This window comes from Theropithecus gelada, chromosome 8 (genome assembly GCF_003255815.1).
Source record: "Theropithecus gelada isolate Dixy chromosome 8, Tgel_1.0, whole genome shotgun sequence".
NCBI lineage: Eukaryota > Metazoa > Chordata > Mammalia > Primates > Cercopithecidae > Theropithecus > Theropithecus gelada.
The window spans coordinates 50,789,496-50,861,584 of NC_037676.1; the positions used below are offsets into that span (position 1 = coordinate 50,789,496).

The 72,089-nt window shown below is 41.8% G+C and overlaps 1 protein-coding gene across 4 annotated transcripts; it reads right to left on the reverse strand.

The window, feature by feature from the left end:
- Positions 1-8,618: 8,618 nt before the first annotated feature.
- On the reverse strand, positions 8,619-46,494 carry EFCAB1 (EF-hand calcium binding domain 1). 4 transcript variants are annotated; one of them, XM_025394375.1, is made up of 8 exons: positions 46,277-46,451; positions 42,592-42,747; positions 41,526-41,630; positions 40,704-40,855; positions 40,010-40,114; positions 36,042-36,111; positions 18,263-18,268; positions 8,619-8,652 (listed from the first exon to the last, which is right to left on the reverse strand). In XM_025394375.1, exons 1-6 carry the CDS (start codon positions 46,332-46,334, stop codon positions 36,052-36,054), a joined length of 636 nt encoding a protein of 211 aa, XP_025250160.1. In that variant the 5' UTR covers positions 46,335-46,451; the 3' UTR covers positions 8,619-8,652; positions 18,263-18,268; positions 36,042-36,051. The 4 variants fall into 4 exon arrangements, with proteins under 4 accessions (XP_025250160.1, XP_025250158.1, XP_025250162.1 ...); XM_025394373.1 differs by lacking the exons at positions 8,619-8,652; positions 18,263-18,268 and having other exon boundaries at positions 34,714-36,111; positions 46,277-46,494; XM_025394377.1 differs by lacking the exons at positions 8,619-8,652; positions 18,263-18,268; positions 42,592-42,747 and adding an exon at positions 34,714-35,944 and having other exon boundaries at positions 36,026-36,111; positions 46,277-46,482.
- Positions 46,495-72,089: the final 25,595 nt, after the last annotated feature.

The window sequence follows — 72,089 nt, forward strand, 5'->3', positions numbered from 1 at the left end:
CATCAACTAACGAGCAAAATAACCAGTCAATATCATAATGGCAGGATCAAGTTCACACATAACAATCTTAACCTTAAATGTAAATGGACGAAATGCTCCAATTAAAAGACACAGACTGGCAAACTGGATAAAGAGTCAAGACCCATCAGTCTGCTGTATTCAGGAGACCCATCTCACACGCAGAGACATACATAGGCTCAAAATAAAGGGATGGAGGAAGATTTACCAAGCAAATGGAGAACAAAAAAAAGCAGGGGTTGCAATCCTAGTCTCTGATAAAACAGACTTTAAACCATCAAAGATCAAAAGAGACAAAGAAGGCCATTACATAATGGTAAAGGGATCAATTCAACAGGAAGAGCTAACTATCCTAAATATATATGCACCCAATACAGGAGCACCCAGATTCATAAAGCAAGTCCTTAGAGACTTACAAAGAGACTTCGACTCCCATACAATAATAATGGGAGACTTCAACACTCCACTGTCAACATTAGACAGATCAACAAGACAGAAAGTTAACAAGGATATCCAGGAATTGAACTCATCTCTGCAGCAAGCAGACCTAATAGACATCTATAGAACTCTCCACCCCAAATCAACAGAATATACATTCTTCTCAGCACCACATCGTACTTACTCCAAAATTGACCATATAATTGGAAGTAAAGCACTCCTCAGCAAATGTACAAGAACAGAAATTATAACAAACTGTCTCTCAGACCACAGTGCAATCAAACTAGAACTCAGGACTAAGAAACTCAATCAAAACCGCTCAACTACATGGAAACTGAACAACCTGCTCCTGAATGACTACTGGGCACATAACGAAATGAAGGCAGAAATAAAGATGTTCTTTGAAACCAATGAGAACAAAGATACAACATACCAGAATCTCTGGGACACATTTAAAGCAGTGTGTAGAGGGAAATTGATAGCACTAAATGCCCACAAGAGAAAGCAGGAAAGATCAAAAATTGACACTCTAACATCGCAATTAAAAGAACTAGAGAAGCAAGAGCAAACACATTCCAAAGCTAGCAGAAGGCAAGAAATAACTAAGATCAGAGCAGAACTGAAGGAGATAGAGACACAAAAAACCCTCCAAAAAATCAATGAATCCAGGAGTTGGTTTTTTGAAAAGATCAACAAAATTGACAGACCACTAGCAAGACTAATAAAGAAGAAAAGAGAGAGGAATCAAATCGACGCAATTAAAAATGATAAAGGGGATATCACCACCGACCCCACAGAAATACAAACTACCATCAGAGAATACTATAAACACCTCTACGCAAATAACCTGGAAAACCTAGAAGAAATGGATAATTTCCTGGACACTTCCACTCTTCCAAGACTAAACCAGGAAGAAGTTGAATCCCTGAATAGACCAATAGTAGGCTCTGAAATTGAGGCAATAATTAATAGCCTACCAACCAAAAAAAGTCCAGGACCAGATGGATTCACAGCTGAATTCTACCAGAGGTATAAGGAGGAGTTGGTACCATTCCTTCTGAAACTATTCCAATCAATAGAAAAAGAGGGAATCCTCCCTAACTCATTTTATGAGGCCAACATCATCCTGATACCAAAGCCTGGCAGAGATACAACAAAAAAGGAGAATTTTAGACCAATATCCCTGATGAACATCGATGCAAAAATCCTCAATAAAATACTGGCAAACCGGATTCAACAACACATCAAAAAGCTTATCCACCATGATCAAGTGGGCTTCATCCCTGGGATGCAAGGCTGGTTCAACATTCGCAAATCAATAAACATAATCCAGCATATAAACAGAACCAAAGACAAGAACCACATGATTATCTCAATAGATGCAGAAAAGGCTTTTGACAAAATTCAACAGCCCTTCATGCTAAAAACGCTCAATAAATTCGGTATTGATGGAACGTACCTCAAAATAATAAGAGCTATTTATGACAAACCCACAGCCAATATCATACTGAATGGGCAAAAACTGGAAAAATTCCCTTTGAAAACTGGCACAAGACAGGGATGCCCTCTCTCTCCACTCCTATTCAACATAGTGTTGGAAGTTCTGGCTAGGGCAATTAGGCAAGAGAAAGAAATCAGGGGTATTCAGTTAGGAAAAGAAGAAGTCAAATTGTCCCTGTTTGCAGATGACATGATTGTATATTTAGAAAACCCCATTGTCTCAGCCCAAAATCTCCTTAAGCTGATAAGCAACTTCAGCAAAGTCTCAGGATACAAAATTAATGTGCAAAAATCACAAGCATTCTTATACACCAATAACAGACAAACACAGAGCCAAATCATGAATGAACTTCCATTCACAGTTGCTTCAAAGAGAATAAAATACCTAGGAATCCAACTTACAAGGGATGTAAAGGACCTCTTCAAGGAGAACTACAAACCACTGCTCAGTGAAATAAAAGAAGACACAAACAAATGGAAGAGCATACCATGCTCATGGATAGGAAGAATCAATATTGTGAAAATGGCCATACTGCCCAAGGTAATTTATAGATTCAATGCCATCCCCATCAAGCTACCAATGAGTTTCTTCACAGAATTGGAAAAAACTGCTTTAAAGTTCATATGGAACCAAAAAAGAGCCCGCATCTCCAAGACAATCCTAAGTCAAAAGAACAAAGCTGGAGGCATCACGCTACCTGACTTCAAACTATACTACAAGGCTACAGTAACCAAAACAGCATGGTACTGGTACCAAAACAGAGATATAGACCAATGGAACAGAACAGAGTCCTCAGAAATAATACCACACATCTACAGCCATCTGATCTTTGACAAACCTGAGAGAAACAAGAAATGGGGAAAGGATTCCCTATTTAATAAATGGTGCTGGGAAAATTGGCTAGCCATAAGTAGAAAGCTGAAACTGGATCCTTTCCTTACTCCTTATACGAAAATTAATTCAAGATGGATTAGAGACTTAAATGTTAGACCTAATACCATAAAAATCCTAGAGGAAAACCTAGGTAGTACCATTCAAGACATAGGCATGGGCAAAGACTTCATGTCTAAAACACCAAAAGCAACGGCAGCAAAAGCTAAAATTGACAAATGGGATCTAATTAAACTAAAGAGCTTCTGCACAGCAAAAGAAACTACCATCAGAGTGAACAGGCAACCTACAGAATGGGAGAAAATTTTTGCAATCTACTCATCTGACAAAGGGCTAATATCCAGAACCTACAAAGAACTCCAACAAATTTACAAGAAAAAAACAAACAACCCCATCAAAAAGTGGGTAAAGGATATGAACAGACATTTCTCAAAAGAAGACATTCATACAGCCAACAGACATATGAAAAAATGCTCATCATCACTGGCCATCAGAGAAATGCAAATCAAAACCACAATGAGATACCATCTCACACCAGTTAGAATGGCGATCATTAAAAAGTCAGGAAACAACAGGTGCTGGAGAGGATGTGGAGAAATAGGAACACTTTTACACTGTTGGTGGGATTGTAAACTAGTTCAACCATTATGGAAAACAGTATGGCGATTCCTCAAGGATCTAGAACTAGATGTACCATATGACCCAGCCATCCCATTACTGGGTATATACCCAAAGGATTATAAATTATGCTGCTATAAAGACACATGCACACGTATGTTTATTGCAGCACTATTCACAATAGCAAAGACTTGGAATCAACCCAAATGTCCATCAGTGACAGATTGGATTAAGAAAATGTGGCACATATACACCATGGAATACTATGCAGCCATAAAAAAGGATGAGTTTGCGTCCTTTGTAGGGACATGGATGCAGCTGGAAACCATCATTCTTAGCAAACTATCACAAGAACAGAAAACCAAACACCGCATGTTCTCACTCATAGGTGGGAACTGAACAATGAGATCACTTGGACTCAGGAAGGGGAACATCACACACCGGGGCCTATCATGGGGAGGGGGGAGGGGGGAGGGATTGCATTGGGAGTTATACCTGATGTAAATGACGAGTTGATGGGTGCAGCAGACCAACATGGCACAAGTATACATATGTAACAAACCTGCACGTTATGCACATGTACCCTACAACTTAAAGTATAATAATAATAAATAAATTAAAAAAAAAAAAAAGAAAAAAAAAAAAGTTGTAACTTTTAAAAATTTTTTTGGTGAAATATTCACAATGGCTCCCAACAAGATATGTTGTGTGTATTTTTTTCAAGGAATTACCTTAGAAACTCATATTGCTTCTGGTGACTCTTATTGTATCAATGTAAATATACATATTGCAATAATGAGAAAATTCATTGAACTAATTACTAATAGTTCATATTGGGGATTATATATTGACAAAACTGCAATAATGAGACAACTCATTGACCTAATTACTAATGGTAATATTGGGGATTATATATTGACAATAATGCAATAATGAGACAAATCTTTGACCCAATTACCAATAGTACATATCAGGGATTATATATTGATTCTATATTCAGTGAACATAGAATTACATTAAACATAGACTGCAAATTCCATGAGGGTAAGGACTGACTCCTTTAAGTTCTTGTAAAATATCACGTATATATATATTTGGTAATGCATTTAAAATTATTATAGTCTATCATGATAATGTGTAATCCGGATTTAAGCCACTTAACACAGGTAAAATTAATCATGAGGCCAATATAAAAAATATCTCACCTGGGCAACATAAAGAGACATTATCTCTACAAAAAAATTAAAAAATTAGCTGGGTGTGATGGCACGCACCTGTCCTCTCAACTACTGGTGAGGCTGAGACAGAAGGATGGCTTGAGCCCAGGGGGCTGAGGCTGCAGTGAGCTGTGATCAAGCTATGATGCACTCCAGCCTGGACTACAGAGTGAGATCCTGTTTCAAAAAAGAAAAATGTAGAATTTTGACTGAGTGTTGGCACATAGTGATTACTGAGTAATTACTCAATGAATGAATGTAGATAGGAAAAGAATACACAATATATTAAATCTTTGAGTCTCTGGTCTACTTTAAGATTTGCTAGGAGGTTGTCTAATTATTCAAGTGAAATTAACACAAAGTAGTTCTTTCAGTACCCACTTCTTTCTGTTCTGCTTCCTTATAAGATGTTTGCTACTTTATTAGGAATTAGGATGGTCGTGAGTGTCGGGAGTACAAATGCCCCAGGTGCTTGGCGTGCAGGAAGTGTAGGATGATGAATAGATAGTGTTCAAAGTGGATGAACTCCAATAATGATCTGCTGGAGGAGATAGAAAGGGGAGCCCTGTCTCTGGAGCAGAGACTTTGCCTCAGACCTAGTCAGTCCCCTTGCAGATGCAATCTGGGGCCAGGACTGCGTGTGTGTGGGGTGAGCCCTGTGCGCTGGGGTGGGGCAGCCCCTCCTCCAGCCTGTGCCACCTTGTCACTGCTCTGCAGCCGGCCTGCGCAGGCTCATCTGTGCAGGTGTGGCCTGCAGTCAAATTTAAGCAAAACAGGTGCCCACTTTTCTTTTTTTAAAAAAGAGAAATAGCTTTGACCCTAACTTTTTCTTTTGGTGGGCTACTTGTATTTACAAAATTGGATTTCCCCAGCGGGGTGGGATGCACTGGTCTGTGGTGGCATGGGTGCCGCTGGTGTTCAGTGTGGGTTCTCGTCGGGCTGTTAGCCTGTTAGGAAGGTTTGGGACTCCAGCAGTTGTGCAGATGGCAGAATCCCCTCTGACCTAGGCTGCAGAAGCAACGGCAGAGCAGAGCAGGTGCTGTCACTTGGCTTTATGATCCCCTGCCAAAAAGACACAGGTAGCCCTGTGTACAGAAAACACAGCTAATGAATTCAGGAGGAGACTGGGCCCAGTCCTCCTTGGCACTCTTAAACCTGCAGCATCAATCACTGTGAAAAGCTGGCTTGCTCAGTTCCCATGCTGTAAGCAGAGTTCCCAGATCTCCTCCACTCCAGTGAGTCCTGTAGTTCGCTTTTATTGTTCTGTCTATACAGGAAATACATAACCCATTTATGGTAACAGGAGGTGAAGCTTGGAATCTTTCACAGGAACAGGTTCCCATTCTAGAACAAGTGACTGCTGGAAAATGATCCTGATAGTTTACCCCTTCATGCCCTCCCCTCAGCTAGAAACAAAACACTCCATGGAAACAAACAAAATCATCACACATGCATACCCACACTAGCACCAGGGACACATGCCGGGCCATGACAATTCTGCAGTGCCCATTTCACAGGGTGGTTGATATATTTCAACAAATGTCATTAAATCGCTATGGCTTTTGAGGGGATCTGATAAAAAGGAAGTTAGATTATTTAAACTCTGGCCAAACATAATAATTAACTAAGCCTTTCTATGAAAAACAGCATAAAAACGGGGTAAGTGTCTAAGGGAACCAAAACAGTATCAGAAAAAATGCTTTTAAGACATGTTGGACTAATAATATTAAACATGATACAAAGAATAGCTGAACACTTGATACTGCTCTAAGTACCTAACATACTGACGGAAAAGTACTTATTTGCTCCTCCAGAGTCAACATCATCATCCCAAGTGGGAGACCAGAGTCTGTAATCTCAGAGAGACTGAGATGCTGCCCTTCAGTGTGATGTGAGAGATGCGTGTTGGGGACATAGCAGTGATAGCCTCAGTTTCCCTATATTTGTAGAAGAGCAATAAAGGCCCATGCACCTCACCAGTGTAGAAGAGGAACTGGAAGGGAGGGAGGGAGGGCCTTCCAGCCATGGGGAGCTGCCTGAGCAAGGTTTCTCGCTCTGCCAGGCTAAGGAGGGCAGGCCAGGCAGCTGTCGCTCACATGCTCTGGCCTGCATATTTGGGAGGGGAAGAGCACCTCCTTGCCAATGCGCTGCAGAGTGCTCAGCCACGAGAATTGCCACAAAGCCTACAGAGCATGTGTCTTTGGAAGCATCAGGCTGGAGCTTTGACACACAAAAGAATGTTGGAAAGCCAAGTGGCCCTTGCCGAGGTTTTAGAGCTGGGTTTTATCAAAGGCTTACCTGCCACACTACTCATAAGGAGCTCCAGGTGTCTGGGGCTCACCTGAAGCCACCTGTGATTTCTGTAGGGCCGTGTTGGGAGTTATGGGTAAATGTCTACTCCAGCTCTTGGGTAGGCTTACTTTGAACAAATGTTCTTGCATTGTAAACATTAGTCATAGGAAAGTGAGACTTCAGTGTTCTCTGTAGGTTTGTCTTCTCCTGAGGAAGTGGATGCCACGTGTCATTTTGCAGATGAATCAAGTGCAGGAGGTAAAATAACTCCCTGAGGTTCCCTGATCTTAGGGTCCTTCCATTCATCATTCTTTTTCTTTCCCTTGGAAAACTGATTTGCATAGAAATGAGAAGTTTACTCTCTTGCTTTTGGATCTGTTGCATGATCCCAAAGAAAATAAATGCCTTACTTGATATTTCAACATTAAACTTTACAATCTGGAGAATTTTTCTTCCAGCACCTTGTCCTGGGTAGTTGAGTATAACGGCCCCTATGTTTTGACCAGGAACTGAAATGAACCCCATCCAGGGCTTGCTTGGATGTGGAAACCTTTCAGACTCATGGGAGGAGCAGAAATCCTCGTGCTGCACTCCCCCACGGAGCAGAAGCCACAATCTGTGGGGAGTCATGGAGAGGAGGAAGTTGAACTTGAGTGTGCTCTGAAAATAAGACTTTGTGTGGTAGAGTGTGGGCCAGCAGCCTGAGTAAGGCATGTCCCAGGTAGAGAGCTCAGGATGACTAGGTGTCTTCCCTCAATGCCACAAGGAAGTGAGTTTGCTCCCAGACTCTCCTAGGACCTCAGTCTTAAGAGCGATCAGAGCTGCCTGTTAACCAGTCTGAATACAAAAAGTGAAAAAGTATTGCCTTCAACTGGAAAAGAAGGGCTCCTTTGAAGGAGCTGCTGCAGAGAGGTCATTGGAGGAAATCTCAGCATCCCTCACGTCCCCCTCTCCCTGTAGTTGGAAACCATGAGAGGCCTTTCATGTTAGGTCAGAGGCTTCCCCACAGCCCCTTTCCCTTGTCTTGGAATGTCTGTGTGAGGGCGTGGCTGGCAGAGTGAGAGGAGTGGGTGCTGGACCTGGCATGCGGACTCTGGGTTGTGACTCAGGCCCAGGTAAGGTGGGTGCAGAGGGGAGTGGTGGGGATGCGGGGTCCTGACAGAGGTTGGGAGGCACAGGGTGTGGGTGCTGCTTGTCTCCCCAGCTTCTCCACTGCACTGTGTGTCTGGGTCTGTGATTACCGGAGGCAACTCGCAACAGGTCCAGACTCGCCTGTGTGCATAGCACTGAGGGTAATGACAACACCTCCGCGTGTGCAGGTGCCTGTTGGAGACGCAGAACTCCACAGCAGCAGGTGAGCCAATGCTGCAACCTGCTAAACATCGTTGCTGCAGAGCACCAGGGCCCAGAGTGCACACGGCTCTCAGGCTCCGTGAAAAGCTTGCAGTGAGCTTAGCCACTGAAAAGTCACTATGAAGATGGAAAGCAAAATGAAAACCAAGTCCTTGGTACCCTATGTTTATCTGTCTCTAAGAGAACATCCTCGGGTTTATTTATGATGTGAGTACTTCATAAGAAAAGTAGTATAAAATAGAAAATAATGTGTTGATGTCCTATATAAGTGAATCTACTCAATACAATGTATAAAGCATATGCTTCTACAGAAATGTCTTTGTACTTAGAAATGACACTTTAGTTAACTTCTTAGCCAATCCTTGGACATTTGAGTATAAAACAAAATGAAAGTGGTTCCAGCCAGCACCCAGAGGCCCGGGGAGGTTTGCACTGCGTGCTCTGCGAGGGCCAGGTGTCCTTCATCACAGTGGCAGCGTGTATGGCACAGCACAGCCTGCAACTGCAGAACCAGATCTCACCATGGCTGTTCCCCATTTACAGTTCATGCCAAAATCTAGGTCACTTGAGTTCTCAAGTGACTTCTTAATCAGAGAGTACATGGATACGGCTTATTTTAATATTTTTCTTTAATCCTATTTAGTTTTGTGTACTTATGGCATTATTCTGAGAAGGAAGTTTGTAGGTTTCATAAGAGCCAACATGGTTCATGCACAAAGACAGGCCAAGAACCCCCAAACATGCTATCGGAAGGGCAGCCAGGGTCCCCAGGGTTGACACTAATCCCTTCCCCTCTTCAGGCCACTGCCTCCCCCAACCCCGGGACACCTCAGGCCTGGCACTTAGGCCCACAGCAGAGGGCATGTTCCTCCACTTCATCCTGCCCCAAGACTGGCCTCTCCCTGGGAATACTGACAATGGAAAATGTTTTCTTCTGCCAAGGGAATCCCGTGGCCCTCACAGGAGTGTGGGTTTGGCCTTGGGTCTGAACAGATGGCCGCATGACTGCTTGCGGTCATGCCGCTCAGAGGCTGAGCGCTAGTCTGCAGGAATAGTGGGGGTGGGGTCTACACACCAAGCCCTGGTGGGCTGCGTTGGATGGGGCATTGTCGTCCTCAGTCTGTCTTCAAGGAGGCTGTAAAAGAACTGTGGCTCAATCTCATCCATGGCTACAGAGCTGCATGCAGAAGCCAAAGGTGCCTGGTTTTGCCTTAGTGTTTTTCATGTAGAAAGAGATAAGTACATTCATTTAGAAGAAACTCACCAGGAAAAGCAAGCACGGTTTGACTTTGTAGGAGCGTGAGCTGGATGGGAGGAGAGGCAGTGGTTGGGTGGAGGAGGGGGTGACTGTTTTGCTCAGAGCCTCCTTCAGTTCAATTAGTCTGTCTTCCATCTTCACCTGCACCTGTAGACACCGCTTCCTGGACCTGTTCTGTGCAGAAGCTGAGTGAGGTACTGTAGCGAGCGCTGGGTCCAAAAGCCTGTGTGCTGACTCTAGACCCACTCCTCAGCCCCAGGAAAACCAGGATTCTAGCACAACACATACCCTCATTCTTCTCAGTACTGCACCCACCAGCGAGCTGCAAGGCCCGGGAACTGTTGGCCCTGTTTTCCTGTCTCCAGGACTAGCCTTTGATTTATGAGGTGTCCCCTGTCTCCCCCGATTCTGACCTCCCAGGATGGCATTTGGTGATTTCTTGATATTCTCTTGCTTTGGCATTAAAATATGGATGGGAGTGTCATTTCCAGATCTTTTCCAGACCTGTGCAATTCTTTCCATTCTTCGTAACAGGCCATGACCCACCTTCCTCTGTTTCAGCCACAAAGCTAGCCATGCCTGTGTGTGCACTGCTGCTTCTCATTGTTAATATTTTAACTGTTATTTAAAAAAAAAATTTCTTTTAAACTGTGTGTGTGTGGTTTTAAAAACTGATGCACTTCCAGAGCTCTCAACTTCTTCAGTCTTTCTGAGGTCCATGTTCCTTTTCTTCAGCTGGGAAGCAAATGCTTGACTTAATCCCTTCCCAGGTTTTCTTCTACAACTCCACATGGAAAAAAAGCAACACACTGAGCCGGAAATGCCTCACCCAGGAGGATTTGCTGCCAGGCTGCATGGAGGGGCGTCCTTAGAACCCGGGCAGCCTTCACCTCTCCATTCCCGTCGCTCCCACGCAAGTCTTCCTTGGATGGCAGGTTGGGGCATTGTTCAAAGAAAGTCCCTGCTAACGAACAGAAGATGGCTTCCCTCATTATTATGGCAGATTTCCCCCTCACTTTTTTCTTTTGTAAAATGGAGAACTCTTCACACTACAATTTTTATGGGAGATATTCCTTCTACCTTGGGTGGATGTGTGAAAAGCAGCCAGAGGAAAATATAATTAAAGAACAGGGTGGCAAAAATCTTGGTCAAGCGAAATATTTCCTGAGAGCCCTGTCTCTTCTTTCCAGGTCTCCAGTTTCCGGGCAGGTTGCATGGGAGAAAGGGAGGTGTGTTTGTGCATGCAGAGGAAAGAGAACAAAGCCCAAGGGACCTGACTTCCAGGAAATCCCTGCTGTGGCTGGTGCAAAGGAAAAATAACCCCTGTTCTCCTCTCAACTTAGATTTTTTTTTTTTTTGGTTTTAGTTTACAGAAGTCTAAATATTAAGCAGTTTCGTGGTGATAATGATGCAGTCACTTTTTAGATAAATTCTTTGAACTTTTTAAAGCCCTTTGTGTTTTCCTAATAGTTACTCATAGAAGGGCTGGGATAGGAAAAATGCAGGCAGGCCAGCGCCTGCTCCTGAATGCCCGTTTGAGCAATCGTATACCCTACAAATTCGGCTCGTCACTTTTTTTTTCCCTGGTGGTGGCGGCAAGAAGTTGGACAGGTTTCTGGGTACATCTCGTCCTGTGGTGAAATGAATGATTTCCTTTCAGCCTTGTATGTTTGAAATGGGTTCCTGACACGGTGTCTGCCCTGATGGGAGCTGCTTGTCTGTATGAAGACAGCCAGCAGGACACAGAGGGTTCCGGGCAGCTGGGGTCACTCCGCTCCTAGCAGGCTTGCCTGCACCTCCCTCACCTGGGGGCCCTGGAGGGAGGGGCTCACGCGGCCCCCTTCCCTCCAGATGTCTCAGGTCAACTCTGGTCTCTGATGTCCTGGGCCATGTGCTGCGTGGTCCTGGCAGGAGCTGCTGTCGTGTCTGAAGTGTCCCTGTGGCTGGGGCTGGCAGGCAAAGGGCCAAGAGATGTTATCTTTATAATGTCTGCCGTCATCTCTGCTGTGTGGGAACTAATGACTGCGTTTGAATAATTAGGCCTTTGCACTGTAGCACAACAAAAGCCAGCATTGCTCCATTAAAGCAAACATAATTATTGTAGCTCACACATTCAGAGCGCCTTTCATCCCTCCAGAAACTGCAGAGTCGGGAGGATCTGAGTCTCTTGCTCAGGTCCCATGGAGCTGGTCCACTGGGTGCAGTGTGGGCATCAGGGCAGTCTGTCTTTTTGTCTCCTCTGTGCTTCCTGAGCACTCATGGCAGACCTCTGCTTTGGCCTTCTGCACACTTCCATTTGGTCCCATAGGCTGTTGTCTCTTGGGCCCAGCGCTGCATCTTGCTCACATTCATTTCCCTTAGGCAGATATCGGGGCTGAAGTCTCCTGACCTCTCTGTGCCTCAGTCTATTAATCTGATAATCACCACATCTGCCCCATCAACTTCCAGGATGGTTGTAAACATCCAATGAAGTCATAGATATAAAAGTGATTTGCAAAGTATAAAAATGCCACACAAATAATAAAAATCTTACCGTTACTCAGGTTAGGGCATGGATACTATTTAACCAGTCACCAGTCCTGGGACTCAGCATGTGGCCCTTCCACTGACAGCTTTTGGAAATTAGGCTTCATTTTCATGGTGGTCAGGATAACCCTAAAGACTGATGGTCATGTTCACTAGAAACTCTGGCCTTCAGCTTCCTGGGAGATGTTTCCTTTCTTTCAGTGATCAGTGTGTTCTTTTCATTAGCCAATTAATCAATATTTTTGAAACACCTATATCAAATAAGACACTGTGCTAGTCAATGTTGCAATATGAACATGTGTGAGGGCAGTGGTTAATACAAATCTCTCAAGTCTCCTATCTGAAAAAGTTGTGCCAAATTGGTGATAAAGACAAAGATGGCTCTGGATTTGGAGAAGGGAATTCCTTCATCCCTCTCTTATTTTCAAGTTCTGTTTTTTTTTTTTTTTTTTTTTGATGAATCTAAGGTTGGGGATGTGTCATGGAAGAAGTGGAAGTTGACGTACACCTTCAAAGAGGGATGCACTCTTAGTCGACAAAGGAAAGATAGACTTGTAACATCATTCATTGAGAGTTCAGATGGGAATCATATTTTGGAATTTGCCCTAAGACACCCAGCCACCCATTGCTTTCCTGGGTGGCACACCTCTCACAACGGATGGGTGAGAATCCTGCAGGCTGTCAGTTGTAAGAAAACCCAAGATTAATCTGACATAGTCTTTAAGGAGCAGTGATTGCATTGTGGGCGAAAGGGGAAATATGGGTAAATTCTTCATACCAACTTCTGAATGGAGATGTGTTGGGTTCTCCCATTTGAATTTCAAGCCTGTAGAGGACACACATGGGTTTGGTTTTCTTTACTTAGCAATCTTCCTGGAGTGCTCTAACTTTCCAAGGATCCAGCTCTCTAGCTTCTGCAAAGCCCTCCTCTTTACAGACCCGCCCCAGGCGGTTTGTAGAGTCTTCACACACGGCGGGGAGCTTAACTGTCATGTATTGACATGGAAATTGCAGGTAAGTGAGATCTATTTTGTCCCTTGAGGAGTTTATATTTTGTAGAGTATAAAGATACACTAACAGGAAATTGCACTTTACAGGGCCAAGTACAGCAGTAGGGTAACTGGGGAGTGTGCTAACCCTACTAAGGGAACACAGCACACCAAGAGCCACCAGAGAGAGTTTCTGGGAAAAGACAACACCAGGAACATGTCTGGTGCATGAGAGGGAGTCACTCAGATGGAGAAAAGGCACAAGGAATGCCCAGAAGGGAGGAGGGAAAGAGGCCAGTGCAGGCTGGAAAACTGGGATAAAACGTCAGTACTGAGGTAGGTAGTGGGGGCGATTATGACATGGAAGACAAAGTGCAGTTTGGGAGGAAGAAATTGAGGAGATGGTGTTCAAGGTTTAAAATAATGAAGATTCAGATTGTGGAGGGGAACTCATTCCAAAGGTGGCCAGGTCCATGGGGTGCATGCTTTCTGAGAGGCCATGGCACTGTAAGGCTCCCACAGATGGTTTGCTACAGGACATTTGTCATTTGCAAAGGAAGAGCTGAATTCTGGGGATGTATGGGGAAATTTCTGAGATTCTAGCATCACAAGTTTGAGCTGAGCACGCTCTTCATTTGTCATCAGTTTAATGCGGGCTTATTATATACTAGAAAAAGGCACTATGGAGAATGTGAGTCCCAGGCTTCATGACATCAAAGTCGATAGTAAGAGTGATGCTCTCCCAGGCTGTAAGAGATGCCTGGACAATGCATTCAGGGTGGTAAGACTTCTTGGCAGAGGCTGGAAGGGCTTCACAGGGGAGGGAGAGCAGAAATTTGCCAGGCAGAAGGGAGAAAAAGGGAAGGAAGTCCATTCCTGCAAGAGGCACGGAGGTGTGGGCGCATGGACAGGCCTAGGGTTGCAGCATCGTGGCAAAGGTGACTTAAAGGATCTCCAGAAATCCATTGTCTTTCAGAGAGTTGTAGTGTGTGCCAAGAACCTGAACAGCCTTTCAGAAGCACCAAGTTGCCCTAACACCCTCTCCTAACCTCCTGACCAGCTCAGAACCTATCCTGTCTAAGAATAACAGTGCCTGCTGAGGAAGGGAGAGAGTTTCTCAGTCAGTGTAACGTTTACCGTATAATTTCCTATCCTGTTGACCTGCACATCTGCCTCCTTTGAAAGTTATGGTTTTGTGGTTAGCCGAGTGCTAAAAACCTATAGGTTTCAAACCCCTCATCAACTTTACCAGGAGGCTGAAGATGAACAGAATCATCACCCTAGTGAAATCCTTCAGTTACCTGTGCCTACAGGGGCCCATCTTAGGAATCATAGAATATCTCATAGCTTAATTTTTAAGTTTCACATGATGCTTATTTCTTAATGCATTGTCACAGTTTGTTATAACCTTATCAATATAATAATCTATTTAAATCAAACCAAACTTATGATACACTTCAGTTAGATAGTCTGTTTACTTTAGTTCCATTTTTTGGAGGATATATTCAAAGTAATAAAATTCCACACGCAGAGTTCAAATAAAGGCATTGAATCAGCCCTTGCTGTTCTCCAGGCAAAGACATGCTTATTCCAGTAACTTTGCCAGGTGTGCGAGTGTCTGTGGTTAACTCCCTTTTGTTCTCCAAGGGTCTTGCTTTATCACCCAGCCTGGAGTGCAGTGTTACAACCTTGGCTTACTGCAGCCACGACCTCTTAGGCTCAGTGATCCTCCCACCTCAGCCTCCCTGGTAGCTGGGACTATAGGCGAGCACCACTGCGCCCGGCTAATTTTTGCATTTTTTTGTGACACAGGGTTTCACCATGTTGCCCAGGCCGGTCCTGAACTCATGGTCTCAAGCAATCCTCCAGCCTTGGTCTCCCAAAGTACTGGTATCACAGGTGTGAGCCAGCACACCCAGCCTACAGGGGCATTTTTAATACCAAATGAAACACGACCAAAAGGAATGGGCTGCTACCGCAGCTACGCATGGATGAGTAGAATGGAGACATCCATTTCTGTTCTTGGTTTCACACAGCACATCAAAAACTGTCAGAGGTGTAGGCCGTGGAGAGCTGCTGAGCCCTGCAATTTATATTTGTCGGGTGTACAATGGCGTCACATCCGCTTTCTTGAAAAACAACATTGCCTTGAGCACACACACTCCATTGACATCCAGGTCAAAATAAGTTTTCCACTAATGCTGTACCGTGGGGTTCGATCCTTCACTCATTCAGCAAATATTGACTGAGTGCCCACTACCATGTGGGAAGACAGCACTGAAGAGGACTGACTAGGGCCATGTTTTCATGGATTTACATTCTATAGAAGGGAAAAAGAGAGAAACATAAACAGAAAAAATGCAGCAGGGTATGGCATCAGGGGTGCGTGATTGAGGCCAGCCATGCGCAGTCCGCTCTGTGGGCAATGGGTCAGACCCGGTTCTCCCTGTGACCACACTGACGTGGCTTGTCATAGCAAACTGCGGTGATGGCACTGTTAGTGTCACATTTATCTTCTAAAGTGTTGCGAGCTTAACATGTCTTCCTTTTTTCCCACAAAATAATGGAGGGAAATACTAAATACCGGCCAAGGACTGAAGCCTGTTGCAGACAGTGAGGACTGGATCTGAAGGTGTGTAGGGCTCCCCATCTAACTTTCCCAGACATCAGGAGAGAGGGGTACCCTCCTGGGGGAAGAGGAGCTGCCCCAGGACTGGCAGAGGAGTCCCTACCCCGCCTCCTCTGGCACAGGGTCAACCAGCGCACACCAGCCCCTTGGGATCACCCCACCTCCTCCCACTGCCCCTCACTTGGAAACCACCCCATGTGTCATCAAAGCCACCAGAGCAGGAGACTCCACACACCACTCCCTCCCTCTCATCACCTCCCAATGCACACCACCATCTTGCAGCCAGACAATGAGCATAGGACAGCTATTCAGAAAAGCGCGTGGCTTGGGAGGCTCAGGACATGTCCTGACGGCACCTGCAGGTTTTCTTTTCCTGGGGCCGCGGGCACTGGCGGTGCTGCACCTGCCGCGGGCCAGCGCCCTGCCTGTCAGCCGCATACCTGGGCGCTGGTGCAGGCCCTGGCCTGCTCTACATCCTGCCCTGCTGCGATTCTGTCTCCCCACTGCACCACCTCTCAGTAGACTGTGGAGCAAGGCTGTTCCTCCCAGACCTGCCATTTGATTTTCTAGAATCCTGTGGCCATGAAAGGAGAGAAAAACACCGCCCTTTTTGCCTCTCCCTCCCGGCCGCAGGCCAGGGCGAGACCTTGCTTGCCTTCATTCAATCTGTTGTCAATTTCTTTCCTTATTATGGTGTTTCAAGACCATAATAAACCCATCTCACATATGTGGGCTCATGCTGTGTTTATACTAGTGGGTATCTCGGAAGAGAGGTGAGACCCATCGTTTGGTGAAACAGGCATTTGTTGACATGAGAAGGCCAGTGTTCATCAGAAACAACTTGTAAGCTTTTTGTAAAACCAAAGGCTGTGTGCTACTGGATCTTGAAAAATTTATATAATCTTTTAAAGCTGTAAGAGATGTCTGCAGAGATGAGCCTGTTCAGAGAGACAGGGAGAGGCAGACTCAGAAGTAAGTGGCAGCAAACAACTCCTGAGCAGGGGCCTGGCTGAGAGCAGAGGAGGGGTATCCCTGCGGGTGCGGGAGGCCCGTCCTCTGCCCCGGGAGCTGCGTCTGGCTTGCAAGGCTGGACTCCAGGGTCTGCAGTTTTCGCACCCCTGTGATTTGTTCCTCGGTGCTGGAACAATGAGGAAGTTTTGCTATTAGTGGTGGAGCAGGTGCCACTGACTTTGTGACCACAGCAGTGATTGAAATACTCCAAGTATTCTCCAGTGACAGGAGTGAAAAATCTCATTTTCTGCTTTATTGGACCTCTTCACACAGGCTGTGCATTTCATGTAGGGTACGAGAATGCTCTGTCCACTGCACAGGTGACAGGCGGTTAAGTGACCATCGTCTAGTCAGTGGATGTCTGGTGGCAAAGGGAGGGAGGCGGTGACAGTGCACTTTAGCGGGGAGGGCGCTCGAGTTTCATCCATGTAGACTAATGTCCTCTCACCTGACAAACCGCGAGGGCCCAGAATTCTGTGTGAGTGGCTGAGGCCCCATAACAGGGGCAGTGTGGAGCAAAACAGGCAGGAGGGAGGCAGAAATAAACAAGGGGATGTGTGTTAGGGGGAGGAATGTTTTCTTCAGGTACTAAGTGGCAGCATGAGGTACACAGCAAGCCATAAATTACAGAGGAAGGGGCCACGCCGTGTAGCACCCATGCTGGGGCGTTGGCGTGCAGATGTGAGAACACATGGGGGGTGGTCTGGCAGGTCCTGGGCCCTCCCCGTGCTGCCCCTGAACTTTCTAGTCAGAGACCCATGTGTGGCAGTGCACGTGTGGGTGAAAGGTGGTGAGGAGGCCTCTGTCCACTTGATGTGCACAGTGGGGATAAATCTCCTTTTAATATTAGATGTACTGACAGGCCTTCCGAAGCAGATCAGTCTTCTCTTCCCAGCCAGCAAACCCACTCAGCCCTCCAGGACTGCTGCAGAGGGATGCTGAGGAAGGTGGTCTGCCTTACTGCTGGCAGGGCCCATCCATGTTCTTCCTCATTGTGACTGGCCACTTTATTTCTAGCTGCCAAAAAGAGCATTTGCTTTACTTTCCTTGCTTTCTGCTCATGCTCATCCAGCTTGATGCTGTCCATCAAAGGGCAATTCTAGGTGCTACTAGATGGGCTTGTATAGTGAGTGCTACTGTGGTTCTATATTCGCACTCTTTCTTGATTGTTTATAAGGAACCAACTTAGTATGACTACATAGAGTTTGTGTGGCTTAGGGGACTACGGCATTACTTTTCTACCCTCTCAGCTGTCAGCATCAGCCAGCTGGTCTGCTCACCTGTGCCTGCCCACCTGGGTCTGCCCACCTGGGTCTGCTCACCTGGGTCTGCTCATCTGGGTCTGCTCACCTGCACCTGCCCACGTGCACCTGCTGCCATCAGAGCCGAGAGCAGGGCTGCTTTTGTAGGTCAGCCTTCAGGAGCCAGTGGGCAGGAGCAACCTGTGGCCTGAGGCTGTCGTCAAAGGCCTGAAGGCAAATCTGCTGCTCATGATCTCAGGACTGTCCAGCTCACCTTTACCATGAACTCCATTTTCCCATAACCCTCCATGATGTGACTGGAATAGTCATAGGGTGAGTAGAAAATCATGTGCATTAATCTAGAGGCTTCCTCAGCAGGACATGCAAGTAAATGCAAAACCAAGTGAAGCTGAGGATATGGGAGATCCAGAGAGGAAGTCTCACTGCGTGCGTGAGCTCATGCATGCATGTACGTGTGCATGGAGGAATACACAACACACATGCATGCACACACAACCCGAACTTAAGACTAGATAACAAAGTGCTCTAAAACTCACATAGTAATAGGTTTCAGTTGGGTTGTTAGTAACAGGTATAGGAAAAGATTTCTTCACAGTAAACTGTGAGTTTAGGGGCACTGTTTTCCTAAAGAGAACACCCCTGGATGCTCAGCCAACAAGGATACTGATTTGACCAAGAGTCAGCATTCTGTGGAAGTAGACACTGCATTCGTAGCTTGGCAGTTTTGCAGGGAAGGTATTTGTGTATTATACAATGAGGAATCTCTTAATCACCTACTTGTGGCAGCTGAACTGCACCTTGGCTCCTGCCAGGCCTGCCCACTTAGGACGCGGATCTCTGGAGGAATTCCAGTCCTGCCCTGGAATAACTGCAGGTGGGCTGGCAGCCAGCAGCACGCACTGAACGTTGCCTGAACACTGGGAGGTGTGACCCAGGTGGCATGCAGGATCAGCATGGCTGTTCTCGAGAGTGTGACACTGAACAGGAGAACACAGCAATGCATACAGACTTTTGCATTATGTCATAATCACGAGAGTTGGCAAGTACTGAACATCTCCTATGTGCTGGCCACTACTCTAGGTGCTTTCAGTCTATTCACCTAAATCTTCCCCACTCTGCATGGCAGGTGTTCTGAGGAAACCCCCACCCCCCAAAGACTGTGTAAAGTGAAGCACTGAGTGCTCCAGGCACCCAGGGTGCAGTCCCACCTCGCCGCCTCCTCTGCGTGTAGGGTGCACTCAGGGGCATGGTGGGTCCTGGAGGAGGGATCCCCGGCATGGCGCTGAGTTCTTGCTCAGTGGCCCAAGCAGAGGTGTACTTGCTCCATCCAGGGGGATCAGCTGTGAGAGCTGGGCTCAGAGCACACGGCAGGGTGCAGGGCTCAGAGCACACGGCAGGGTGCAGGGCTCAGAGCCCCTTTCCAGGGGGCTGCAGCAGTGGCCCTCTGAGGCTGGAGAAGGAAGGAAGGGCTTGGGTCCACCTCTAGCTGGGGATCAGTACTCCTGTCCCTGGGTCTAGGTGGGAATCACTGCTCCTGTCCCTGGGTCTAGCAGGGAATCACTGCTCCTGTCCCTGGGTCTAGCTGGGAGCACTGCTTCTCTCCTGGGGTCTAGCCAGGAGCACTACTCTTGTCCCTGGGTCTAGCTGGGGAGCAGCTTTTCCCTGGATCTAGCTGGGAGCACTACACCTGTCCCTGGATCTAGCTGGGGAGCAGTGCTCCTTTCCCTGGGTCTAGCCAGGGAGCATTGCTCCTTTCCCTGGGCCCAGCCGGAAGCACTGCCCTGCCTTCATGCCTGCCTCCTTGCTCCTTGGCTGCAGTCAGTACGACAACTGCCACAACACAGAGTTAACTTTCCACAAAGGCAAAATGCCCTTCTATTCCCCACTCCCCTAAGATGTATGCCAGCCCTTTCTGAGGAGGGTGGGAGATCCCCTTGATCAGGTATTCAGAGCTGGCAAAAGACAAGTGGCTGCATTGCATTCTCCTGCATCCAGCTGAACATGATAATTGCTTATTTTTAGAACTGCCTCTGGTGACAGGTCATGAGCAGGCTGAGAGGTAACTCCACAGAGAAGCTCCGGAGCACCCACAGTGTGTGCTAACCCATGTGCGCTCATGGGACGTGCAGGGACTCAGGCAGCATTTGGAAATTCTTGGGACCATGAGCACTGAACTGAAATGCTTAGACCCACTGTGCTGCAGATGGCTGAAGGTGGACAGAGGAGAGTCCCGGGCATGTAAGGACAGTAGGTCATACTCACAGGGGTGCTCCGCAGCCAACAGACTGCCCACGTCCATGCAGCCTGGGAGAGAGGGCAGGGAGGCGCGCTCTCCTGGGGGAACAGGAGCAGCCCCGGGACTGGCAGGGGAGCCCCCACCCTCGCTCCTCTGGCACAGGCTCAGCCAGCCCACAACAGCCCCCCAGGATCCCCAGTGCCTGCCCCACCTCCTCCCACTGCTCCTCTCTCTGAAGCCGCCCCTGTGTGTCATCAAAGCCACCGGAGCAGGAGACTCCACACACCACTCCCTCCCTCTCGTCCCCTCCCAATGCACACCATCATCTTGCAGCCAGACAATGAGCATAGGACAGCTATTCAGAAAAGCGCGTGGCTTGGGAGGCTCAGGACATGTCCTGACGGCACCTGCAGGTTTTCTTTTCCTGGGGCCGCGGGCACTGGCGGTGCTGCACCTGCCGCGGGCCAGCGCCCTGCCTGTCAGCCGCATACCTGGGCGCTGGTGCAGGCCCTGGCCTGCTCTACATCCTGCCCTGCTGCGATTCTGTCTCCCCACTGCACCACCTCTCAGTAGACTCTGTGGAGCAAGGCTGTTCCTCCCAGACCTGCCATTTGATTTTCTAGCATTCTGTGGCCATGAAAGAAGAGAAAAACACCAATCCCTTAACTCTCTGCTTACCTGTTTCCTTTTATAAAAAAATTCATGGCATGAAAACTTTTTTCTCCACTCAGTTAATCTTTTTGTTTTTCCACCTCCCCCTCGCCCCCCTCCGTGGTTTTGTTTTCCTCGTCCTTTTTTCCTTTCCCCTCCTCTTCCTCCTCCTTTCGTTTTCAAGACAGCAAACAGCAACTCTGTTCTTCTAGACTGAGTGCTCCGTGCAGGTAGGGGCAGGACCGCTTCTGCGCAGCGCTGTCCTTGTCTGGGATGGGGTCTGCCGGCGCTGACTGCAGGGGCTGCACACATGACGCACACATCCCACGGCATAACCGCCAGGGTCCCTGGAAATACGGAGGGTGCACCCACTTCCTGGTTAGCGACTAACTTGAATTCCTGGGGCTGCTATGCTCTTTTCTGTGTTTACATGGATCAAAATACAGTACCAAGTAATGAGAGATATGAAGAGGGAAGCAGCTTGCCTTGCACTTGGTCAGATTCACACTATCCCAATTAAGAACACAGAAAGTGGACCACGGCATGAATTTGGCTTGTTGGAGCTCTCGTAACTTGGATGTAAGTTCATGTTTATCTAATGGGATTTTAGACTTTTATGTCTTCATACAAATCATATCTCATTAATTTCCCTTTGATATTTTAGCACGTTAGAGCCAGCATAACAAACACATTAAATCTTGCATGTGGTTAATCAGAATCCTAGACGTGAGCAGTGTGATGCCAATTGCTTTAGAATTAGTGAACTCTTGATGGGATGAGAGAGAAACTCTACTGCATGTGGTAAACGGGATACACTACGGTTTGTATGTCTGTATGTTCTGAGTGTGTTGTGAGGGAGATGTGTATGTGTCTGTGTGTGTGTGTGTGGAGGGGGGAGGTAGTTGCACTAATGCTGACTCCAAGAGGGTGTAGCATTCAGGAGCATTCTCGTGATGTTTACACCAGCACTTTACCCGACTTTCATGAAATTCGGTTTTCTAAATTCAATTATTAAAGATATTTTAGAAATATCCTACAACTTCCTTATACTAGTAAGAGACTTAAGCAATGCCATGCGGGTTCCCCATTTCTAGACTTTTGATGCCCATACTTAATCATTACACATGAGCACCTATGAAGAACCTAAGCACGCTCCAAGATAGGGCACACATGTCACTGTCCTGACACACCTACCATAATCGATGCATTCAGATCATACTTACAGTTTGTTCAAAGGGGGAAACAGCTTCCCTCTTTGCAACATGATGTAACAGACATTATCTCATTCAATCCTGCCTTACAGAAACCCTGTGAGGTAGAGGCAGAGAGAGCAGGTGTTATTCCCATTTTACATAAATGTAATTTGTGGAGTAATTCATAACCTATAAATAGGGTGACAATACATCGTGCTTTGCCTGGGACAATCCCAGATTACATTGTGCTTATGTAACTATGAGCATCTCCTTTCATGACAGCATCCCATTTGGGATGATAAATGCCATGGTTCCTACCAATCTATAATCACTTTTCACTTGTATCAGACTTTCAAAGTTCATGTGACCTGTGCCATGCCAGGTGGTATCTTGTGACAGTAAGAGGCAGTCAGGGCTAGAACACGGGTAAGGGCCTGGGTTGCAGGTCAGATCTGGTGCAAATCCCAGCTCTACCATGTCCCAGCTGTCTATCCTTGGGCTAGGGACTGGCACCTGAAAAGCACCACATTATAATTTATGATGTTTGCCACTTCATCTCATGATCCCTTATCATTGGCATCTTCTTCTTCTCTAGGTAGAAGCCTTTCCCTGACATCATCCAAGATGGCTCAAAGAAGCATTCCTTGTCCCTCTCTAGTTGAGGAGTCCGGCTTCCACCATTCTCCTCACAAACAGGCGGTGGTCTCCACCTCTCCTCCCTCTTAGCATAGTCTGTTGACACTCCTCTCACTCTGCCTCCCTTGGTGCCAACAGAGTTTTCCAGCCTAGTGACCACTCCATGTTCTCCACTACATCTGAACTCTTGGTAACGCCAGGTCCCAGCCTAATGTCCAGATTCTTACTAGCACCAAATATGAAAGGCATTACATCCAAGCCGGAAACTCCCACTAAAGAAAGCAAATCCCAAGGTATGTTCAGATGAGAAGAGTGGATAGGAGAGGAATCGATGATCTCAGAATACATGTACACCACATAGCAACTCTGCCTGCAGCCACGAGGGTCCGTTGGGAGATTCTGGAGCTGGAGACACTCACTCACTCCACAGGAGTAAGTGGAGGATATGTGGCGAGAAAGGATTTGCTTTAGACAAAGGTCTTCAGCATTAGAACTAGATAAGGTTCTTGGCTTTTGCCCTTTTCCAGGTGAGACACATCGGAGGTTCCTGATTTTCTTAAATCCAGTTTGTAGGTTGAAAATAGTAAGTAGTGTTTACTTCTTAGGATAATTGGGAGAAATTAGTGAGATAATGCATGTAAAATGCTTAGCCCGATATTTGGAACAAAAGCGCTCATTGGATTTTTGTATCATGTATTATTAAGATTATGGGGATCTTAAAAATTTCATTTATTCCATTTTCTGACTTTATCATGTTTCTGAAGGATTCATGAAGGAAGACATGACTAAATGGTTTTAATTAACCTCCCAGACTTCCCAGTGCTTTTGGGCTAATTATTTCTGCTGGGAGGCAGTTACTCAGGCTCTAAATGCCACTCACAGAAGATTCCTAAATCCTTCCACTTACTTCCACACTGTTCTCTGTCTTCGGGCTGTGTGGCTCCGAGTGGTGGTGTCCTCCCTCAGGGAACAGGCTGCTCAGGTACCCTTCATCCACATGAGGCCTTGGAAAGGCAGATGGGAGGTGGACAGGTGCAGCTCAGGCTAGGAGAAGGCAGCCTGGGTTTCAGCCAGTGTATCCAAATGTCCTCCATGCTGACAAGATCTCACCCCAGGGACCTCTGTGGGCCTAGCTGGGACCACATAATAGGGGCAGTGTGGAGCAAAACGGAAAAGAAGGAAGTAAAAAGAAATGAGAGAATGTGTGTTTTAGGCGGAGAATATTTTCTTGATGGGTTAGGTAGGAAGCTTGAGGTCCACAGAAAGCCACAAATGACCAAGTGGTGGAGCTGGGTTAGTGAGCTGCTGCCCGGGCAGTGATGCCGATAAAGGTACTTCAAATTCTGACATGTGCCCAGCCTCACTGAGGATGCCTTCATTAGATTTCCTGCCTTTTTTACTTTCCCATGAAACTGAGCAAGTTTGGCCGGATACGGTGGCTCACACCTGTAATCCCAGCACTTTGGGAGACCAAGGAGGGCAGATCACGAGGTCAGGAGTTTGAGACCTGCCTGACCAACATGGTGAAATCCTGCCTGTACTAAAAATACAAAAAATTAACCGGACATGGTGGTGCGTGTCTGTAATCTCAACTACTCAGGAGGCTAAGGCAGGAGAATCTCTTGAACCCGGGAAGCGGAGGTTGCAGTGAGCCGAGATCATGCCACTGCACTCCAGCCTGGGCGACAGAGTGAGACTCCTCTGTCTAAAAAGAGAAAGAAAGAAAGAGAGAAAGAGAGAAAGAGAGAAAGAGAGAAAGAGAGATAGAGAGATAGAGAGAAAGAGAGAAAGAGAGAAAGAAAGAAAGAAAGAAAGAAAGAAAGAAAGAAAGAAAGAAAGAAAGAAAGAGAAACTGAGCAAGTTTACTTGAGATATATCTGTGAGAAGTGTGCTTTGATTTACTTGCTACGTGTTTGGGAGGGCTTCTCCCTCAATGGCAACTTAGACTGGAAAACACTGCAAGACACCATCTGCCTCAATCTCTGACAGACAGGGCAGTCACTCCATCAGAAAATGCAGATCTATTACTTTTGCCTCTTTTGGAAATATAACCATACCATCCTCACAACTTGCTAAATTGTAATTTGTATATATGTGGGTTAAATTTCTATTTTATTATGTATCTTTTGTAGTCTATGTCTAATGCAGTTCACAATCCTCCCTTGGTCGCACTTGGTGAGATTGGTGAGAACTAACCACTAGCTGTGAACGACTGGGTGAGCGTCAGAGGTGACTCTGGGAGGAAATGGCCCCCTGAGATAAGACACAGGGTCAGGAAAAGCATAGGAGCTACAGAGCAGCTCAAAGGAACTTTCTCCAGATGGTTGTCTTCATAGTTTCAAAGTAATTGATTTGAATCCCCTTTAACAACCTTCTTTAATACAAATGATACAACTTTGTGACGGGAGGCAGGAGAGGTGATATTACCATGAATCCAAGCAGTGACAGGTGACGACACAAGTGGCACATGGAATTATCACTTTACATGGTGAATGGGGTTAGGGCAGGGATAACTGACTTAGACTATATTAACCCTCATGGTGTTGCACAAAGTAGGAACTTAGTGAGTGTTTTGGATGATTTTATGGTGCAAGCAATTGCAGGCCTGGTTTCTTACAAGTGCAGTCTTGTACACAGAGATATTTGCAGGTTAAGAATGCAGGACTACCAGTTTTCAGTGGTGGTTTTAAAATCCTTCAGTTAAAAAAAAAGCACTTAATTGTTTCCCAAATAGAATCTCTCCATGCTGCTTGCGAGGTGATGTCTACCTCTCCTAAAGGAGCCTAGCCTGGCTTTCTGGTACTCCACATGGCGTGCTGGGAGGAGAAGGGGAAGCCAATGAGAGGAGCCAGTTAGAGGAAGACTATCACTAATCCCCCAAATTATAACTGCTCATCCACATTCTTAACCCAGCCCCCTGCAAACCCAGGCAAAGACCAAGGTCAGCCAGTTTGGCTGTACTTAGAGGGGAGAAAAGTCAGGCCAAAGCCTAGCAGTGTGGAGGTGAGGGCATAGAATGGGCAAGAGGGGAGAGACAACTCTTCCTTTAAGCTACCTCAAGGGTACTCAGATACCCTTACTATGTGGTGAGTGAATTTTCAGCGTTACAATCATTTCTGAGTTGGTACAGTAGTGAAATTAAGAGAATCCATCAATCTAGATATAGCAGCACAAGGAAGTGATTTGGCAGTTTATGATGAACAGCAGAGGAGACGTGTTCTAGATATATTGAGAGGTTCTTGGACAGAGCTTATGAATTCTTAGAGTCAAGTGCCATGATCATCTTAGGCCGGATTAAAATTATTTAGGATTTTTCTTGTTGTTAACATCTTTTAGGTTTAAATAATGGCAAGTAATAAAAGAGGCTTATTCATAGGGAGGTCAGTATACACTCAACATACAGTAAAAAGTTTAGGTACAGATGTCTAAGATTAGTACTTTAAATGATAAATTAAAATCATGCTCATGATGGTCCGTGATACTGGTAAGGAAATTAAAAGAATGTATATTGCAGGGAAAGGGAGTCTCATACATTGGGGATGACAGTTCAGTTGGAAGCCTTTCCTGATGAGTGATCTGGCAACATGTGCTAGAAATCTCAGAATTATGCAGAGACTCTAATCCAATAATTCTACTTTTACAAACTTACTCTAAGAAAGTAAGCACTGCATTATGTGAAAAGGTTTATCTATAGGAGGTGTTCAGTATTAGAATTATTTATAACAGCAAAAATGTGGAAACATCTGACATGTCAATGGCAGGAAAGTGGTTTAATAAAGTCAGTCATGATGGAATACCAGGCAGCCATTACAAATCAAGCTACAGACAAATAATGACCTCAAAAAGATTGACAAAATAGTAGTACAACAAGACAAAAGCGCATTTTCAATATGATCGTCTGAAAAATATAGTATTCTCTTTGCAAAAATGTAGGTGTACTTACAAATGCATTATAAAAGTTTGGAAGGATTTACACCAGAATATTAACCAATATTTTCATGTTATTTTAAATAACTTCCTAAATATCTGAAATACTCTTCAGGGAACCTAAATTACTTTGTAATCAGAAAAATTAGTTAAAAAATTAAAAGCATGCAAGTAATATCAACAAGATGATACACTAGGAGATCCCAGCTCTTGTCTCTCCAACAAATGCAAGAATTTAACAACTACTTGCCAACAAAAATAGCTCTGGGAATACTCCAGAGTACAATGAAGAAGCTGTAGGAACCCATTAAAGCAACCCCAAACCAAGGACAGCTATATATAAAAGTGTTGGAAGCATTTTATCTGCATCACCCCACCTTCTACCCTGGCACAGCTTGGCAACAAAGGGGATCTTATTAGCTGTGACCTCTCTCTGTGGGGAAAAAGGAGAGCAGAAGTCTAGCAGCCTTCACCTCTGAGGACCTCAGCAGTTTTTGTCACCATCATGGACACCCACAGTTTTTATGACTGATGGTGCCCACAGTCTTCACTGATGTTGATCCCAGCTGATTAAACTGTCCAGAGTCCAAGTTGTATCCACCTGGAGCTAGAGCTGTCACACCCCAGCTGGTGCCTTCATACTCACCAATAGGTGAAGGTCCTTCCCTACCAAAGCCAGCCCATAAAAGTCTGGAAGAGGTGACTGCTCCTTTGTGTGTAGATATAAATGCAAAGCTACAAGAAACATATAAAACCAATGAAACATGACAGATTTTCCAGTAACCAACCTCGAGGAAATGGAAATCCTTGAATTTCCTGACAAAGAATTCACAATGATTGGTTTAAAGAAGCTTAGTAAGCTGTGAGAGAATACGGTCAGACAACTCAACATAATCAGGAAAACAACATATGAACAAAACTAGAAGTTCAATAAGGAGACAAAAGTCATTAAAAAACCCAGAATTTCTAGAGCTGATAAGTACAGTGAATGAAACAGAAAATGCAACAGACAGCCTTAAGAATAGATTCAATCAAGCAGGAGGAGGAATCTGTGAATTTGAAGACAGGTCATTTGAGATTATCCAGTCAGGCGAGAAAAAGGAGAAAAAACAATAAAAAAGAATGATGAAATCCTACAGGATTTATAGTCCACAATCAAGTGAACCAATATAAGCATTGTGAAAGTATCAGAAGGAGAAGAGAAAGAGTCAAGAAGTTTACTTAAATAATTAATGACTGAAAACTTCCCAAATCTTGTGAGAGAAATGAACATCCAGATTAAAGAAACGCAAAGGACCAGCCTGACCAATCAACATGGAGAAACCCTATCTCTACTAAAAATACAAAATTAGCTAGGTGTGGTGGCACGTGCCTGTAATCCCAGCTACTTGGGAGGCTGAGGCAGGAGAATCTCTTGAATCCGGGAGGCAGAGGTTGCAGTGAGTCGAGATTACACCATTGCACTCCAGGGTGGGCAACAAGAGTAAAATTATGTCTAAAAAAACCCAAAAAAACAAAAAAAGAAACACAAAGGGCCTAAAATAGGGTCAACCCAAAGAAGGGTACAATGAGATACATTATAATCAAATTGTCAGAGGTCAAGAACAAAGAGCATTTTGAAAGCAGCAAGAGAAAAGTGACATCACATATAAGGCAATGTGAATAAGAATATCAGTGGATTTCTCAGCAAAAACCCTACAGACCAGGAAAGAGTGAGATAACAAATTCAAAGTACTGAAAGAAAATAAAAAACCCTGCCAATCAAGAATACTATACCTGCAAAATTATACTTTAAAAAGGGAGAGATAAAGTCTTTCCCCAATAAACAAAAACTGAGGAAGTTTGTTACCACTAAACCTCACTTACAAGAATGGTAAAGAGAGTTCTTCAATTTGAAATAAAAACATGGTAAGCAGCAACATGAAAACACATGAAAGCATAAATCTCCTTGGTAAAGATAAATATGTAGACAAACACAGAATAATGCAACACTGTAGTATGTAAATTACTGTTAACCCTAACATAAAAGTTAAAAGATAAACATTCAGTAAGAGACACACAATGTACAAAGAAGCAAACTGACTACAAGAACACAAAATGTGTGGGAGGATTAAAAGTATACTTTTTGTGTATGATCAAAGTTAAATTATTATCAACTTAAAATAAACAAGATATTTTATGCAAGCCTTGAAATAACTACCAAAACCCCTATAATTGATATATACACAAAAAACCCAAAACCAATCATTACAAAACATCATCAAATCAAAGAGAAAACAACTGCCAAACAGAAAACAATAAACAAAATGACAATAATAGGTACATATTTATTAATGGTTGCTTTAAATGATTATAGATTAAACTGCCCAACCAAAAGGCATAGAGTGGTTGAACAGATTTTAAAAAGATCCAGAAATATGCTGTCCACAAGAAACTTGCTTTAAATGTAAAGGTACATACAAGAAGAAAGTTAAAGGATGGAAAAAAATATTCCATGCAAATGGTAACCAAAAGAAAGCAGAGGTGATTATGCTTATATCACATAAAAGAGATATTAAGTAAAAAATTATCTTAAGACAAAGGACTGAGAAATGGTCAATTCAACAGGCACATATAATAGTTTTAAATATATATGCAACCAATACCAGAGCACCTAAAGTATATAAAGCAAATATTGACAGATCTGAAGGAATACATTTATAGCAATACAGTAATAGTAAGGTACTTTAATATCCCACTTACAATAATGGATAAAACATCCAGACAGAAAATCAGTAAACAGATGACTTGCACACACTATGGACTAAAAAGACCTAAGAGACATGTACAGAACTTTCTATCCAACAACAAAAGAATACAATCTTCTCAAGCACACATGTAAGGTTAGATCACATGTTAGGCCACAAAACAAATCTTAACAAATTTAAAAAGACAAAAATCATTACAAGTATCTTTTCCAAGAGTAACAGAATGAAACTAGAAATCAATAAAGTAAGAACATGGGCAAATTCACAAATATATAGAAACTAAACACATTTTTGAACAGCTATTTGTTCAAAGAGGAAATCAAAGGGAATTTAAAAATTATCTTAAGACAAACAAAAACAAAAGCACAACACAACAAAACTCATACAATGCAGCAAAAGTAGTATTGAGCAAAGTTTACGATGATAAATGTCTACATTAAAAAAGAACAGAGATCTCAGGTGAACAAACCTCTAACTACACAGCTCAAAAAACCAGAAGAAAAGAACAAACTAAGCCCAAAGTTAGCAGAAGGAAAGAAATAATAAAGGTAAAAGCAGAAATAAAACAAATAGGGAACAGAAAAAAATTAACAAAACTAAGACTTGGTTTTTGGAAAAGATAAACAAAATTAACAAACTCCTGGGCAGACTAAGAAAAAAAAAGGAGTCAAAATCATAAATGAAGGAAGAACCATTACAATGGATGCTTCAGAAATAAAAATGATCATAAAAGACAATGAAAAATTACTATGCCCAAATTGGATAACAAAATAAATGGATAAATTCCTAGAAATATGTAACCTACCAAACTGAATTAGAAAGAAACAGAAAGTCTGAACAGGCCAATAACAAATATGGAGATTGAATCAGTAATCAGAAAGTTCCTAACAAAGAAAGGTCCAGACCAGGTGGCTTTCTAGGTGTATTCTACCCAACATTCTAAGAAGAATGAATATCAATTATTTTAATTTTTTAACTCCTCTAAAAATTAGAAAAAAAGGGTACACTTTCAAAAACTCCTTTCTCGAAGCCAGCATCACCTTGATTCCAAATCAGACAATAATAGCACAAGAAAAGAAAACTACAGGCCAATATCCCTGATGAACATTGGAACAAAAATCCTCAATAGAACACTAGCGAACTGAATTCAACAGTGCATTAAAAAGATCATAACGCCATGACCAGGTGGAATTCATCCCTGGGATGCAAGGATGCTTCAGCATATGCAAATCAATTAATATGATACAACACAATAACTAAAAGGAAAGCAACCTCACGATCATCTCAACAGAGGCAGAAATAAAGCATTTAGCCGGGCGCGGTGGCTCAAGCCTGTAATCCCAGCACTTTGGGAGGCCGAGACGGGCGGATCACGAGGTCAGGAGATCGAGACCATCCTGGCTAACACGGTGAAACCCCGTCTCTATTAAGAAATACAAAAAACTAGCCGGGCGAGGTGGCGGGCGCCTGTAGTCCCAGCTACTCGGGAGGCTGAGGCCGGAGAATGGCGTGAACCCGGGAGGCGGAGCTTGCAGTGAGCTGAGATCCGGCCACTGCACTCCAGCCTGGGCGGCAGAGCGAGACTCCGTCTCAAAAAAAAAAAAAAAAAAAATAAAGCATTTAACAAAGTTCAACAACCATTCATGATGAAATCTCTCAACAAAATGAGTACACTAGGAACTTACCTCAACACAAGAAAGGCCATGTATGAAAAGTCAACAGCTAACATCATTATTAAAATAAAAAAACTTTCTGTCAAATATCTGGTAGAAATGGTGCTCATTCTTGCCATTTCTATTTAACATAGTACTGGAAGTTCTAGCCAAAGCAATTAGACAAGTAAAAGAAGTTAAAGCATTGTTGTGGGAAGTCAGGGACCCCAAATGGGGGGACCGGCTGGACTCACTGCAGAGGAACATAAATTGTGAAGATTTCATGGACATTTGTCAGTTCCCAAATAATACTTTTATAATTTCTTATGCCTGTCTTTACTTTAATCTCTTAATCCTGTTATCTTTGTAAGTTGAGGATGTACGTCACCTCAGGACCACTGTGATAACTGTGTTAACTGTACAAATTGATTGTAAACCATGTGTGTTTGAACAATATGAAATCAGTGCACCTTGAAAAAGAACAGAATAACAGCAATTTTTAGGGAACAAGGGAAGACAACCATAAGGTCTGACTGCCTGCGGGGTCGGGCAAAAAGAGCTGTATTTTTCTGCTTGAAGAGCACCTATAAATGGATGTGCAAGTAGGGAAGATATCACTAAATTCTTTTCCTAGCAAGGAATATTAATATTAATACCCTGGGGAAGGAATGCATTCCTGGGGGGAGGTCTATAAACGGCCACTCTAGGAATGTCTGTCTTGTGCAGTTGAGATAAGGACTGAGATACGCCCTGGTCTCCTGCAGTACCCTCAGGCTTACTAGGGTGGGGAAAAATTCCACCCTGGTCATTTTGTGGTCAGACCAGTTCTCTGCTCTCCAACCCTGTTTTCTGTTGTTTAAGACGTTTATCAAGACAATACATGTACCGCTGAACATAGACCCTTATCAGTGGTTCTGGTTTTTCCCTTTGTCCTGTTCCCTCAGAAGCATGTGATCTTTGTTAGATCCTTATTAGTAGTTCTGTTTTTTGCCCTTTGAAGCATGTGATCTTTGTACCTACTCCCTGTTCTTACACCCCCTCTCCTTTTGAAACCCTTAATAAAAACTTGCTGGTCTGAGACTCAGGCAGGCATCACGGTCCTACCAATACGTGATGTACCCCTGGTGGCCCAGCTGTAAAATTCCTCTCTTAGTACTGTCTCTTTTTATTTCTCAGCCAGCTGACACTTATGGAAAATAGAAAGAACCTACGTTGAAATATTGGGAGCGGGTTCCCCCAATAAAGCATCCAAGTTAGAAAGGAAGGAGTAAAATTACCTCCATTTTGAAACAGCATCATCATATATGCAGAAAACCCTACAAACACAACAATGACAACAACAACAACAGCAACAACAACACACTGTTAGTACTAATAAGTGAATTTCATAAAGCTGCAGGACATGAAATCAACTTACTAATCAGTCATGTTTCTATCCACAAATGAGCTTATCTGAAAAAAATTAATAAAATTCTCATTCCTAATAGCAGCAAAAAATTAAAAAATAGTAATAAACTTAACCAAAGAGGTGAAAGTCTTATACACTGAAAATTATAAAGGCAATGATGAAGGAAATTAAAGAAAATACAGACTAATAAAAGGGCATCTCATATTCATGAACTGGAAGAATTTATGTTATTAAAATGTTCATACTACCCAAAGTGATGTACAGACTCAATACAATCCTTATCAAAATCCTAATGGCATTCTTCACAGAAATAGAAAAAACAATCCTAAAATTCATAGGGAACCAGAAAAGACCCTAAATAGCCAAAGCACTCCTGAGCAAGAGGAACAAAGCTGAAGATGTCATACTTCCTGATTTCAAAATACAATGCTTTACTAATCAAAACAGCATGGTACTGGTATAAAAACAAACATATAGACCAATGGAACATAAGACAGGCCTAAAATAAATCCAAGCGTCTACAGTCAACTGATCTTCCACAAAGGTGCCAAGAATACACAACAGGGAAAGGAGAGTCTCTTCACAAAATGGTGTTGGGACAATTGGATTTGCATGTCAAAAGAATGAAATTGGACCCCATCTCATAACATATACAAAAATCAACTCAAAGTGGATTAAAGACTTAAATGTTGACTTGCAACTGTAAACCTATTAGAAGACAACACAGAAGAAAAGCTTCATGACATTAGTCTGGGCAATGATTTTTGGATATGATGACAAAAACACAGGCAGCAAAAATAAGTGGGATTGAATTAAACTTAAAAACAAATCTGCACAGAAAAGGAAATAATCAACAGTGAAAAGGTAACCACTGGAAAAAAATTTGCAAATCATATATTTGCTAAGTGGTTAATGTCTAAAATATATAAGGAACACCTACAACTCAATAGCAATAATAAAAACCAAACAAACATAAAACCCCGCAAAACCTGATTTAGAAATGGGCAAAGAACCTGACTACATATTTTTCAAAGATAATAGCAATGATCAACAGGTCTATGAAAAAGTGACCAACAGGTCTATGAAAAATGCAGATCAAAACCAGAATCAGATATCCCCTCTTGCAGAGGCTATTATCACTAAGATAAACAATAACAAGGGCTGACAAGGATGTGGAGAAAAGAGAATCCTTGCTGGTGGGAATGCAAATTGGTACAGCTAGTATAGAAAACAGTATAGAGACTCTTCACAAAATTAAAAGTGGGACTATCATTCGATCCAGAAATACCACTTCTAGGTATATAACCAAAGAAAATAAAATCAGCCTCATAAAGAGAAATCTGTGTCCTTATGTTTATTTCAGTGTAGTCACAGTAGCCATGATATGGAAACTATCCTAATGACTGTTAATGAATAAATGAATATATGAAATACATATATGTATATATGTGTGCATATACACATGACACAGTTTTCAGTGTATCCCTAGAGTCCTTCTAGACAATCACTGCCCCGTGCATTGCAGTTGGTTGCCAAAGCCCCACCTGGCACCCAGTGTCCCTCCACCGTAACTCCACAATTGGCCCCATGCCACTGCCTAAGCGCATCATAGTGTCCCTGTCTCCCCATTACACACACACACACACAATGAAATATCATTCTGCCTTTAAAAAGAAGGAAATTATGTCATTTCCCACAACATGGATGAACCTGGAGGACATTATGCTAATTGAAATAAGCCAGACACAGAAAAAAACAAATACTGCATGATCTCACTTATATCAGGGACCTAAAAGGGCAAAACTCATAGCAGGAGAGAGTAGAATGGTGGTTTCCAAGGGCTGGGGATAGTATGGTGGGGAGATATGGGGGGATGTTAGTCAAATGCTACAAAGTTTCAGTTATGAAAGATGAGTAAGTTCTGGAGATGTAATACACAGCAATGTGACTATAGTTAACAGTGTTATATACTTGAAATTTGCTATAAGGGTGGCTCATACACACAAAAAGAAAATGGTAACTATGTGAGTAGTGTATGTGTTAATTAACTTGATTGTGGTGATTACTTCACAATGCATACAAATACAAAAACATCAAGTTGTATACCTTAAATATATACAGTTTTAAATTACCAATTATCCCTCAATAAAGATAAAAAAGCATTGTGTGTTGCATTACTTATATTTACTGCAAATAGAAAAATTGTGTCAAAGTCCATCTGTGTAAGAATCTAAAATATAAAAAAACTTGCACAGTAAAGTATGTTTTCTTTTATTTCCTGGGTCTGTTTATTCCATTTATTAGTAACAGTGCATTTTTTCACACAATATTCTCTTTTACTTTAACTTAATGCATATGTAGTAAGAAAGATTTCCTATCCCACCTAGCCTTTCAGTATTTAGATGAGGATAGAACAGATACGGTGTGACACCCCTCTCCACTGCTTACTGTGTGTACCAAGAAGGCAAAAAGCAGCTCACACAAGCCTAACCTGGCCCTCTCTTTCTCAGGCTTCTCAGGATGCCCACAGCACGTGCGGGGGAGCCGGATGCAGGGAGAAGCCAGGTCTGTCTTCAGGAGGTCACAGCCAGCAGGGTACAGTTAGGATGTGCCCTGATAAAGGGGAACACAAGGGGAACTCCAGGCAGTGGGGGGATGGGGACACTATGGTGCACTCAGGCAGTGGCAAGGGGGCAATACGTGGAGTCAGGATGGAGGAATATTGGGTGCCAGGACAGAGGGGGGCTTTGGCAACCAACTGCAATGCATGGGGCAGGGACTGTCTGGAAGGACTGCAGGGATAACTGAAAGCTGTGCCAATGCATTAGCCATGAAACCTAAGAAACTCAGTACATGTTCTCCCTCTGCTCACCAAGAGTTTGCATTTATCTTGTGGTACTTTTTGGTTTTCTAATCTACAGTAATTATGGACTGCCCTTTGTATGTAGAGGACTAACTGCTATGGCAGACAAAGATGTGTGTGGATAAAACCCTTGCCTTCAGGCACTTACAATCAGTAAGGTTATTTAGCCAAAGCCTCAAACAATAATGCAAATCGTATTATATTTCAATATAATATGATTTCTATGTGTCTTTCATCTCTCTGGATCTCCCTCAATGCCTACCAGAAAGGCGTTTCAATGCTCAACAAGAGAATGCTCTTATTCTTTTGATGCTATCTTCATTATTTATTGTTTCAAAGGAAATCCAGTCGTTTCAATGATTTTTCAGTGTACACCCAGCTTCTTTCTGACACAGAATATTTGTATTAACAATTCATAATTACATAATCTTTCCATTCATTTAATGAATCCAAAGGTTTTATGCCAGTTATGTGCTTCGACAGATAGTCTATGTGATAAAATATCTCTAGAAAAGTTAACTGTCTTGCCAAACCCATCATCTAATAAGGGACTTCTTGTCTTCCATCTATTTTAATTGCACCTTACATTGATGTTAAATGATATATGTAAGTGAACCTCATCTTCACCCTGAAACACACAATTCAACATCATTTTTCTGAACTAAATACAAAAAATAAGCAATACATATGTGCCTCCTTTTTTACTCACTTGAGACAATATAGACATTTAGGTATTCACATATCATTGAATTCATTTGGATCTTTGAATACTTGAGCTTCAAATTCCATCTGGCTCTGTAAAAAAAGGTACTCAATTTAGTATGGATTTTCAAAAAAGGTAGAACAACACAAAATATTCTGTATGTTTCCTCAGTGTGTGTAGAGACAGGATAACTGAGGGTGAGTGGACATCGAGAACTTCTGGTTCATGCATTTCACTCACAGATCTCATGACTACACTCAAAAAACAATGCTTGGTTCTGTGGCCACAAAGATGAGCAAGACCAATTGACTGAGCTCGCCAAAAGTCTCCAGCTCGGTGGCAGAGACTGTCCAGAAACTGGAAAGAGTCAGTCAGGGCTGCATGGGCTGTGGTAGGGAAAGGCACATTGTGGACTATGGGAGTCCAGGAGGACCAATCAAGGCACAGCCAGGCCTTGGTTGGTAACAAGGCACTCTCTGGAGCAGGAAGGCTGTACTGAGAGCCGAGGGGAGGGGGATGTGGTTCAGTAAGGCAAGAAGCCAAGAGCATTCACAGGATTTATTCACAAGGTGGGAGGGTGACCTTGCAAAAGCAGATTCAGGGGTAGATGGGAAGACGTGATAGTAGTTAGGTATTAAATGTGGACAATTATTTCAAGAAGCTAGGCTTTGAGAAGGAAAACCATTATACAAGAAATAGAAGTAATAAGTGTGAAATTAAGGTAAGTTCTCTCCTTTTCTTTCCTTCTTTCTCTCGTTCTTTCATTTTGCTTTTCAGATGGGACAGTTTTGAATCTTTTAAAATTCTAATGGGAAGGTTTCACTAGATAGGGAAGAGATTGAAGATGTGGTATAAAGATAAAGGTAAATGATGAAATAGTTCCTGAGGAGATGGAGAGATCCAGAGCTCCCCATCAGGCACTTCTGAGACCCACCCACACACCTCACCCATCCATCCACCTCATCTCTTCATCCATCCACCCATCCATCTATTCACCCACCTACCTCACCCATCCACCCATCTCACCCATCCATCCATCCACCCATTCATCTACCCACCCACTCCATCCATCCATCCATCCATCCATCCATCCATCCATCCACCCACCAACTCATCATTTTATCTACCCATCCATCTATTCACCCACCTCACTTATCCATCTGCTCACCTCACCCAACCATCCACCCATCCATCTACCCACCCACCAACCTCACTCATCCATCCATCTCATCCATCCATCCATCCATCCATCCATCCATCCATCCATCCACCCACTCACCTACCCACTTCAGCCATTGACCAACCTCATTATCCATTCATCCATCACTCATCCATGCATCCACCCATCCATCCACCCATGTATTTATCCATCCACCTACCTCACCCATCCATCCACCTCACCCATCCATCAACCCACCCACCCACCTCATCCGTCTATCCATCCATCCATCCATCCATCCATCCATCCATCCATCCACTCATCCATCTACCCACCCACCCCATCCATCCATCCATCAATCCATCTGTCCCCCATCCATCCATCCATCNCCCATCCATCCATCCATCAATCCATCTGTCCCCCATCCATCCATCCATCCATCCATCTGTCCATCCGCCCACCCATCTTTCCACTCATCTACCTACCCACACATTCACCTCACCCATCCATCTGTCCTTCCACCCATCCACTCATCCTTTCATCTACCCATCCATCTACCCACCCACCTACCTCACCCATCCATCTACTCACCTCACCCATCCATCTACTCACCTCACCCATCCATCCATCCATCTACCCACTTACCCACCCACTTCACCCATCGACCCACTTCATCATCCATCCACCCATCCATCCATCTATTGCCCATCCATGCATCCACCCATCTATCCATGCATCTATCTATCTATCTATCTATTCACCCACCCATCCATTCACCCACTCATTCATCCAACCATCCATCTACCCACCCACACACCTCACCTATCCACCCACCTCATCCATCCACTCATCCATCTATTCATGCATCCACCCACCCATTTGCCCCATCCATCCATCCATCCATCCATCTAATCCACACACTCATCCATCCATCTACCCACTCACCTCAACCATCCATTCATCCATTCACCCATCCATCTACTCACCCATGCACCCACATCATCCATCCATCCATCCATCCATCCATCCATCCATCCATCTATCCATCCATCCAGCTGTCATTACTAGACACACACCATGTGCTACACACAGGGTGTGGGGAAACACAGTGAAACAAAGACTAAGTTCCTGGCCTCAGTGAGCTGACATCTACGTGGTAAGACAGATATACTTAGGTGATAAAAAGCGCTGCTAAGAAAAAGAAAGAAAGCAGGGCTAGGGGATGAAGAGGGAGGATTGTTAAGATGGTCAAGACAGGGCTCTGTGAGGAAGTGGCATTGGAGCAGAGACTGGATGAAGTGAGAGAATGAGGCCCAGGAGAGTCTGGGGAAAGGGCTTCTGGACAGAGGCAGCAGCAAGCGCATAGGCATGGAGGAGGCACATGAGCCAGCTGCTGTGGCTCCAGCAGCAAGAGAGAAGGGAGATGATAGGAGATGTGGGTGGAGAGAGGGAAATGGCCCACTGAGTCCACTTCAGAACCCTCTGGGGGGTTTTGAGCAAGGGAGGGGCCTGACAACATTTGCATTTTAAACATACTGGATACTGTAGAGAAAAGTCAGTAGGGGATGACAGTGGAAGCCAGAAAGCTAACAATCTAGGCTAGGTAACATATGACAGTGGCTTAACTTAGAGTGGCGGTGAACAGATGTGAGGAGAAGAGGCTATATTCAAGGACATATTTTGGAGGTGTAGCTAATAGTGTTAAAAGAGATAAATTAAAGATGGCCCCTAGGTTTTGACTGAACAACTGGGCATATGTGCTTGCCACTTAATGAGACAGGGAAGACTGAGGGAGGGGTGAGTTTTGGGGAAAAGTCAAAAATTTGTTGCGGAGATCTAAGTGGACATGTTAAGTAGGCAGCAGGAGATACATGCTAGGGCTGGGAAGAGTGATACTGTTTCTATATCACATCACACCACCTGCCTCAATCTTTCAGGGATGCCTTGTCACCTTCAAGACTAAACCTGAGCTCCAAGCTCCACAAGCTGTGCTTCTGCAGCCTCATCGCCAGCCTCAGAGCACACCAAAACCTCATCCAGTGCAGATGCATCTGCATCTCCTGTTCCATCTCTCGCTCCATCTCTCTTTCTGTCTTTCTTTTGTGCATACATGATCCATTGCTCAGATTATTTTTTCCCATCTGACCTGGCTATTTTGTCCTTTGAAAACCAGTTATTCTGATAAGTTCCCTGCCCTGCCAGCCATTTACCAGTCCTCTCATACATCTGTTTAGATGACCTCTTCTCAAGTTCCACAACACTCTACACATATCTCTATGACTCTGGCACCAGGGTACCCAGGGTATTCCACTAATAAGTGGGTAAACTTGGACAAGGTGCCTAAACTCTCCAAGCCTTGGTTTCCTCATCTGGAAAATGAGGCTAATATTACTACCTACTTCACATGGTTGTTATGGGGATTAAATGAGGCAATGTGAGGCTTAGTGTTTACAACGTTGCCTGGCATAGATGAAGCACATACACGTAATTAAGTATCATTATAATAATACATATCATACTCTTGTGTAATTATTTTCACCGGAAAATATGAGCCCTTGAGTAAAATCACTTAGCCTTTCATCTGTGCTCCTGGCAAACATTAAACCTCATTAATTGTTTCTGACATGAATGAGTTAATGAATGAAACATAGCACCAGGTCACAACAGTACCATGAAATGAATCAGCAGGTTATTCAGTGCGCTTTCTGTATTTAAAAGACATTCTTTCTGGGTGGACAGGATTTGTCTGATCCACTACCCATTAAATCAAGAAGTCCTGGGTTGTTCTACATTGCACTTTGGTTATCATTCAGGGAAAGTTATATCAGTACCTTTGGATCAGGAAGACATGGCCCAAAGGCCTCCAGTAGAAGAGTCTCTTCTCTCACAGCCAGTTCATAGTCTGCAAAAGACAGTTTCCCATCATGGTCATGATCCTAGGGGAATGAGAAACATGTTAGGCAACAACTAAAATGATTACTGCAAATACATGCTCTTTTCATAGTCAAGAGTTAATTTTTAAAAATGTGTTAGGCTGGGGACAGTGGCTCAGGCCTGTAATCATAGCACTTTGGGAGGCTAAGGCGGGGTGATTCCTTGAGGCCAGAAGTTTGAGACCATCCTGGGCAACATAGTGAGACCTCATCTATATTAGAAAAAAAATTAGCTGGGCATGGTGGTGTGCGCCTGTAGTCTCAGATACTTGGGAGGCTGAGGCAAGAGAATTGCTTGAGCCCGAGAGTTTGATGATGCAGCGAACTGTGATCATGCCACTGCACACCAGTCTGGGCGACAGAGCGAGACCCTGTCTCAAAAAAAAAAAAAAAAAAAAAAAGAAAGTGCTAGAAAAATAAGAGGTTGGGCGGTGAAATTGAAAAGAACTATTAATATTATAATGAGGAGCATAATTTATGTGTTTTATTTAAGCAAGCAGGGAACTGAAAATTATTATAATTTAAATTCTTATTTCTAGCCCATATCTGGCCCACAAATTTTAATGAAAAACTTGACATTACACATATTTACCATTTTCTTAAGTGTAATTTCAACCAAATCTTTAATTCCTTCATCAGGGTCTTCCTCAGATGGCTGTTTGAGAAGGCTGTTCTTCAACATGTGAAACATTTCCTCCTTTGAAATGAATCCATCACCATTCAAATCAAACACTTCAAAACAATCTTTTTAAAAAAATAACAAATTATGAATCTGATGCTATCAGTAAGGTAATATTTTCTCTGATAAAGTTTTCAGGGTCAAATTCTATCTTGATGCTGTACCAACCCCACAGGTCTTCGTGCAGCCTGATTCCATTGTAAGTATCAATGTATACTAGGATATATACAATAATCTTTAGAAAATATTTCCTGACTCTCAATTATGAAAAAGCATACCAAGGAACAGTAACTTGAATATCTTCACCTTGAAAATCTTGGAAAACTGATAGAAATATGGCTCATAAGCAGAGTTCATCAGAATCAACTGAGAGTTAATTAAGAATAAGAACACTGGAATCAATATTCTCTAGTTTTATGGTTACAATTCAAGTAAAATCTGTCAAATGCTTAATACATAAATGTATATGTACATAATTAGCATGTGTAGTAATGCCTATGGAGTCTTCATTGGCATAAATTACTCCTCGGAATCACTTGAATTTTTTTTTTTATTAACTTTCTTTCATATTTTATTGACTTGAATTCATTCCATAAAATAGGCCGGTGGGATTCAAACCAACTAGCCAGCCAACCAACAAACCCACTTTACTGTCTGGGTTGAAGGACACTGATTTAAGTGCTTTAGTTATGTTATTCATAAAGTACAAACCAATAGGACAATCTGCAATCTTACATTTCATTTTTTCTTCCAAAGATCCTCGAAGGAACAGTGATAATCCATGAATCCACTCCAACACATTTACACAGCCATCATTATCTTTATCAAAACCTCGGAATACTAAAGGGAAAGGGGTTAAATGGAACACCTGTCCTGCATGATAATTCTCAGTAAAGAATCTACATTGGCATCACTCACTTTTAAAATTAAGAGAACACTTCAGTTTGTACAGTCCAATATTCTCTTCTCATTTGATGAAAGAGGAAACTAAGACATCATAATATCATGAAACTGTTTTATTAAACATTCAATTTTTAAAATGTTTTTGTGGGAACAAATACAATTCTCAATGTCTAAGTATATTGATCATTAATTAATAATAAGTATGTTGCTATAAAATAAGTTGATCATATTAATTAGATATGTTAAATATACTAATATAAATAAAATACTTTATATTTTTGTTACTCAAGTCATTACTTGATGCATAGAATTATATCTTGTCACGGAAATATTTTCTGTGATGGAAAGAATTTAAATGTCCTTTTAAAACTATTCTATTTATTACGTTTATTAAGTAGAAATCGAAATGTTTTAGGTTTTCTGATATAAGGTAAGAGAAAGGTAGTTAGTCAACATGACTTTGTCATTAGTATATGTTAAATATACTAATACAAATAAAATACTTTATATTTTTGTTAAGTCATTACTTGATGCATAGAATTACATCTTGTCACGGAAATATTTTCTGTGATGGAAAGAATTTAAATGTCCTTTTAAAACTACTCTATTTATTATGTTTATTAAGTAGAAATCGAAATGTTTTAGGTTTTCTGATATAAGGTAAGAGAAAGGTAGTTAGTCAACATGACTTTGTCTTCTTCTTAAATACACAAAATAAAGCTGATATTACCTCCTTTTCTGTGATCTTTTCAAAAGTAAATTTGTATATTCCAATGACACTGGGAATGCAAAACACTAAGCTTCCTACCAAGAGGATATCCAAGCACCAAACCTTTTTTTTTTTTTTTTTCCCAGTTATGGCTGGATTTGGCTAATTTGAATCTTGCGTGTCTCTTACCTCTGTCCATAATCATGTCATCTGTCATTCCAAATGTCACATGCAGGATGTTTCGAAATGCATTACGATCCAGTCCAATAACCAGACCTTGCCTCTCTACTGCTCCCACCAAGCTATAAAAAAGCTTTATAAGACAGTTCACTTCAAATTTATTAACTGAAAGAATAAAATAGATATAACAAAAGTGAATCTTTAATCTTTAAGTTCTAACTTAAATTTTGCAATAAGTTTACTGACAAACAACATCAAAGACATCAAATAGGTAATTGTCAATAGAAGACTCTCCTGTTTTGAGATTAATGACCCTTAACTTAATAGAAATTAAAGAAGTAGCATACCCTCCAAACAGGAATTCTCATGTTTAGGGAAAAAATATGAAAATGTTAGCAAAGTTACTGGAATAATGATAGTGGTGTCAGATTCTAAACTCTACAAGGCTGGTAGAAATATGACTCAAAATAAGAATGGTAAGATTAAAAAGTGGTAACTTTTTCTCAATATTTTTACTATGGCATTCATGAGATTTACAACTTCTTTTCCCTGGAAATAGATGTCAGGTTCATGAGAACTAGGTAACGATTTTCATTTCACTTTAGGCTTCATGAATTCATAAGCCAGACTTTGGAAACTAGAGTCACCAGTTTTCCAATAAAAAGCTTTAAAGCATATTTTAGCACCCAATATGGCTCTTCTTGAGGATTATGTAAAAATTGACATGCAAGTTTCAGTAATAGTTTGGAGGAAGGACATTTTTATTTAAAGGATATATACACACACAGATACTTGCTCATACACATTATTGTATAAAGGACCATGGTTATAAATACCGAGTTAATTATTTGTGTTCCAATCCCCATTTGAGAATGTAGGTGGAAGGGTTATTGCCTGGTCTTGATAATATAAAAGCCCAAATACCAAGTATGGGAGGAAGTTGGGGAAAATTTATTTAGAAACCAGACAAAACTATGATTGAGCATTTTAACAAACAAGGACAAAACATGCATGTGTATAACAGAAGACAGCATCTAGGAATGGAAAAATCACACCTCATCCTAGAGGTCAGTACAGGCTTTTGTGAGATATCTGGTTTGGAGAACCACATTTAAAGAGAAACACTAAAAACTTTGGGAAAAAAGATTCAGCAAATAAACAGTAGGAAACAATATAATGGTTATGATTTTAAAAACAGCTGTTAGTCACTGGAAAGCAGTATGATGGCGCTTCATAAAAATTAAACACAATTATCGTATGATCCAGGAACTCTACTTCTAAATACATACTCAGAAGAACTGAAAGCAGGAACCTGCACAACAATGTTCATAGTGTCATTATTCACAACAGTCAAAAGACAGATGCAAGAGTCCATCAATGGAGGAACGGATAGACAAAATGTGGCGTATTCATACAACGAAGTATTATTCAGCCTTAAAAAGGAAGAAAATTCTGACACATAGATGAACATTTATGGACATTGCACTAAGTCAAATAAGCCAGGCACGAAAGGACACAAATTGTATGATTCCTCATATATGAGGTACTTAGTCAGATTTATAGAGACAAAGTAGAATGGTAGTTGCCAGGGGCTAGGATGAGGAGGGAATGGTGAGTTAATATTTAATGGGTAGAGTTTCCACTGGGGACGATGAAAAAGTTCTGGAGGTGGATGTAAGCACTTAAAATGGTTAAAATAGTAAATTTCATGTTACATGTAACCGCATATACACACACACAAACCTCTTAAAAAGCAAGAGCTATTAGTGGTTGGGGAAGAAAAACCTGCATGAAGAATGATGTACTCTGTTCATGTATATAAAATGGTAGTAGAGGGGATGTTGGTTAGCCATTTTTCCATCTCAGCTGAAATAAAAATTTTAAAAAGTTAGTTTAATTTATTACCCAAAGGATCAAAGGTTAGCCATAAGAAAACTTTTATTGCTAAACATTTCTTAAATTCTAGAATACAATATTAAATGAAACTGAAGAAAATTCAAGAACAGATTTTCATCTTCTTGGAATGCTCTAAATGTGTCCTGCAGAACATATCTGTAGAATGGTGCATGAACTAGATGCTCTCTTAAGATCTTTCACTCTTCTTTGATTCTACAAAATTTATCCATTGACTCTTGATAGTTTTATTGTCTTGCAACTAAAACAAAATTTAACTTTAGGGGAAAGTTCTTCTGTTAAAGAAAATTTAAAATTATTATAATACCCATGACTTATAACTATTTCTATAGACTGTAATAATCATCTAAGTTTGTAAGACTCATTAAAATTTTTTTAGTAAATAAAAAAATCAAGAGTAGACTTTTTCCTGCCATATTTTTAATTATCTTTAAACATATACACTCACCTTTTGATTGTTTACAGAATGATTGTTTGCAATGCATTCAAACTTACTGAACAGAGGCTAACTCAAATTCAAACTTATGGAAAGGGACAAAATCAGTATTGTGTATAGCAGCTATTGCATTGTTTTTGGATATTTATCAAAAATGTTTACTAGATGTTTACTAGAAGAATACCTATTCTTCTCCCAGAAATGAAAGTGTTTTAAGAAAAACAATAACAGAACAAAACTCTCATCAGAGTAGAGTAGTCATAATAATACCTTAAATTACAGGATTTTTTTTCCTAGACATTTTAAGATGCTTACACATACCATAACATTCATTTACATCACCATCCCACTAAGAGAGCATTTCTTACCAGGTATTAAATCAGATACTAATGATAATTAGAATGCACTAGATCTTATGATCTCTAAAACTACATCAACATGTTTATTCCTTCTTCTTTGAGCAATGCAGATATTTGGGGAATTGTTGCTTCTGTTTCTTCAAGTGACCAGTAGATTTGCAATGAACACACAACTTCTAAGTTTGCTCGACAGGCAGTATCTTCCTCATCTAAACCATACCCACGGTTTCCTTGCTCAAGTGCAATTATGTTTTTCAGTCTGAATATAAACTCAAAGTTTCCTATGAAATTCCAGTACCACCCTTTCAAATGCGAGATTAGAGCAGGTGCCTTCAAATAGGGCTCATCTTGTCACCTGCAAAGTCTCCTTTATCTTTCAACACTAGGGGCCACAGGAAAGTGGGAGTCTAAAGTTGGGAATCCATTCTTTACCGCGTGTTTAGTTGTGCTGAACTCTGGTTTCCAAACAAATCTTGTTCTGAGGCACAGATGAGATGACACAACTAACATCTCCTAAAGATGTTGAGAAGTTGAGCACCGTTTTCTCCTATGGGTCTCTTGGTAAGCTTCCAGAACTTGTACCTGCGAGTGTATATGCGAGCTAGAAAGCAGGGTGAGTGCACGTTGGTGGTGGTACTTTTCTTGAGACCAGTGGGTTTTAGCATTTATTTTACACCTCACTGAGGCTAACATCACATGTTTCTATCAGGTAAAATAAAAGGCTTGGAGAAGCAAGTAAATGCATGTGTGGGAGTGTAGGTAGCACTAGAGGTGGAGGCCTGGGTTCCTAAGATCAAACCCAAGGAGCTAGCACCCCGGGGATTCACCCACTGACTTATGCCTAAGGGGCCGGAGTGGAGGGGCGGTAGGTAGCCCACACAGGCCCAGGAGGCCGGAAGCAGGCAGAACAGCGGACCCTGGCACCGGGTGGGACCCAGGTTCGGTCCGGGAGCCTCGACTTGTCCAGCACTAGATTCTTACTTACAATGCTTGCAATTTTTAGCTAAGGTGTCTGTCAGCTTCTGCAGCTTCTTGCGGTTCATGCCTGGCCCTCAGAGAATCGGGCCGCGGCGGGGGTCTCGGGGCGCACGGCTGCCGAGACTCTCCCGGGACCCCCGCGAGCCCTGGTGCTGGGGCAACGCGGTGAGGTCTCCGTCACTGATAGCGTGCGCTGCCCTAACAGACGGTGTAGCCAAGGCAACGGCTCGATCCGCCGCGGATTGGCTCCCAGGCTGCCCGCGACGTGGCCATGGCAACAACTGAGCTCCGCCCATCGGCTCAACGGCGGCGTGCGCTAGGTCCTGCGTGCGCGGTGCTGCCTGCAGGGTCCCAGCTGGCCGCCTTGAGGGCTGTATTCTGATTGTGGACGTTGGAGTTTAAATGTTCAGTTGTTGCTGGCTTTTGAGTTCACAACCTTTTTGCTTGATTGCAGTGTAAATCATTAAAATCTGAAATGTGGTGTGCACGCTGTATGAGAGGTGTTTCGGGTGGTGAGCGTCACGCGTCAAGGGGAGGCCTAAGATCTTGGACATCCTGGGGGCTGGAGCAGCGTCACAAAATAGGAAGGGTGCTGTCCAGAGGACTGTCTCGCCGGGCCTCCCGTCGTAGGGCGAGGAGCTTGCTCTTTGGGCGGAGCCACGCTTAGGCTGTCAGTCTTGGTGCGGTAACAGGAGGCAGTCTGTCACCTGAGGTCTTCAAGCTTTTAGTTGTGTTTCTGAGAGCAAGGGGAAATTGGAATACAGCCACGGGTTGTCTAAGGATGGGGATGCGTTCTGAGGTCACAAGGAGATTTCATCAGTGTGTGCACATCACGGTGCACCGACACAAACCTAGATGGCCTCGCCTACTGCACGCCGGGCTGTATGGTACAGCCCATTGCTTCTGGGCTGCACACCTGCACAGCAGGTCACTGCGCGGAATGCTGCAGGGAGCTAGGACAGGGTGCTAAGCACTCTGGGGAAGGAGCAGTGTTCCAGTACAGTGTTATATCTTATGGGACCACTGTCCTAATGTTGTCTGACATTGACTTACATGGTGCTATGTGGCTTGTGACTGTAGTTTTTTTTTTTTTCTTTTCCCACTGCCCTCATCTCACTCTCAAAAGGTGGAAGTTGTCTGTGGAATCTGAAGAAAGTCACTAGGAGTTTTTATACTGCTTAAATAGGCATTCCCCCCAATGAAAACAGGGGCTGACAACTACCACTTGGGTGTGGGATACAGCCCAATCTTGCTTTTCTGGAAAATATCTCAGTAACCTTGGTCCTTTACTTATTTGAAAGACAGGTTCTGTGTCTGCAGACAAAGGATAGTCCTTACATCTTCAGTGTGGGAGGACTTTCTGCTTTTCCTGACCACAGAGGGGATACCTCCCTTTCAGCTAAGGCAGCAACAAAAAGGGGTGGCTCAGCCAGGAGCACCAAATCTACAGTATTCTCCAGAGTGCCTGCTTGTTTAACTTCAGAGGGGAAAATGACAAACTATGTTATTGTACACATACTGGCATTTTTAGACTGAAGCAGAAAAATTCTACTAACCATGAATAATAATCCCAAACGAAATAATTCCAATGTCGGGGCCTCTGGTTTCTCTTTACTGTTTCATTTGTTTTTGGAATGAAGGATTGGGATGCTGTTTGAAACTAGAGCAAAGGGTGCTTGGTAAAGGCATGGACTGTATTTTATCCTAAAGCATATGACCTAACAACAGCTACCTGATATGAATTGATGGTGATTATGAGTTTGTAACAGTAGCCTTTTTAAATAGTGTTTCTACATATCCCCTTGTCTAGAAGAGTGAAATTCCTGAAACCATAGAGAACAAAAGGGAAAGACTGGACATATTTGAATTATACTTACCTGTGACACCTTATTGATTTCTGTTAGATCACAGAGCTGTAGCAAATACTTAATTCCTAGAGATTGCTGCACTGCTCACTTCAAGAGACAAGGTACTGAAAGAGTGGTTGTCAGTAATTACTAAGAGACACTGTGGGCTCCCTGTCTGATGTACTAGGCCTGTGTTGGGGAGCAGGCCTGAGCTGGTGGTGAGCACATTGGTGGTTATTTCTGGGGGCCTGGGGAGATCGCACACACTGGGTGCTTGCTACAGCTGAGCGAATTAGTTATTCCTTCACGAGTTTCAGGCCCAGAGCCCATCAACCATATTCTCTTAAAGTTAAAACAATAATAAAAAGATGTAGGGGTAATATCACAGATTGTTGAAATTAAAATGCGCCAGGCCAAAACTTCTTAACCTGTTGAGCAAATTTTTTAAGCCACCTCCTCCTTTTCCACTTCTTTCCTCCTCCAGTTCTTTCTTCCATGCTGTTCTTTTAGCCAAAAAAATCTCTGTATCTCTATATCTATCTATCTATCCATGCAAATGCATTGTTTTGTGAATCTCACTTATCTAAGAGAGTGGTTTGCAGAGTTGACCTTATAATAAGGTCTTACCATCTTTTTCAGGGAAAGTACAGTGTTTATTTGAGGTATGTTTTGTCAACATATGGGTAAACTTCAGAGCTTTCATTACATTCTTGTGAAGTTTTGGAACTTAATATTTTTAGACTTTAAAAAAAGTTGCAGGCCTGATTGAGTCAGTGAATAACATTTCAAAGCAAGTTGAAGTTTCTATTTGTAGTTTTAGTTGCTTATGCTGAGTAGACACAGGACTGCTTTCCACCAAGGGCTTTCTCAGAGTAAGGCAATTAAGCCTAAGAGGCTACTTCATATTAAATCAATCAATAATGGAATAATAAAGGATTGTGTTTAATTTGTATTGACATAAATTTTACTGTGCATGAAATGATCATATAACTTTCCAAAAATCCAAGGAACCTCAAGGTGAATAACTTTGTAAACACAGAAGTACATTAAAGTGACTATTAACGCTATGTTTCCTTTAGTTTTGTGTGCAAAACAATCTTCCCTTTGACTCAGCATTCACTGGATTGTTGCCATGATAAACAGCTTGGACCTTGACTTGATGAAATTGTTTTCCTTAATGTGGACCTTTTATGATGAAGGCCCTTGCAAACTTGTTGAGGAAATGACATCATAGAATTGATCTCCAAGTATATCACAGATCTATTATAAAATTGCTTGAATAAAAGGAAAATAGAAAGATTAGTTACCTGCATAATACAAATTCAACTTTACTACTTTTATTTGTGGAGACAGTGATACAAAAGTCAGAGTTACTCGTGTGACCAGTTGTTTGGGTGGTAGAATCTCCAAATCTCCACCGCTTGTCACTCTCTCCTTTGTTCTAGGGTTGTGGTGACAAGCTAGAGTCTCTGTATTCAGACCATAGAACACTGTCTTATGCACAATTTCTGCATATTTTTCACCCCAACCACTCCCAGGGGCGACTCTTCAAAGAGCTCTTTCTGCTCCCCTATGTGGAGTGAACCCTTCCCCACCCAGCCATTCTCTTCCTTGGTACCATTTTTTAGCACTTGCTACTGTGTGAAACAACTTGTTTTTTCTAACCTCTCCTTCCCACTAGACTAAATCACATGATGTCTCTCTCTCTTTCTCTCTCTCTCCCTCCATATATTTAAGTCTATTTCACTTGCTGTATGTCTGCATTTGTTTGTTTATCATCTGTCTGTACCTCTGAAATTTCACCACATGGTCCATGTTGTGTGGTCTGTATCGATGGAAAGTGGTGGGAGAACCACTCCAGCAGGAATGAACCCCAGGTTTCCCTGCAGCACCCTGGGGCTGAGTCCCTGGTACAGTAACCACAATGGAGCCTTTAAAGGGAGCCGGGAAATATAGAAGAGCTTTCATTTAAACTGACCTTTCTCCAAAATTCACACTCGATATTCACTGGTGTTGACGTATTTCTAGACTTTTTTTTTTTTTTTTTTTTTTTTTTTTTTACTGTAATCAAGTGACCAGCCAGTAAGACAAATGCGTAAGGTTTACTAAGGATAGGATTCTTGTATCTTAACATGTAATTTACAAAGCTGTAAATTAAGATGTGGCCTGTGCCGGTTAATTTTTATGATAGCCATAATGTCAGCAGGTTTGATGGTTTCAGTAAAGAATCTGGCTCTCCGAGACCTGGCAGAGCTGACCAATAAATCCTGCTGAATGTGCTGGGCTTGATCCCCTCAGCACTGGGTCATGAGCTGCTGTAGCCAGAGTCATGGCAACTGTGCTACCTGCAAAGCTGCCTCAGAGATGATACGCACACCTTTTCTTACCAAGCCCAGAGCATCTCGCAACATTTGAGCCCTAACCAGGGAATTTTCAGCAGCATTACTAACCACAGAACAGGACCCGACCTACCCACAGACCCCACCAGGCAATGTCTGGCCCTCTTAGCCAATGTCAACCAGAAAATAACTGGCATCACTTCTAATACTTGCTACTACTGTTTAAACCACTTCCCCCAACTCCATAGTTCTTGTTCCCTACATGAAAAGGAAGCACCACCCAGGATTGCCTACCCCGAATCATCCTACCCCTTTAGTAGACTCTGTTTATTAGCCTGCACTCTCTAACTCCTTTCACTCATATCCAACAAAACTCATTTCAACTGTGAATGTTACCTTACCAGATCTATCTTTGCACAAAGCCAGCTCTCTACCTTTCTTCCCTAAACATGCTACTCCCCTGAAAATATTGCTTGTACTATAGATATTCTCCAGAAAAAAACTACCCATTTCTTCAAATCTACTCACTCACAGCCAGAAGAAAGTCAAAAATCATCTGGATCGTCATCAACTTTCCATGATCTTATGAGCTCTATCCATTCTTTTCTACACTTCTTAGAAAGTGCAAGTGCTGCTCCCCGCTCCACTGCTTCACCTCTTGCTTTGTTCATCGTCTATGCTTCTGCCTGGTTCCTGAATTTGCCTGCTGTCTTCCATCTTGTGCTCCTCAAAATGGCCTGCTGGGTTGCCAGAGTGATCCAACCATTTCTTCCTCCTGCTTAATAGTGAAAGGCCTTCCCAGTGCCAGCAAGATGGAGTCTCGACCCAGTAGCATGGTTTCCATGGTTTTCCAATATGTGTCATCTGCCAGGCTTGAATGCCTCTTCTCTGACCAGTCCCTGTTTTTAAAGGCTGGAACCCTAGCAGCCCTGTTAGACTATGAGGTTCACTGGGACTTAGGGCCACTCAGAGTGTCACATTAACTAGAAAAGGCTGTGTCTTTCACACTGTGGGCACTCCTCGACAGACATGTGAAATTAACTTGTCTCAGTTATCCCACTGATATTTGGGGGTTTTCAAAAACTTTCATTTGCACCCAGACCTGCAAATGCAAACTTAAAATGAGAAAGTTTGACTTCATTTATTAAGAATCCTTTGAGCTTTATGATTCTTGAAAACAAAACTAAAGTTGATATCCATATACTCTCATTGTTCTTTCACCAGATTGACCTTATGAAAATGTAAGCAGTTGACCATTTTGACTACAAAAAAACTGCAATTTCATATCAACCTAATGCATGACTGTATCTTTTTATATTTATTCAATATTTATATTTACTTTTTATATTTACGCAATATTTCAGATCATCTAAGCAAAGATTCATCTGCAAATTTAAAGTAGCTGTGTTATTATCAGTCATTCAGATTCCCCGTGATTTCCACTCTAGATGTATGTCGTGCTATAGGAAGGAATTTCGGATTTGTTTTTTCTGCTTGTCTCCTGTGTTGGTGGGGAATACCAAATAACTGTACCTGAAGCAAATGCCTTGCCCTGTTCTCACTGCCCTAGGGGGCTGCCACCTCTCTGGTGATGTAAATATATGTATATATATACACACACATGTATATAATTTCTCAGCAAGTATAAAAGTATATATATATACACACACACATACTTTCATTAAAATTAATGTTGCCACCACTTAGAGCACACTTTGTCTAGCACTTGAGAAATGCAAGAATGTTTTTAAAAAAATCCTTTTCCTGCTCTGCTCTGATGTAATCTTTAACATGGGATTACATTTAGGGGGATTCAAAGGGGCTTTTTTTTTTTTTTCTTTTTTTATTACTAGAAACTGGAAAAGCGATTTCACATCCACAATTGTAGGAGGTATTTGGTCCACATTGTTGTCTTTATGTTTGTAAACACATGTTCGGTCTGTTTCAGGGTAGGCGTTTTTCATATGATCCAAATCCTAGAATCAAGTGTCATGTGGTGCACTTGCTGAATCCACATATCCATCTACACAGTAGTTTCAGGTGCCTGCTCTGAGCCAGGTGTGTCATGTTAAGGCCTGACAAATTACCCCTGCTTTTCACCTGCTGGGCACTGACCCTTTTTTGCTAGAACATGGGTAACATGGTCTATATATATGAGGCTGGGAAGATCAAACTCTGCACAGTATGGTTCCACAAAGGAATTCAGTCCTTGGGACATGCTAGTCCAGGGAACACTTTGTAAACTCTAGAGTGTGGGAGGGCTCAATTTGTTCACTTACTCAAATGTTATAATGAAATAAGATGTGATGGTGCATTATGATAAAAGATTGGGATCTCTGTGGGGAGCAGGGCCCTGGCAACTGCTGTGCACATTGTCCTTTTGTTTTTTTTTTTTCGTGTCATATTAATAGCGTCCTATGGTTTCATATCGGGCTGTTTTCACTTAGCATGCTTTTGAGATTCACTCATGCTGTTTCATGTGTCATGGTCCTTTTTATTTCTCAGCAGCACTTATACTTGCCAGTTTTTTAGTCATTCTGGTGGGCGTGCAGTGGTATTTCATTGTGTTTTAATTTGCATTTCTCTAACGTTTAATAGATTGTTTACCTTTTTTTTTTTTTTTTTTTTTTTGAGACAGAGTCTCACTCTTGTCACCCAGGCTGGAGTGCAGAGGTGTGATCTAGGCTCACTGCAACTTCCACCTCCCAGGTTCAAGTGATTCTCCTGCCTTAGCTTCCCGAGTAGCTGGGACTACAGGCACCTACCACCACGTCTGCTAATTTTTGTATTTTTAGTAGAGACAAGGTTTCGTCATGTTGGCCAGGCTGGTCTTGAACTCCTGACCTCAGGCGATCCGCCCACCTCAGCCTTCCAAAGTGACAGGATCACAGCCATGAGTCACTGGCTGGGCGCATTGGCTCATGCCTATGATTCCAGCTCTTTGGGAGGCCGAGGTGTGCTGATCACTTGAGATCAGGAGTTCAAAACCAGCCTGACCAACATGGTGAAACCCCATCTCTAATAAAAACACAAAAATTAGCTGGATGTCATGGAGGGCACCTGTAATCCTAGCTGCTTGGGAGGCCGAGGCATGAGAATCACTTGAACCCAGGAGGTGGAGGTTGCAGTGAACCGAGATCGCACTACTGCACTCCAACCTGGATGACAGAGTGAGACCTTTTCTCAAAAAAGAAAAAAAGAAAAAAAAAAATGAAATTTTTGAATTTTGATGAAGTCCAATTCATATAATTTTAATTTTATAGTTCATGCTTTTTGCGTCCGATCTAAAAAAATCTGTCCCTAACCCAAAACCACAAAGATTTTCTTTCCTTTGTTTTCTACATGGTTTGTAGTTTTATCTCTTACATTTAGATCCCTGGTACATTCAGTTAATTTTTGTATATGTGTGAGGTAAGTGTTGACGTTCATTATTTTTCATGTGGCTATCCAAAATCAGAAAATCAGAAAATAAGACAACCTATGTTCCTTGAATTACCTTAGCATTTTTTTTGGTCAAATAACCTAATAAGTATGGATTTAATTTTGGACTTTCTATTCTGTTCCATTGATCACTGTGTCTATCCTTATTACAGTATTGTACTGTGTTGATTTTTGTAGTTTTACTGTTAGTCTTTAAATCAGATAGTGCAAGTTCTTTAAGATAGTTCTTTTTCAAAATTGTTTTGCCTAGTCAATATTCTTTTATTTTATATGTATTTTAGAGTCAGCTTGTTCATTTCTCAAAAATACTCCTGAGATTTTTTTTGGATTGCATTATACCTGTATAGTAATTTGGGTAAAAACTACATCTTAAAAACACTGATTTTCTCATCTATGGACATGGAGTATCTCTTCATTTATTTAAGTCTTCATTAGTTTCTCTTACCGTTGTTTTCAGGCTTAAAGTGTACAGGACTGCACATCTTTCATTATGTGCATTTTTTATATTCATAGTATTTTTGATGCTAATATGAATGCAATGCTTAATATAACTATTGTTCTTTGACAGTACATAGAAATATAATTGATATTTGTATATTGGCTATGTCTGTTGGAACTGTGCCAAACTCATGTATTATCTCTATTAGATGTTTGTAGTAGATTACTTAAAATTTTCTAGCAAAGGCAGTTTTACTTCTTTCTTTCCAATCTGTATGTCTTTTAAAATTTATTTTCCTTTATTAGCCTGGCTAGACCCTGTGGTACAATGTTGAATGGCAGTGGTGAGAACCGTCATCCTGGCTTGTTCCCACATTCAGGGGAAGGAAAGCATTTGCTTTCTTTCCATTAAGTTTGATGCTAGCTGTAGGTTTTCCCAATGCTCTTCAAAAGGTGAAGAATAGTCCATCTATTATTATTTTGTTCATACTTTTTATCCTGAATGAATTGAGTTTTGTCAAATGCTTTTTCTGTATCTATTGAGGTTCTGTATCATAGGTTTTTCTCTTTTAGTCTGCTAATGTGATATATTACGTTGATTAATTTTAGAATGTTAAACCAACCTTGCATTCCTAAACTCTTGGTAATGATGTCTTATCCTGTTTATATAATCTTGGATTCAATTTGCTGTATTTCCAGTAATGATGGTCACATCTACCTTCAGGAATATTGGTCTGTAATTCTGTTTCCTTATAATAAAACTGGTGTGCGTTTCAGGGAAGTGGTAACTTCATTAAGTAAATTTGGAAGTGTTGCCTCTTCTTTTAGTTATTGTAAAAGTTTGTGTAACATTGGTGTAATTTCTTCCTTAAATGGCTAGTAAAATTTGTAAGTAAAATTATGTTCCTGAAGTTTCTTCTAGGGAAAATTTTTAACTAACATTTTAAATTTGAGTTATATATTTTTTTATTAAGTGAGCTTTGATAGTTTGAGTCTTTTAAGAAATTTGTCAATTTTACATAAAATGTGGTTTATTGGCATAAATTTATTCATAATATTCCCTTATTGTCCTTTCAGTGAACATAGGATCATAGCGGTGTCCCCTTTTAAATTTTTATTATTGGTAATCTGTGTCTTCTTTCTTTTTTCATGGTCAGAATCTGGATGGAAGTTTATCAATTTTATTAACATTTTCAAATAACTAACTTTTGGTTTTATTGATGTCCTCTTTCTATTTTCTGTTTTTTAAATTTCTGTTCTCATCTTTTATTTTCTTTCTTCTTCTTAATCAAGATTAATTCTCTTCTTTTTCTTTTCTTTTCTTTTTATTTATTTATTTATTTTTGAGATGGAGTCTTGCTCTGTCACCCAGGCTGGAGTGTAATGGTGCAATCTCGGCTAACTGCAGCCTCAGCCTCCCGGATTCAAGCAATTCTTGTTCCTCAGCCTCCTGAGTAGCTTAGAGTTGCACACCGCCATGCCTGGCTATTTTTTTTTTTTTTTTGGTATTTGTAGTAGAGATGAATTTTCACCATGTTGGCCAGGCTGGTCTCAAGATCCTGACCTCAGGTGATCTGTCCGCCTTGACTTCCCAAAGTATTGGGATTACAGGCATGAGCCACCATGCCTGGCCCTGTTCTTCTCTTCTTATTCTAGTTTTCTTGATGGAAACCTCAATATTACTATATAGAAGCATTTAATGTTCTACATTTCCATTTAAATACAAAATTAAATTTGCATCCCACAAAACTGACATTTTGTGTTTTTATTTTCATTCCTGGCAAATTGGAATAGACACTGAACATTGTGAATCTTATATTTTTTGTTGCTGGCTTTTGTTATGTTGTTTTAAGTGAAGCTGAATTTTGTTCTACCACCCAGTTATGTTACTTGGAATCAGTGGGATTCTTAGAGGTTTTTGACTTATTTTCTAGAGCTAATACAATCCTACTACAGGGGTAAGACTGCTCTGAGCATTCCACCTGATGCTTCAGCTAAAGTTCTTTCAATCAGACTTGTGAGACCATGGACTATTCTCAGCTTTATATGATCTCTAGGGATGATTAGGATATTTGTTTGCCCAGTCAGGGGTAATTTCCTGTCAGTTTTCACAGATCAACACTCAGCCAAAAATCAAGGTGACCCCTCTGTGATGCTGTTCCCAACATCCAGCCATCTCACTCTCTATGAACTGCTATCTGAGTCTCAACCCAGTGAGAAGCTCAGCCTGTTCATGCACTTTGGCCTGGACACTGTCTCCAAGGGGTGAGCTGTGATCACTGTGGGTTCCCAATCCTTTGCTTACCTTTTTCCTGGGGCCATGATCCTCTGCTACCTTCTGTCCAAAGCCCAAGTCATGTTTAATGTATTTTGCCTGCTTTTCTAGTTAAGTTAGGAGAATAAATCTGATCCCTGTTCCTTATCTGAGCCAGAAGAGAAAGTCCCATTGTATTTTTTTTTCTTTTTCTTTTTCCTTTTTTTGAGATGGAGTCTCACTCTGTCACCCAGGCAGGAGTGCAGTGGTGCGGATCTTGGCTCCCTGCAAGCTCCACCTCCCGGGTTCACGCCATTCTTTTGCCTCAGCCTCCCAAACAGCTGGGACTACAGGCGCCCACCAGCACGCCCAGTTAATTTTTTGTATTTTTAGTAGAGACGGGGCTTCACCGTGTTAACCAGGATGGTCTCGATCGCCTGACCTCGTGATTCACCGGCCTCAGCCTCCCAAGTGCTGGGATTACAGGCGTGAGCCACAGCGCCCAGCTGTATTTTTTTTTTGTCTTAAAGAAAATTGTGTATTAGGTGCTTGAAGCCTGAGGTTTTTGGAACTTGTAATAGAATAAAAATAATTCTTTAATATATAATAACCTCATGAAAAGCAGCCTTGGTATACTTTCCAGCATTTAAAACTGTTCTAGATCTCTATACTTTTATGGTTTCATAATATACTTTTGAGAAAAAAATGCACATATTTTCAAGCATATATTTTTACATACTTATATATTATGCACATTCATATACATGTATTTTATATTAATATATTTATGAATTATAAAGCATATATATCTATAAAATCTGTCTATATACATTTATAAAATGTATAAAAGCATATACATTTAAAAATCTTATTTTTTTGTATCTGATAAAAATTATTGCCTAGTGAGAAATGTGATCAAATGTGCTTTGCATTTCAAGATCAATTTTGGAACCAATTTGCCAGTTTTTGTGTAAAAATCCTGCCGGTGTTATGATTGGGATACCTTCGAGTCTATTGACTAATTCTGAGAGGACTGAGACCATAACTGTATTAAATCTTCCCGTGCATATGCATGGGATATCCCTTTTATTTTGACCTTCTTTAATTTTCTCAGCAACATTTGATAGTTCTAAAAAGCATATTCTTAAACGTTTATGTTTTTGCTGCTGCCATATATGCAATTCTTTGTTCAAAAAGTTTGTTTCCGATTGTTTGTTGCTAGTCTATAGAAGTACAATTGATTTTTGTTGACTTCTTATTTTTCAAACGTGCTAAATATCCTTCACTTATTAGTTTTGGTAGCTGTTTAGTAAGTTCCTCAGGATTTTTAGAGAAGAAATCATGTTGTTCATATATGTTGACAATTTTACTTATTTCTTTCCAAACTTGACGCTTGTGTGTGTGTGTGTGTGTGTGTGTGTGTGTTTTCTGGCTTTACTGACAGGTCAGGGCATCCAGTACAATGTCGATAAGCAGTAAAAGTAAATATCTTTCCTTTGTTCCCTTCACCACTAAATATGTTAACTGAGGATTTTTCATGGATGTCCTAGAGCAGAGCACATTGAGAAATTTGTGCACTATTCCAAGCTTCCTGGGAGTTCTTATCAATGGATATTGAATTTCTTATCGCTCACCCCCATTTGCTGGAAGCAGCACAAGTATCTATTAGGTGATAGCTACATGTTAGAGAAAGCATTAACAAATCTCAAATATTTCTCTTCTAGTAAAAAAAATGATGCATAACTTACTCTTAAATTTGACAGCTCTTTGAAACTGTGCCACACTGTGATCAGCAAACATGCGTGTGGCACAAAAAAGACACATAATCTCTCCCTGTCTTGTTATGAATTGTCAAGATTTCACAATTTTTTAAAGCTCTTGTTTTTATAAAATTGACTATGTCATTGGCTTTGTTCACTTTGGATTTAATTTCCTCACTAAAGTACTTTGTCCATGACTTATGGAATAGATTCACTTGATAGCCCTACCTAGTCATTTTTGTTTTCATTCTGGTTAAAAATTCACAATTTTTTGGTAAAATATTGTTTTTATTTACTACTTCCTTTTGTGTTAGAATATACTTTCTTTAGCATATCTGTCCCTTAGAGGCTCACAAAATTTCCTTCCTGAAATGAATTGATCACATACTATAAGCTTATACATATTAGAAATATATGCGGACAGGTTGAAACACACCTTTATGTTTCCTTTGAGTCATATGGGAAGATTACTCTTCTCAGCCCCTTTGCATCAAGACGAGACAGCGTATCTGGGTTTTGGCCAATGGAATATAAGCAGAAGCAAGAGAAGTTGCATCTAGGCCTGGCCACACAATGTCTCTTGATCTTCTGCTTAGCTCCCCATCTCTGTGCTGCCAGAAGCAAAGGATGCTGCATGGTGTGGGCACATGACAGTAGGAGCTTGGGCCCCTTTGGTTAACCCTCGGAGGGCAGCCATTCAGGATAGCTTCACAGTCAAGGGTCCCCAGTGGACACTGGATAAGTAAGAAATACTCATATATCTTCATTCCTTTACAACACTGGGATTTGGTGGTTGTGTATTACAATAACCTATCCTGACTAATACATACATACATATACACATACATATATATACACACACAATACATATGTGTATATATAGTATATATACATATGTATACATATGCATGTGTATATAGTATATATACATATGTATACATATGCATGTGTATATAGTAAATATACCTATATACATACATATATACATATACATATATACATAATATATATGTGTGTGTGTGTATATATATAAAAAATTAGTGTAGCTAATCTTCCAACCAGGTAACAAAATTTACTCCTTCTTTAATGCTTTAAATAAATATATTTATTTTATATGCATCTTCTAGTAGTATTTACTGGCGAATTGTGATGTTTAATTTTAGGTGTCAACTTGACTAGATTAAGGAATACTTACAGGACTGGTAAAGCACGACTTCTGAGTGTGTCTGTGAGGGTGTTTCCAGAAGTGATTGACATGTGAGTAAAGATCTGCTCTGCCCTCAATGTAGCAGGCACCATCCAATTGGCTGGGAGATTTGAATGTGTCCTCCAAAAGAAGCATGTGTTGGAAACACAGTCCTGAGTGCAACAGTGTTAGGAGGCATTTAGGTCATGAGGGTTCCCCAATCATGAATATATTTAACGCTGATTATGGAAGGGCTTGGGGTTATGAGTTTAATCTTTTTTCTCTCTCACAATCTCTTGCTCTTCTGTCTTCCTTCTTGGGATGATGCAGCAAGAAGGCCTTCAACAGATGCCGAGCATGCTGACATCATGCCCTTGTACTTTCCCACTTTTGGAACTGTGAGCCAAATAAGCTTCTTTTATAAATTGCCCGGTCTGTGGCATTCTGCTATAGTAACATGAAACAGACTAAGACAGAAAATTAATACTGAGAAGTGGGTGTGTTGCTAAAACAAATACCTGAAAATGTAGAAGCAGTATTGGAACTAGGTAATGGGTACAGGCTAGAAGAACTGGGGGGACAAAGCTATAAAAAGCCAAATAGCTGTGAATAGAATGTTAACAGAAATTCTGATGAGGGATCAGAAGAAGACAAGAATGTTGGTACTTTTGATTACTTAAGTGGTTGCAATCAGAATGTTGGTAGAAATATGGACAGCAAGGGTCATTTCTATGAAGCCTTAGGTGGAACTGAAGAACAAGGGTATTGAAAACTAGAGTAAGGGCCATCTTTGTTAAACAGAAGCAAATAACTTGGCTCAATTGTGTCAATGCTTGAGGGCTTTATGGAAGGCAGAATTTAGGAGTGATGAACCAGGATATGTGACAGATTAAGATGTGAGAAGAGAGAAATGATTTAAAGATGGAATTTACAATCCAAATAGATAACATACAAATTTGGAGAATTTTCCAAATTCTGGTCATGTAAAGAGTGAAAAGGCATCTTTGGGAGAGCAAACAAAGGGTCTGCCCAAGTCTTTTTTTTTTTTTTTTTTGAGATGGAGTCTCACTCTGTCACCAGGCTAGAGTTCAATGGCATGATCTCAGTTCACTGCAATCTCCGCCTGCTGGGTTCAAACGATTCTCCTGCCTTAGTCTCCTGAATAGCTGGGACTACAGGTGTGTGCCACCACACCCAACTAATTTTTTTTTTTTTTTTTTTTTAGTAGAGGTGGAGCTTCACTATGTTGGCCAGGATGGTCTCAATTTCTTGACCTCGTGATCCGCCCACCTTGGCCTCCCAAAGTGCTGGGATTACAGGTGTGAGCCACTGCAACCGGGCTGCCTAAGTCATCTTTTGCTGAAGAGATTAGTATAGATAGAAGGGAGCCAGATGCTATTCATCAAGACAATGGGAAAATGACCCTTAAAGCATATCAAAGATCTTTGAGGCAAGTTAGGATCTTGAGGGCAAGATTTCCAGAGGGGCACCTACAGGACCTTCACATGTGCCTCCTCAGGACTCTGTTCCTTGCATTCTGGTGCAGTGGTCCTTTGCCACTCTAGCCTTGGCTCAAGTGGGTCCACATGCAGCTCATTCCACTGCTTTGGAAGGTACAAGTTGTAAACCTTGGTGGTGTCCACATGGTGCTAATTCTGCAGGCATGCAAAATGCAAGAGCTGTGGGCCATGGTGAATTCCACCTAGATTTCAAAAGATGACAGTCTGGAGATCCAGGCAGAGTCCCCACCGTCAATGACTAGTGTATCATGGAAGCGAGACCACCTCTGAGATCCCAGAACTGGTGTTCAACTTTGGCTTGGGAGAGTTGCAGGAAAAACATTCCAACTCATGAGACCTGAAGCATGGGCTGAACTCAGCAAAGCCATGAGGATGGAGTTTTCTGAGACCTTGGAGGCCCAAACCCTGCCCCAGTGAATGAATATTCTGGAATTTTAAGTTTCAATGTTTGCCCTGTTGGATCTTAGCCTTACTTAGGACCAGTTACCCTTTCTTATTTCCAATTTTCTTTTTATAGAATGGGAATGTCTGTCCTATTCCTGTCCCACCATTCTATTTTGGAAGTAGATAACTTGTAGATTTAACAGACTCAAAGATAGAGGGGAGTTTTTCCTGTGATGAATCTTGACTTGAGTCTCATCTGTATCTGATTGAGATGAGACTCTGAAATTTGGACTTTTGAGTTGATGCTGGAATGAACAAAGACTTTTGGGCCTAATGGATGGAGTTAGTTTTGTGTGTGAGAAGAACATACGAACTGGGGACTGAGGACAGAATTCCATGGTTTGGATGTGTCCCCCAAAAAGCATGCATTGGAAACTTAATCCCTGATGCAACAGTGTTGGCAAGTTGTGCTTAATGGGAGGCATGTAGTTCATGAGGGCTCCATTTTCATGGATGAATTGATGCCAATTATAAGGGGCTTGAGGCTGCCAGTTAAAACTCTTGCTCTCGCTTGTGGTCTCTTGACCCTGACTTCTGCCATGGGATGATGTAGCAAGAAGCCCCTCACCAGATGCCAAGCAGATGCTGGGACCATGCCTTGGACTTTCCAGCCCCCAGAACTGTGAACCAAATACATTTAATTTCCTTATAAATTTATCTGTCTGTGGTATTCCATTATAGCAACATAAAATAGACTAAGACAAATGAATGATTTAAACATTGTTGACATTGACATATTCATTTCCATGTATTATTTCAATAATTTTTCAGTGGCAGGAAGAACAAATGTTTTCCCAAAGCTTTTTGACTTTTCTTGGCCTGTTTTATTATCTAGGGAGATGCCATCAGCGAGACTTACAAATATTTCTCATTAAGTTAATAAAAATTTGTAAAGTGCAATATTGAGTATTCATGGCTTTACATATCTCTCAAAATTTTAAAAGATTTTTCTCCATATTCTAGATAGCTATTTTTAATTATCTTACTAACCATTCTATCATTAGTTCATATTTTAAATCACAGTGCACAGTTCAGGTTTCCTCTTCATTGATTCCACTTGAATCCCATAAATCAAATGACTTTTCTAATAAATTTGTATTTCTTTGATCAGCATCTTACATATCTGGCTAGATCATCACTGATATGACCTCATGTTATTGACAGTGAGCTTATGCTGGCAGAGGGAGAGAGGATGGCTCTACCACTCTTGTTGGCTAATGCTTTGAGTGTCAGTATTAACCTCAACTCAGGGTTTCTGTGAAGGAATGATTTTAACATACTTGTCCTTTTTTGTCAGGGTTAGTTTAGTTAAAACCAGGTAATCTAATCCGTACATTTACTTAGCCAGGCAATGCCTATGATATTTCAAAAGCAAATAAACAAATGAAGATGCCATCGTTACTTCCTCCATGTTCTCAGAATACTTGTTTTAAGGATACTGTTGTAGAATAAATGTGTTTCCCTAAAATGCATCTGTTGAAATCCTCATCAGAAATGTGACTGTTAAAAGGTGGGGCTTTTAGAAGGCGATTAGGTCATGAAGGTTTCGCCTTCATGAATGGGACTTGTGCCCTTATAAAAGTAACTCCAGAGGGCTCCCTCACCCCCTCTGCCATGTGAAGACACAGTGAGAAGATGGCCCCTTAGGAAGCAGAAAATGGACCCTCACCAGAGACTGAATCTGCAGAAGCCTTGATCTTGGGTTCCCCAGCCTACTGTGAATGATAAATCTTTGTTGTTTGAGCCACCCAGTCCATGGTAGTTCATTATAGCAGCCTTAACGGTCTAGGACAGGTATGACTATTCTCTATACGTATAAGAGCATGTTATTTTGAGAGTCTGCCTTAAAATACACCCCATAACTCAAAAACAAACAAAATGAAAACCTCGACTCATTCTAACTTAATAACCAATGTTGGAGAAATTCTCCTCTTAGTAGTTTGTGAGATGTGTAACTGCATTTTGTGTGTTCCTTGTGGCACTCCATAGGTGTCACATCCTTTGCACATAGCCTTGCCCCATGCTTCAAACAGGAAGTAGAGGTCACCCTACACAGAGTCCTGAAACTCTTCTCTCTTTTCCTCCTCCCTGAGCAATCACATTTACCCTTCCTTCCTGACGCATGGGAATAGTATTATCCCCCTGACAAAAAGAATAATCTGAATGTTTCCAAAAAGCACATAAAATTCTCTTCAGTGTTTTAGCTTATTTTCAAGTGTGCTTTTGAATGACGTCCTCGACGCTTTGAAAATCAGTTTTCTATTTTTTAATTTCTATTGTTTTTGAGCATCTGCCTACCTTGAACCGTATTGTATTCTGTAAGGTGATATCACGTCCTGTACTAAAGATATATCATATTAAACAATAAAAAGTTCCAACTAGAGCTTTAGTTATAATGACATCATTTGACATGTCAAAGTGGGGTTTGAATTTGCAGATAATTAGTTTCCTGCCATTATTCGGTTGTTCATCATCCTGCTGTTGAAGCCTCAGTACTAAGCCAGCCTCAAGATCAGCGAGCCCTTCACTTTCTTTTTCACATTCCACACTGAATGCAACATGAATAGAAATAGAATTACTTGTCCTGGCACTGTGGCTCACACCTATAATCACAGCATTTTGGGAGGCTGAGGCAGGTCAGAAGTTTGAGACCAGACTGGCCAACATGGTGAAACCCCATCGCTAGTAAAAATGCAAAAAGTTACTGGGCGTGGTGGTGCATGCCTGTAATCTCAGCAACTTGGGAGGCTGAGGCACGAGAATCACTTGAATCTAGAGGCAGAGGTTGCAGTGAGCCAGGATGGCACCACTGAACTCCAGCCTGGGTGACGGAACAAGACTCTGTCTCAAAAAAACAAAAAGTAGTAGAGCTTCTTGTCTTCTACCTCCTTTTAGCTATACACACAGTTTAGAGTGAAGAGATTCTTTACTTTATAAAATACTGACTTTTGTAGGGGCCGCACAATGACCTTGGTTTGTTTAGGGAGAGCTTAAGAGGAATTAAATACATTTTTCTTTTTCTTCATTCATCCCTGGTGAAATCAGTTCCTCATTGAGGTCAAGTTTTTAGTTTGGCAAATCTAAGAGTCTCTTATTAAAACCCTGATGGCATACACATGACTGTTCAAGAGTCATAGTAGGCAAGGGGTCATGGCACAAAGGCTGATGTTGTTTCTACTTCTTTCCCCCAAAGCATCCAGCCTGTGGAAAATGTGTATCAACTGACCCTGTGTCAGTGAAACCTCGCAATGGATGTGTCTTTTGAATTCCCCGGAAGCAGTGCCATTCAATTTAGACCCGTGGTTCTATGAAACAACGTGTGACTAATTCTGATTTTAGAGGGCATAGTTAACAAGGCAACTGCTATAGGTGATTTCGGGGAGAAAGGCAAAATTCCTACCCATATGCAGTGTTGTTTTATAGTCGCTATGACATCAGCTGATTTTCTGTAGATAGTGATGATGCATTTGAGAAACTGGCTTTGAGGCTGGGAAGTGTAGGTTTTGTTAAGTTTAGGAATCATTATGGGACTAGCAGGGACTTGAGAAATTAGAGGAGACTAGTGAATCTCTGTATAAAGAGATTCAATTTAATGTCTGCTTGGAAGCAACCAATGGCTCATCATTAAAAAGGTTGTCTGTGATTGGGCTGTGCTGCAGTAAGCTAATTGGGGAATCCTGTAATTTCAAATTCAATCTATGAACTTAAATATCATCTCCTTTTAGTGGTCAGAGAGCTGTGCATGTAAACAAAAATGAGCCAGTGTTGTAGAAGCCTCTTATGTTGACAGAATCCTACAGTGTTTCTTGTTCTAGATTTCAAGTTTTTAAATGTCTTTGTTTCAGTCTTTTGTTTGAATTGTTGATGTCTACAATACATGCATTAAAACTTATTTTACCACTCTGTGTATATATCAATATAACCAGGTAACAGTTAATCAAGTCATACCTTATTTAGATTAAAAATTGGTTCATTTTGGTGTTTTCTTTTTACTAGAAAAGCTCTGGATAACGGAGCAACACAGCACAAAGGGTAACTGACTTATAAAAGCACTTTATGATGCCAGGAGCAACAGAACACAGTTAACGTACTCCCCTTCCTTGCTTGGGTCTTCACGTAAAATCTTCTGTAAGGCTTTGCTTTCAAAATAATGCCAGCCTTAATAGTAGAATTGTGAGTTTTGTGTAAACAAATATACTTTACAGCACTTTGGGGGTTATTCTCCTAACAGTTGTTGAACAATTGTTACTTAAACTAAGCCACAGTGTCTCCGCGACGAGTGTCTTCACTCCAGTTGGCGCTGTAGTGGCTGTTACCATTTCCTTTTCATAAACAGGGCTGTAGGGTTTCTTCAATGTAGACAATGGATTGGGCATGGTCAGTACTCCTCCTTCCCACGCCACCTTTGATTTCTTGGGCCATATTTGGACATAATTGTTTGGAAGTATTCCCTTTTCTTTTTCTCTTGGGCTTACAGACCTTTAAGCAAGCCTGGCCTGTGTGTGTGTGAGTGCTTCAAATAAATGTAGTAGCTGTGTTTACATTTATAGTTGCATTAAAAAGAAAATAAACCATAAAATCGTCCAAGTGTTACCTCTATAGCGGTCATGAAATGTCCTACATTAATTTTTCTTCTTATCACGAAATAGTAAAAAGGATGACTGCCATCTTAAGGAAAATTTGCTAATTCAGAGAAACGTGTATTTCCCCAGGACCAAATTCACCCTTAGCTGGTTGCTGTGTGCCTCCCCACATGGGTCCAGGTCCTTTCCAACGTTTGTGCCGCCTCTGGGTTCCAGTCTGCTTTCACTGGTCATTACTTAATTTCATCCTCAACAATACCCTTTGAAGCAACTTCCTGCTTTTCTAGGGAAATAAGCCAGTGATCAAAATGGTGAATTGATTAGTTCACAAACCAGCCAGCCAGTGACAGAGTTGGGCTTTAATCGGGAAGGGCCTTGCTGCTCACCCCAGCCGCGCGGGGCTGTCTCTCTCTCTTTCTGCTTTCCTGTCTAATTGACATTGGATGCTTGTTTTCTCTTTTCTGATGTTTGGCTAGACCTCTATTTACTGACTTTTGGTAGACTCCATCAGCTAATCCATCATGTCTCTCAGTTAAACCTAAGGAGCCCTAGAAAGAGGGGTGCATGTATATCATCTATTTCCCCTTTTTATTTTAAATTTCAATGTTAATTATTTTGGTGCAAGTTCCACAAGCACAATTCCTGGGAAAGCTATTAATTTCTGATGGAACTGGGGCCAAGTCAGTTGCTGATATTCAAAGTCTCTTCTTTCACCAGTCATAGGCTTATAGCTGGGCACACAAATGCCCTGCCAGGCCCTGGCTCAGCCTGTCTGGTGCGTACAGATGGCTATAGGAACAAATGGATCTGTGCCTCCCAGGGCCTGTGATGTGAAACACTGAAGCAGATTCACTCCCCCACGAACTGAGACGAGGATGTCTCATGTCACTCAGCCTCAACCACGCAGGGGATGGTGGAGAATTTAGATGAAAGAGCTCCAGTTCCTGAAGAATCTCATGGCACAGAGCTCCCTGCCGGCCTGGGACACTCACCTTGGGTCTGAGAGGAATAGCCACTTGTCCTAGTCTGTTTAGTGTTGCAACAAAGGAATACCTGAGATAGGGCAATTTATAAAGCAAAGACGTTTATTTGGCTCATGATTCCACTGGCTGGAAGATCGGGCATCTGGGGAGGGCCTCGGGTTGCTCCCATTCCCCATGGCGGGTGAAAGGAGCCGGTGTGTGCGGAGATTGCGTGGTGACGGAGGACGCAGGAGTGGGAGGCGCGAGGATCTTTTTAACATGGCGACAGAAGACGCTCTTTTTAACCACCAGCCCTGGCACGAACCAACAGAGGGAGAATCCACTCACTCCCCACCTTCAGGAAGGGCATTCATCTATCCACAAGGGGTCCGCACCATGACCCAAACGCCTCCCATGAGGCCTCACCTCCCGCCAGCCCCACAATGGGGTTACATTTCAAAAGGAGATTTGGGAGGGTTGAGTATCCAAACCGTTGCCCTGCCTACCTGTTTTAAGCCACTAGGTTGCCGCTGGATCTCTCCCCAGCGAATACAGTTTACAGTGCGGGTAGTATTCCAGGACCTAGCCAATGAAAACTTCCCTCATGAAATTCTCCTGCCTGAGACAGACGCAAACAACCAGAGTTGAAACTTGTACAATGTGAGATAGTGGTGAGGGCTGTGGGGTCAAGGAGCAGCCTTAAGGAAGGAAAATGAAAATGTTAGGGAAAAGGGTTGCAGTTTCAGATGAGGTCAGGGAAGGCCTCCTTGTGCCTGAGGCACAGTTGTATTGGTTATCTATTTCTACAAAACAAATCACCTACACTGTGGTTTAAAACCACAGTGAGTTATTAGCTCTCAATTCTGTGGGTTGGCAATCTGGGCTGGGCTCAGCCAGGTAGTCCTTCTCCTGGTCTCAAGTGAACAGAGGCTGCACAGGTGCCAGATGGCTCAAGATGACTCCATCAGGATACGTGCTGTTGGCCTTGGTCTCTCTCACCAGGTATCCCCCTCATCTTCCGGGAAGTCAGCTCGGGCTTCTTTCCATGGGCATTGCAACAGCAGAATGACCCCAAGTGGATTCTACTGGCCCCTTGAAGGCATGCTTCTGAAGACCTCACATTCTAATTGTTGAAACAAGCCACAAGGCCAGCTCAGACTCAAGGAGTACAGAAGTTGCACCTCTGGTTGGTAGGAGTGGCCACTTTGGAGGGGTTGGGTTGGGGGAACCACCGTGGCCCTCTTGACAGCCTTTCTACTGCAAGAGTAAAGGAGGCTGACAAGGTTAGAATGAACCAGGACCCAACCATGTGGTCCTATGAATTCCAGTCAAGATACCTTCTTCAGGTTTTGGCCAACTATTTTACAGAATCTCCAAAAATTACTGGCAATAGATTGAGTGAACACTGTGTAACAAGGAACTCTGACTGGTGGCAGGCAGAAAACTACCACTAAACAGATAACCTCTATGGCTCACTCTGCCGGCGCCAGGAAAGACCTTTTAAACATTACTGCACTTAATTCCGGGCAGCACTGCAGGTAAGGAGGGGTAGGGGCGTTCCAAGAAGGCCTATGTGGCAAGGCTGGGACTTCCACCCCACCCATGTGTCCAGAGAGTTTGAGCCATCCGCGAGACCCTCTGTGGTCGCTGAGATCCCACATGATCCAGAACGTCCAGAAGGCATGAAGTCAGAGGTCTCACCCTGGGAATACTCTCCACAGGGAGGAAGAACTCCTAAAAATAACCAGGAGAGATTCTAAAGGAAGAGCCAAGAGGCGGCCCTCCCATGCTTCTACTAATATGGACTTTCTTCGCCACCAGGAAGGACTTTGTTTCGAAAACAGCTGGGGCTTTTCCCAGAGGAACCTTGGCGCTGTCAGCATCTGCACCAGGCCAACATGCAAGGGCTGCTGCGGGAGGAGGGCGGCCTCTGGGACTGTCAGAGCCGGCTTCCTCATTCCTGCTGCGGCTGGGATTGTCATGCCTGGGGAAAACGGGACCTGGAGACCAGCAGGAGGGGCTTCCCCTCTTCCTTTCCTAAAGTTGGAATTGTTAGTGTGGAGCAGGCATCTGAAAACAGCTGAAAAACTGGACAAGTTGGCTAAGGCTAAGGATTTGTCCTAAGAACAAACTTTGAGCTTGCCTAATTGGAATTTAGCAGCATTTGTAATAACGGATTCCTGTTTTAACAGGTAAAAAGTTGGAGATAAAGGGTAGACACCACAAAGGTGGCAAGGAACAATGAACATTTTGTTCTAAGAACAAGCTAACTTTTAGCAAGTGCTTACTATATGCTAGACACTGTTCTCAGCATTTTATATGTACTAAAGCATTTAATCCTCATGAGGACTCCAAGAAGTAGGTACTATTATTTTTTCTGTTCTGCATTTGAGGAAAGTGAAGCTCAGAGAGATTAGTAAGGTGCTCACTATTACAAGCTAGAAAAGGCTATCTTTAACTTCAGAGGGGCTATGGTATCCTGCCCAAATGGACTGATGATGGTTTTTGTGCCATGTATGTGTGCATGTATGTGTGTACACATGTATACTTTCATATATGCACGTGTGTGTGTGTGTGAGAGAGAGAGATGTTTTTGGCAGGCATGCATTTGCCTGCATAACTTCCATCAACATTGTACTGGCTTTCCCATCCTCAGGGGGCCATTTGTCCTTTGATGCTAGTGCTCCATTTATCACTTGCCATTTCTTATCAGCCTGCAGTCCTTGGAAAGCTATTTCCCTGGGAAGATGGATGTGGACAGGGCTTTTTGGGGAAAGCGTATGTTCTGTTTCCACACGCCCCACTGCAGGGTGTCTTTAGCAGACGTGTATGTGCTGTGATCTGAGCACCAGGTTCTGCTCTGAGTCAGGTTTGTAGACTGCTTTTTTTTTTTTTTTTTTTTAAAGCTTAGGTGCAGATTTAATTTATATTGTATGCGTTATAAAGCAGGCTTCTTTCTGCAAAGAGAAGTTGAAGGTGAACAGTAGAACCCAAGTGTCTGAAAAATAACATATATTGGTGTATGAGCGTATTTGTTTCCTTTGTATACTTTATCACATTTAGTATTATGCTTAGACTTGACCTTTCTTGGTAGCATGGAATTATCTTTTTAAAAAAGAATAAAAATTTTATTTGTGTTTATAGCTGCAATGCATTGTTACACTCCATCTTATCACATAGCTTAGCTTGGCTACAATTTAAACTTGTAATATACCTGAACAATTACTTGCTTTAAATTCATAATACCAGCAGAGTTTGAAGCTTACATAGAACATATTAAAGATAATATTTTTGTGTTCTTCTGTATATGCCTTATATCCAAATCAATGTAACTAAGTACAGTGTAGAATTAATTACTCCTTAGCTTCTTGTGAACTAACAGTTCAAATTACTAGATGTGCAATTACTTGAAAGAACTGACACAAAATTCGGTTAAAATGTATTATAATCCAATATATTTATTATTTAGACCCTATCACTGCCTACTCTGTTTTCTTATTATTTTTATCCATATACTCATTTTGAAATGCTTACCAGGCCCTATTTTAATTTTGATGGGGTTATGTCTCATAAACTCATTGTTAGTTGAAAATATTGTAAGTCAAAATGCATTCTCCACCCCAATAAGCCTGTTGTAAGGTCAACGAATCAAATCATCGTGAGTTGGAGATGATCTGTATCTTGTTCTTCATCTCTCTTTTTAAAAATTTTATTTTTAATTGACAAATAGTAGTTGTATACATTTATTATTGGTCTTTATGAACACACACTGATTACTTTCAGTAATGGCTCAGTTCGGTGTGTTCTGAAACTGAGAGGCTCAGGGGACCTACGTCTTCTTGGATCCTGGCATTTGCTCAGACTTTATGATTCTCTCTGCCTGGGAATGACTTGGTACCTTCTTTTTTTCTAGAGGAGATTATACGAAACTGTTGTTGATTCTTAAGTGTTTGGTAGCATTCTCCATGGAAACTGTCTGTGTCTACGATTACCTCTTTAGGATACTTATGGTTACAAATAGAATTTTCTTACTAGTTACAGGGCTATTCAAATTAGATATTTCATCTGATTGAGTTGTGGTAGTTTGTACCAAGGAATTTGTCCATTTCATATAAGTTGTCAAATTTTTGTGTGCAGAGTTGTTCATTTTACTCCTGTATTATCATTTTGATATCTGCAGGGTCTACAGTTATATTCTCTATTTCATTCCTGATACTTGATAATTTGTGTCCTTTCGTTTTTCTCTGTAAATCTTTCTAAAGGTTTGTAGATTTTGTTGATATTTTCAAAAGAAAAGTTTTTTATTTGTTTGTTTTATTGATTTTCTCTCTTTTTGTTCTGTTTTTAATTTCATTGATTTCTATTCCTTCCCTCTGCTTTCTCTGTGTTTAGGTTTCTAGGGTCTTGAGATGGGAGCTTATTGATTTGAAATTTTCCCTCTTTTCTAATAAAAGCATTTAGTGCTATAAATTTCCTTCCCAGCACTGTTTTAGCTATGTCTCACAATTTTTTTCTTTTTTTCTTCTTTTAAAAAATTTGTATAAATATGAGAGGTAGGAGTGCAGTTTTGTTACACGAATATATTTTGTAGTGGTGGAGTCCGGGCTTTTAGTGTAACCAGCACCTGAATAGCGTGCGCTGTACCCAGGAGGTAATTTCTCACCTGTCACCCCTTGTACCTACCCATCCTTCTGAGTCTTCAGTGACCCATGATACAAACTGTATGTCTATGATGTGTTGTTGTTTCATTTTCATTTAGTTTGATGTATTTTTTACTTTTTCTGAGATTTCCTCTTTGACCCACAGATTATTTAAAAGTATAGTCATGAGTTTCAAGAGTTTGGAGATAATTTTCCATTATTGATTTCTACTTTGGTTCCATTGTAAGTGATGTGCTGTATGATGTCAATTCTTTTAAATTTGTTGTGTTTTGTTTTCTGACAGAAGATATGGTCTCCCTTGGCGTGGTGACTAGATTTTGTTGGTTGATGGTATTGAGTTCTTCCATGTTCATGGTGGTTTTCTGTCTAATTGTTCTATCAAATA

Excerpts from the sequence above, each read along its gene's own strand:
- EFCAB1 (XM_025394375.1), bottom strand. The coding sequence starts at position 46,334 with ATGAACCGCAAGAAGCTGCAGAAGCTGACAGACACCTTAGCTAAAAAT. Across the intron at positions 40,115-40,703 it reads AAATTACACTTAAGAAAATG|GATCATGACCATGATGGGAA; the intron begins GTAAATATGTGT and ends TCATTCCCCTAG. Across the intron at positions 36,112-40,009 it reads CATGTCTTCCTGATCCAAAG|AGCCAGATGGAATTTGAAGC; the intron begins GTACTGATATAA and ends CTTTTTTTACAG.